At 47.0% G+C, this 72,089-nt stretch overlaps 2 long non-coding RNA genes across 2 annotated transcripts; one reads left to right on the top strand and one right to left on the bottom strand.

The window, feature by feature from the left end:
• Positions 1-23,470: 23,470 nt before the first annotated feature.
• Positions 23,471-41,756, top strand: LOC135397839 (uncharacterized). The gene is made up of 5 exons (XR_010423794.1): positions 23,471-23,511; positions 31,276-31,580; positions 40,083-40,197; positions 40,312-40,532; positions 40,997-41,756. It is a non-coding gene; the product is annotated as an uncharacterized LOC135397839 (long non-coding RNA).
• Positions 41,757-61,364: 19,608 nt separating this feature from the next.
• On the bottom strand, positions 61,365-61,959 carry LOC135397838 (uncharacterized). The gene is made up of 2 exons (XR_010423793.1): positions 61,863-61,959; positions 61,365-61,545 (listed from the first exon to the last, which is right to left on the bottom strand). It is a non-coding gene; the product is annotated as an uncharacterized LOC135397838 (long non-coding RNA).
• Positions 61,960-72,089: the final 10,130 nt, after the last annotated feature.

Here is a 72,089-nt window from a genome sequence, read left to right as displayed (position 1 = left end):
ATATAGGTGCCCGAAAAAGTAGGATTTATGTTGCACACCGCTTGGCAGACGGGACATACCGGATGTCTGTGCCCACCATTTGTGGAAAGAACACTATGAGCATTTATTTGGAGGACAAAGTTGACCGCTCTGGTGCTATTAGTGGCACAGCTGTCTTGTGGTAAACACACTTACTAGAGTGGTATACATCCTGTGGCATGAGTTTGTACGATACGCATACAGATGCATAATTCCTGGAAACATTGTCATTGGGGGTAGAGTTTTGTGGTATCCAATCCTGACATTTTTTCTTTTTTGCAGGCTGTAATTGTTGAGTACCGCACAAAGAAAGTACTGTTCCTAGGCGTCCGGAACAAATTTTGTACACTGTGCGCAAGTTGCAAGGCAGGGTCGAGCCCAAAAAAGCATCTGTGCTTCAAGAACTGGGACAGCAGCTCTACCAGTATGGAGAAGGATATCGTCGTTGAAGGCTTCAGGCGCAGCATTGAGTTGCACGGGGTAAAGTACTTGCAGTTGATCGCTGACGGTGATTCGAGCACATACAAGTCAATTCTTGAAGCTGCACCGTACCAGCATCAGGTAGTTCAGAAGGTAGAATGTCGCAACGACCTTCTTCGAAACTATGTAAGTCGTCTTCGAGATGTTGCTTTGGCAAAGAGAACAACCTCCATTCCCCCATCGCTGAAGAAGCCACTTCTGGATAATGCTGTTCGACTAAGAGTTGGAGTTGCTAGGGCTATTTACTATCGCAAAGAGCAAGCCGAGTTCAGCAAACAAGATCAGATTCGGAACCTGGTGGCTGATATCCGTAATGGGCCACTCCATGTGTTCGGTGACCACGCAAAATGTGCGGGTTACTTTTGCAGTGGTTCAAAAGAAGGGGAAGTCAATCACGTCCCAGAGCTCAGAAAATGCGGACTTTTCAATAAAATCCTTGTAGCGATGAGTCGTTTGGCAAACAATGGTAGCAGCTTGATCCTTGACGTTAACAATAATGCTGCAGAACATTGCAATTCTCTCGTTGCAAAGTTTTCTGGCGGTAAAAGAAACTTTTCCCAGAGGGGATCATTCGGAATGCGGGCTTCAGGAGCTGTCGTGTCTTTCAACTCTAAGCAGTACCATCGTGCTGTACATAAGGCAGTGTACAACACCAGCCCTGGGAAGTATGCAAAAATTATGCTGAAGCGTAAAGCAGCTGTTCGTGCTGCTTGCATAAGGCATCGGAGTTCTGGGGCTGCTCGCTGTAAGCGTTCACTTGAAGGTGCGCCTTGCAAGCGTGCTTCCAGCGACAACCACTATGGTTCCATAGTGGATGCTCCATACATGAACCACGATGACTATGTTGAAGCTGCTGCGGCGTACAAGGATTCCCTTGTGCTCTCCCAACCAGATGCAGAGCAGCTCGAGGCTGATACTCGAGGTCAAGAAGGGAGAACTTTGTGGATGCAGGAGAGGCGAAAGCGACTCACCGCTTCTAATTTTGGCAAGGTATGCAAGATGCGAGATGCAACGAGCAGTGCAAGTACTGTTCGTTCCTTGCTCTATGGTCATTTTGACACTGAGGCTCTCCGATATGGTCGCGACACTGAGCCCATTGCAATTGCTAAGCTGCAGGATGAGTTAGGGGTGACTGTTTCACCATGCGGCCTTGTTGTTGATCAGGAGTTTGCATACCTTGCTGCAACACCTGATGGGCTTGTCGGTGACGACACTGTCGTGGAAGTGAAGTGCCCTTATTCGGCGCGGTCCCTTACCCCTGTGGAGGGAGTGCGGGCAAAAAAAATCTCCTTTTGCACTATTGATAACTCTGGTAATATTTCGTTGAAGGAAAACCATGACTACCACTATCAGGTGCAGGGACAGCTCCACATCACTCGACGTCAGTTTTGTCTTTTTGTGGTATATTCTGGTGAGGAAATTTTTGTCCAGAAGATCGAGAGAAATGATGGCTTCTGGAGCAAAATGATTGGCCACCTTCAACTGTTCTACTCGCATAGCCTTCTACCGGAGTTGGTTGACCCTCGTCAGTCCCGTGGGCTGCAGCTCAGAGATAACAAGAAGAGTGACCATCAGGTTGCCTCGCTTTGTGATGCCGCCAAAACAACTTCCAATCAGGGCGATTCATCCAGAAAGAGACGGAAGACTGGTAAAGGTAACTCACCTGCCGCTGTTCTGTAATTATGGCTAGACTGTGGATTTACGTGTCATTTAGTTTGTGCGGCTCCACCTTTGCCAAGTGTTTTAATGCATATTCATCCATTTTGCTTCATAATTTACTGAATGTTTTTTCATATACATGTCTTCGACTTTGGCTCAGGCTGCATATCTTCACGTTTGTGTTTCATATTTAAGTTACCTTTTTTCCATTTTTACTGTGCATATCTGTGCATATTTTTCAATTTTCCTAAATATTTATATTAATATATTTCTATGTATAAATCCACAGACTAGGCGTGCGATGCTTGTCATATTTTAAACATGGCGTAAGAGTGTGAAATCTGAATCCAGCCATCAGCACGTGAGGATCTAAGTATGAGAATGGTGCACAATCTCCCAACCGTAGAACCGTCTTCCCCGACATTGTTGAAACACGTCCACAGGTTGATGCTATATGTGTGAGGCCATCATGGTATTCTGCCTTGGCTTGACTGTATGAAGATATAGCAAAGCTGTTCCCAAACCGTCGTTCTTCCCAGGCATGGTTGAAACACGTCCACACGTTGATGCTATATGTGTGAGGCCATCATGGTATTCTGCCTTGGCTTGAGTGTATGAAGATATAGCAAAGCTGTCCCCAAACCGTCGTTCTTCCCAGGCATGGTTGAAACACGTCCACACGTTGATGCTATATGTGTGAGGCCATCATGGTATTGTGCCTTGGCTTGAGTGTATGAAGATATAGCAAAGCTGTCCCTAAATCGTCGTTCTTCCCAGGCATGGTTGAAACACGTCCACACGTTGATGCTATATGTGTGAGGCCATCATGGTATTCTGCCTTGGCTTTAGTGTATGAAGATATAGCAAAGCTGTCCCCAAACCGTCGTTCTTCCCAGGTATGGTTGAAACACGTCCACACGTTGATGCTATATGTGTGAGGCCATCATGGTATTCTGCCTTGGCTTGAGTGTATGAAGATATAGCAAAGCTGTCCCTAAACCGTCGTTCTTCCCAGGCATGGTTGAAACACGTCCACACGTTGATGCTATATGTGTGAGGCCATCATGGTATTCTGCCTTGGCTTGAGTGTATGAAGATATAGCAAAGCTGTCCCCAAACCGTCGTTCTTCCCAGGCATGGTTGAAACACGTCCACACGTTGATGCTATATGTGTGAGGCCATCATGGTATTATGCCTTTGCTTGAGTGTATGAAGATATAGCAAAGCTGTCCCTAAATCGTCGTTCTTCCCAGGCATGGTTGAAACACGTCCACACGTTGATGCTATATGTGTGAGGCCATCATGGTATTCTGCCTTGGCTTGACTGTATGAAGATATAGCAAAGCTGTTCCCAAACCGTCGTTCTTCCCAGGTATGGTTGAAACACGTCCACACGTTGATGCTATATGTGAGGCCATCATGGTATTCTGCCTTGGCTTGAGTGTATGAAGATATAGCAAAGCTGTCCCCAAACCGTCGTTCTTCCCAGGTATGGTTGAAACACGTCCACACGTTGATGCTATATGTGTGAGGCCATCATGGTATTCTGCCTTGGCTTGAGTGTATGAAGATATAGCAAAGCTGTCCCTAAACCGTCGTTCTTCCCAGGCATGGTTGAAACACGTCCACACGTTGATGCTATATGTGTGAGGCCATCATGGTATTCTGCCTTGGCTTGACTGTATGAAGATATAGCAAAGCTGTTCCCAAACCGTCGTTCTTCCCAGGCATGGTTGAAACACGTCCACACGTTGATGCTATATGTGTGAGGCCATCATGGTATTCTGCCTTGGCTTGAGTGTATGAAGATATAGCAAAGCTGTCCCCAAACCGTCGTTCTTCCCAGGCATGGTTGAAACACGTCCACACGTTGATGCTATATGTGTGAGGCCATCATGGTATTGTGCCTTGGCTTGAGTGTATGAAGATATAGCAAAGCTGTCCCTAAATCGTCGTTCTTCCCAGGCATGGTTGAAACACGTCCACACGTTGATGCTATATGTGTGAGGCCATCATGGTATTCTGCCTTGGCTTTAGTGTATGAAGATATAGCAAAGCTGTCCCCAAACCGTCGTTCTTCCCAGGTATGGTTGAAACACGTCCACACGTTGATGCTATATGTGTGAGGCCATCATGGTATTCTGCCTTGGCTTGAGTGTATGAAGATATAGCAAAGCTGTCCCTAAACCGTCGTTCTTCCCAGGCATGGTTGAAACACGTCCACACGTTGATGCTATATGTGTGAGGCCATCATGGTATTCTGCCTTGGCTTGAGTGTATGAAGATATAGCAAAGCTGTCCCCAAACCGTCGTTCTTCCCAGGCATGGTTGAAACACGTCCACACGTTGATGCTATATGTGTGAGGCCATCATGGTATTCTGCCTTGGCTTGAGTGTATGAAGATATAGCAAAGCTGTCCCTAAATCGTCGTTCTTCCCAGGCATGGTTGAAACACGTCCACACGTTGATGCTATATGTGTGAGGCCACCATGGTATTCTGCCTTGGCTTGAGTGTATGAAGATATAGCAAAGCTGTCCCCAAACCGTCGTTCTTCCCAGGTATGGTTGAAACACGTCCACACGTTGATGCTATATGTGTGAGGCCATCATGGTATTCTGCCTTGGCTTGAGTGTATGAAGATATAGCAAAGCTGTCCCCAAACCGTCGTTCTTCCCAGGCATGGTTGAAACACGTCCACACGTTGATGCTATATGTGTGAGGCCATCATGGTATTCTGCCTTGGCTTGAGTGTATGAAGATATAGCAAAGCTGTCCCTAAATCGTCGTTCTTCCCAGGCATGGTTGAAACACGTCCACACGTTGATGCTATATGTGTGAGGCCACCATGGTATTCTGCCTTGGCTTGAGTGTATGAAGATATAGCAAAGCTGTCCCCAAACCGTCGTTCTTCCCAGGTATGGTTGAAACACGTCCACACGTTGATGCTATATGTGTGAGGCCATCATGGTATTCTGCCTTGGCTTGAGTGTATGAAGATATAGCAAAGCTGTCCCTAAACCGTCGTTCTTCCCAGGCATGGTTGAAACACGTCCACACGTTGATGCTATATGTGTGAGGCCATCATGGTATTCTGCCTTGGCGTGAGTGTATGAAGATATAGCAAAGCTGTCCCCAAACCGTCGTTCTTCCCAGGCATGGTTGAAACACGTCCACACGTTGATGCTATATGTGAGGCCATCATGGTATTCTGCCTTGGCTTGAGTGTATGAAGATATAGCAAAGCTGTCCCTAAATCGTCGTTCTTCCCAGGCATGGTTGAAACACGTCCACACGTTGATGCTATATGTGTGAGGCCACCATGGTATTCTGCCTTGGCTTGAGTGTATGAAGATATAGCAAAGCTGTCCCTAAATCGTCGTTCTTCCCAGGCATGGTTGAAACACGTCCACACGTTGATGCTATATGTGTGAGGCCATCATGGTATTATGCCTTTGCTTGAGTGTATGAAAATTGTGGAAAGAAACATGAATGGTATTTCTAGCACTTTTGAAGCTCCACCAGCCTGTTCAGATGTCGACATCCTGAGTATGAATCCATTTTGATATTTTGACAAGGTCGGTAAGTATCATAATTGTGCAGAGCTGTCTCCCAACTGTCGCCAGTTCCCCGCATTGTTGAGCACGAGCAACATCCCAACATGTCGCTCTGCGTTACGTCCTCTTGCCATCTTGCCTTTACTTGGGTGTCATTTCAACATATGAAAATTGCCTTTTCAGATTCAGGTATCCAGTACTACTGCAAATATGATGGCCAGACGCCCAAAGGTCAAACTTCCTAAGTGTTACTGTCTTTACCTGTCATTTGAAAATTTCCCACTCTCTCCCTGATTATGAAGCACCTGCCCTTGTCAGTGTTCTACCTGGTTCAGCATTATGTGGCCAATGATGAATGGTGCCCTGTTGGACATTTTTTTTCCACAAACACACACTCTGAGGCTTTAGCTGCCAACTGACAAGCATGGCAAAAGCAACTATCAGTTGCTACTTCATCGCCTTGGGCTGACCTTACACACCCGAAGCCTTTTCTGAATACATTCTGCCGGCGCTGGAATAAAAGATTTATCGCGAGGGTACTACGATGTCAGCTCTGTTGCTGTTTAAGTGATAAAACAGTGCGCTTACTCGGGCAATTGCGCGCGTCCAAACCTCGAGAACGGGTCCGCGAGCGCGCTTCGCGGTTCGGGCGCACTGTTTTATCACTTAAACAGCAACAGAGCTGACATCGTAGTACCCTCGCGATAAATCTTTTATTCCAGCGCCGGCAGAATGTATTCAGAAAAGGCTTCGGGTGTGTAAGGTCAGCCCAAGGCGTGTTGATGGGAGCGCGCTGCTCTGTTGGGTACCCAAGCTTGCAGCCAGCGATGCTGGAATGATTATTTTATTTTATTTTATTTTGAGTCATTATCGGCTCACCTATTTAGTGAAGACCTATGAACACGGTTTGGTTTAAAAATGATGAGAGCTACAGTGTGTAGCGAATGATGTTCACATTTACGCGTCTGTATAATGATCGCTGCGTAGAAGCACGGCACCGTTTTCTTCGTAGCGAACATGCATTCCTTTCTTTCTTTATTGGTTCGCGCCGGCCGAGTGACGATAACCTATTACATCCGGAACGAGGACCGATTGTCTTGCGTAAGCATACATGTCTGTGCCGTCTTTTGACGATGGCAGGATAATTATTGACCTGAGGAATAATATGGATTTATGTGGTTGTGAAAATAGACTTTGTGTTTGTGAGTGTGAAAATGTTAGTGTGTGTGTGTGCCTGTGTGTGTGTGCGCGCGCACGCGCTGGGACCCCACTTGACAAGTAAGTGTTTGCCTTTTCGTGTGGCACGAGTGATACATTTATGTACTATTGCGTGAAATAGTGGTTTAAAAAATAAGGGCAGTCGCGTTTGCATTGCTATCTGTAGGATAGGACGAGCGTTTTTAATGGAATTGCCTCGCGAACCTGGCGAAGTCTTTGTTTTGGGCAGGGTATTTTATGAGTGCCCGACGCCGGTCCTGCTGTTGTTTGTTTGTTTGTTAGTATGTATCTGTCACGTTCGTAGCGCTGTTCAAGCGCTAGCCGCGTAGCGATACGCGGTGATTCTCCGATTATTCCTGAGCGGTACGACTTAAGCCTTTTCCCTGCTCACTTAAGGAAATTTGTGTATCCCTGTCCTGTGACACAAATGCGTGTAATTTTTCACGGTTCTTTTCTTCTGTCACTGCTTTTACTCAGAATGTAGGTGAGGGGGGAAAAAGTCAGCATCCAGGTAGAGCAGGAGAAAGCCGCTCGGCAGAGGAGAGTTCATGAGAATGGAATTTGTTTGTTTTTTGTTATATCTCGTTGAATGTCAGTATTCACTAGAGGTGTGCGAATATTCGAAATTTCGAATATTGTTCGAATATTGTTGATATTCGAACCCTATTCGTATTCGAAAATTTAATAATCGGGAAATTCGAATATTCGAAAAATTCGAATAATGGAGCACAAGCGCCAGCATTCCCGCTAAAATGAACAGAATTCCAGGTATTGGGATTAATTTTGCGAAAATTCCACGTTTGGCACGTCCTTAGCGCGATTTCCAATTGGAATCGGACTTCATGTGCATCCAGCAAAACCGCAAGTTGGCCTCACAGCATGCTTCCGCGCATTGCGTGCAGCCAACTTTAAGGCACAACGTCTGGTAGGCTACCTAGCCGATTTGATTTTTTGTGTGTGCTTTCGTTATTTTTTAAAAGATAATACAGACTCGAAGAAGTGTTTGTTTCTTTGTTAGTATGTGTCTGTCACCTTCGTAGCGTTGTTCAAGCTTTATTTTCTTTGCAAAAATTCAGACTTTATGGTATTAAGCTGTTCGAATAGAAGTGACTTTCCGTGCTCGCTTAAGATAGATTGTGTATCCCTGTCCTGTGCTTTCTTCACGCAGGGCCAATGCAAGTGAGTATTTAGCATTATGCAATAATTATCTGATAGCAGAAATGGGTGTCTTTGTCACAGTTTATTAGCGTGTGCGTCGTTATTTTATTTATTTTTTTCTCTTATAGCTATGCGAGCAAAAGTGCGTGTAATATTTCGCTGCTCTTTTCTTTTTTTCTCTACTTTTTATGCAGAAGAAAGCCTCCTGCGTAAAAGCGGAATAGTGTTCTACCAGTGGAAGTGGGGTTGTTTGTTTGATTTTGTTGGGTGTTCGATATCTTGACGAAGTAAGCAGTGCTTAATTTTGCAGGTTTTTGAGCAGAAATGCTGGTATCTGAGCACGGAGTACAAATTTCTATATTTCTCTGCTCCCTAAGAAAATGTGTACGTCGTTTTCCAAGCAGACCGCGTTTAGTTTAGGCAAAATAGAAAAATGAAGTTGTGTATGCTCTATGATGATACGCCGCAGGCTTAGGCCTTTTCCCCGATCACCAGTGTTTTGTATGCGATGTCGCATGTCTAGACTTGTTCAGTAGTGTTGCAATTTTTACTCTTCGCTAATATCTTGTTGCTGTCGTCTTCGGTTAGACGTTGAGCTTCGTAGCGATGTGCGGTAACGCTACGATTATTCCTGAGCGCTCCGTGTGTTTAATGCGTTGTCCTCTGTGCGTGCATGCGTGTGCTTTTTTTCCTGATTTGTGACGTCATCGTGGCATGTGTGGACTTGTTTAGCAGTGTTGCAATTTTACCCGCTGCTAGTATGTTGTTGGTGTCATGTTGTGCTAGCCGTCGAGTTTCGTTGCGATAAGCGTTGATTCTCCGGTTATTTCTGAGCGGTTCGACTGCTCACTTATGGAAATTTGTGTATCCTTGTCCTGTGCTTTCTTAACGCAAGGGTAATGCGGCTGTGTATGTGGCATTATGCAAGAATTATCTGGTGGCAGAAATGGGTGTCTTTTTCTCAGTGTATTGGCGTGCGCTACGGTTTCTTGCAGTTACAGCTATTGGAGCACAAATGCGTGTAATTTTTTGTGGTTCTTTTCTCCTTTCACGGCTTTTACTCAGAATGTAGATGAGGGGAAACAGTCAGCATCCAGGTAGAGCAGGAGAAAGCCGCTCGGCAGAGGAGAGTTCATGAGAATGGAATTTGTTTGTTTTTTGTTATATGTTGAGTGTCGGTATTCGCTTTCCTCGATATGTTGAGGAAGTCAGCCGTTATAGGTATTTGTGCAGAAATGCTGGTATCTGAGTGTGTGGAGTAGAAATTCCTATAAAGCACCTCTCCTTGTGCATTCCTGAGCTGCTGTGTGTGTGCGCGCGTGCTTCTTTTTCCTGGTTTGCGACGTCATGATGGCATGTTGGGGCTTGTTTAGCAGTGTTGCAATTTTACCCGCCGCTATTATCTTGTTGTTGTTGTTATCTTGTGTTAGCCGCGTAGCGATATCCGGTGACTCTGCTATTATTCCTGAGGTCTTAAGCCTTTTCCCTGCTCACCTAAGGAAATTTGTGTATCCCTGTCCTGTGCTTTCTTTGCGACAATGCGTCTGTGTATGTGGCACTATCAGATACCAGACATGAGTGTCTTTTTCTTGGTTTATTGGCATATGCTTCAGGCTTTTTAAATCAAGCACAAGTGCGCGCAATTTTTCGCTGCTCTCTTCCTCAGATCACCGATTTTACGCAGAAGAAAGTCGCATGGTACAGCTGAGAAGAGGGTTTCTCTGATTGTTTGTTAGATGTTGTTAGGAGCTCGGTATGTTGAGGAAGTCAGCTGTATCCGTAAAGAAATGCTTGCATCTGAGCGCAGGATAGGTATTCCTGAAGCACGGCACCCTCAGTGTAAATTAATTATTTTGGATGTGAGTCTGCTTCACTGCATGACAAGGCTGAAATGGGAACAGAGAAAAAATTGGAGCGCTTCATTAATAGCGATCCAAGTAATAGGGCAATTATAGTTTCCATAGATTATAGTTTTGTAGTAGTTTTTCTAGACTGCAATGTAATAATCATTAATATAGTATAGGAATGCTATCGTGTTCCCGTAAAGGCGTTCTGTCTTGTGCTTTGGCGTGCGCGAATGGAACTTTGCCCCCGGCTTTCGCGCCTTTTTTGCTCGCAGGTGTAGCCTCAGACAACGAATGTATGAGCATAGAAAGGGTCATGTATTACATAAGCCTGGAGGTGATGTTGAGTGGTCTCACTTATTATTTTAAAAGAGCAGTGGCAGTTTACTGTAATTCTAATGACCATGATGAGCCTTTGGGGTGAAAATCGTTAATATGCGGGGTGCCTTTTTTGTTGATTTTTAATGAGAGAATCAATGTCATTAAGAGTAGGACAAAGGAAATAATCTTGCGATTCAATGAATGATAGGAGTCTTTGCCGGTGTCTTCTTCTTCAGACAGGATGTGATGACGTCATGCAGTCTGTAGCAATGCATTGACCGTTACTGGAAAAAAGTGTGGCAATAGAAAAATGGTGTGTATTGTCCTGGGTAGATTTATGATGAGCACTGTTTTTGAATAAAAAGAAATAGTTTGATGCTGGTTTCCTTCTTTGTTTCTTTTCGCTTTTTCCCCCCTTGTCTGACAAACATGTGCTGACATGTCTGGGCTTGTTCTGACATGCTTTCCTTCTGCATGTAGTTTTTTTCTTTTTGTACAAGGCATATTCTTGACGATAGTGCTGCCTTGAATGGGAGTAGAGCTATTCTTAATAATTTTGCGATTCATTTAGTTCAGAGAGTAACCGCGAGGGGGACAGGTGTGTGACTTTATGTCTTGCTGAACCATTTTTTTTCCTGTACAGTAAGACTTTGGAAATGAAATGCTACAATCTCCTCTTGTCTATGGTGTTTTTCTGCAATAGTTCCCTACGCAATCATTATAGTAGAATAAAGGAAATAATCTTGGGATAGTGATTCAATAAATAACAGGTGCCCTGTCTAGAGCGTACGCGTCCTTGAGCCACGCACCTGCATGATGACCGCATACCGAGAGACTATTGTTTCAGGTTGACCTTGTCTAGAGGAGCATTAGTGGAAAAAACTGTGTAGCCCTGAGACAATAGGATGACGTCACGACCAATGAGAACGGCCTGCAGGGGGCGCAAGGATTCACTTCTCTCTTGGACACTGACGGGTCTCGACACGCAAATTCTGCTCCTGGCGTTGGCCCTCAGTGGAAGAGCGTAGCTTCGGTGGGGTTCTGTCTGCCTCTGATGGGGTGCGGATGTGTGGTTCGTCACTGGTGAATGGTGTACGACGATGCAGGTGGATTTTGTGACGAGCGGATTTACAATGAGGGAATGCTGTGAACGGGAAAAATGATGGTGAGTGTCTTTTTCACTCTGTTCAAGTGTTTGTTTCCTCTGTTGCCCAGCAGTCGTACAATTTGTCCTGACGTGTTCTGACATGCCCCGACATGCATGCTTTCCTTTGTTGGCGCTTTGTATTTTTTCCTTTTTGACAAGGAACATTGTTGTCTTGACGATAGTGCTGCCCTGAGTTCTGCGCTCCTGGTTACCCGTACTCTGTGTTGATATGTTGAGTGGCTAGTCCTCTTATTTGCCGTTGATGGAGTTACGTGTTAGGATATTTTGTTATTTTGCAAGTCTCATTTAGTAAGACTTTGGAATTCCTACAATCAGCTTTTATGCATGGTGCTCTTCTGCAATAGTTTCCTATTCAATCGTTATAGAAGAATAAAGGAAATAATCTTGGGATAGTGATTCAATAAATAATATGTCCCCTGTCTAGAGCGTACGCGTCCTTGAGCCACGCAGCTGCATGATGACGTCATACTGTGGCTTCATTGTAGATTGACCAAAGGAGCATTAGTGGAAAAAAAAAAACAGGGTAGCCCTGAGACAATAGGATGACGTACCGACCAATGAGAACGGCCAGCAGGGGGCGCAGGAATGCTCTTCTCACTTAGCCTCACGACCAATGAGCAACGAGAGAAGAGGGCGCAGGAATGCTCTTCTCTCTTAGCCTCTCGCAGGTGGCGGTAGGAGCGCGCAGAGGGCGCTACGAGCACGCGCATGCGTAGCACCCGTAGAGTGGCGCTTACATCAGTCCACCTCTGACTCTCGTTGGGAGAAGACGTGTGGTCGTTCGCTCCGTCGTCACTTGATCCCTGGCTGTCGACGAGAGCAGTCGCATCGGTCTGCGCTCCTACTGTGGTGAGGTGATTTTTGTGTAACTAATGCTTTCGCCAACTTTGTTCCCGCTTTGTTTGCGATTTTCGTGCCCGTGCACGTCGGGTGCTGGTTGCTGTTGTCCGGGCATTCCCGCCATTTTCTATCATCTTCTGCCTTGGGACCGGGAGTAGCGCTGGCGTGATTCTTAATAATTTTGTTGTGAGATTAGTTGAGAAAGTAACCGCTAGGGGGTGCAGCTGCGGGGTTTATACAGGACAAAAACCATTACGAGTCAGTTTCTGCCTGCCTCTCGGATGGAGCAGTCGCATGGTTCTGCGCTCCTGTTCTGGTGGGCTCATTTGTTGTGTAACTAATTTTTTTTGTTGTTAGCTATTGATGGTTTGCATACTCTTGCTTTCCCAGCCTCTGTATTACGAGTGTTTTTCTCCTTGCATGTCCAGAGCTGTCCTAACTTGCCCAGACATGCCATGATGACGTCACAGCTGACGTCACAGGATGTCCGGAACTGGTGCTGCGATGCTTTGCAACCTGCCTCCGTGCTCCGTCGCCCAGCGACAGTCAGCGGCCGTTCCGGACCGCTTTCTACAAGATGGCGTCGTTGATCTTCAACTAAACACGTTCTCTCCACTCTATCTCTATCTTTTTATTTTATTTTTTATAAGCTCAAGTAGCCGGCAACTCACACAGTGGTCTGGACGTGTCTTAGATGGTCCCCAATTAGTGTAATGACTCCCTGGTGGATCCTGATTAATGTGGGGGGTCCCAATTAGCTCTAATTGCTAATTAATGGCGTCCAGACGAAGATGTGACTTGCCGGCTTCTTGAGCTGATCCCATACTACTTATGCCGTCAGGGCCAGGTGCAGTGTTCTTTCTTGCCTGTAAGGCTCTCTGAAGTTCATGTGCGTTGAAGGGTACATTGTAAGGTGCTGTATCTTGGGTGCGTCCGAATAGTTTGAGATGCGCCACCGCATACCGCACACTGGAAGTGCCGCCATAATGGTGCGCCATCGAATTCTCCACAGGCGCACATCTGCGTCACAGAAGGCGCACTTTGGGAAGTCTCCTCCCATGGAGACTTCGCGGAGTGCGTTTCACGTTTCCCGCTTCTGTCGTGTCTCAGGGGAGGGCGCGTTTGTCGAACAGCTTAGCAGACGACAGTTTTCGGCGACTGGCGCCTCTTTCGTTTGCAAAAATGGCGGCATACCACGATAAATGGGCATACCGCGAAGGCGAAACAGAGCGGAACAATTACGCTTGTGAGTTTAGTCTCTCATATGAGATACGTGTTAGCACTAAACATTTGATCCTCCGCTCTTTAGTTAATTTTAAAGCGACACGAGTTTTCGCGTCTCTCCACGGGAATGAGAAACGCAGGAAAATAGGCTGGAAGGTCTGGAAAATCGGCAGGAAGACCCATAAGATGAGGTGATCAGTGATAAGCAACCCGGGAGACGCCGTCGCTGCCAGTCCCCAACAAGTATTGAAGTAGGAATGTTAAACGAAACACGACGTTTTACGGAGCAGACGGAACTTGTTTTAACGGTTTTATGATTTATTATCGAATAGATTAATAAAACTACGCACAAATGCTCCCCGTGCGGGATTGTCGCTTTCAGCCTTGGATAAGTTGTCAGAACACAACCGTTGCTCACGAGGTTGCATGATGGGTGTCATGCACGATTGCAGGGTGCCTTGGGCAGGATAAATGTGCAGCAAGCCGATACCAGTACTACATCACGCTACTGTTGTCAGAATTGGAGTTCTCCTCGTCTCTTCTCTTCCGGAGTGCTCCTTTTGGGAACGTTACTACGCTCTGCTTACTTTTCGTCCTTCCGTCAGTTGTCGTGCACGACTTCTACACACAATGTCTGGAATGTCTACCTCACTCTCTCTGCGCATGTAGGTAAACTGCAAGACAAATGAAAACGCCATAACTGCCTCGGTGTCCACGCTGAATTCCGATAAATTATTGTCGTCTGCTACAACGGCCGATTTTGCAGCACCTCATGCAATGCGCCGTCTGGAGTCTTTTTTATTAAGTATACGTTGCAGACGATCAGCACCAAATGGAGCGCGTAGCTGTGCTCAGGTGGGCTCGTCCGAATACTTTGGCTGGAAGGCGCACATGTGACGCACACTATGACGCCATGTGCGACGCATCACTATTCGGACGCACCTCTTTTAATTTTTTAGGTTGTTTAATGGTGCGTTTCTCAGGAGCGGTTTTGTGTGACAAGAATGACTGGCTGTAATGGGAGGAGTGCAAAGTGTCTGCCAAGCACGTTAGCCTGTTCCTCCAAGGACGTACAGGAAACGCCATTCTGTGAAAGACAAGACACAGTAAACCCTTTAGAAAACGCTACCTGTGCCTTTGCTGCAGTGTAAGAAATATTCTACTCAACTTTAACTTTCAAGATTTCCTTTTCGTCCTTCCACTGTCGGCAGGACCTGGAGTATGCTGGGTGGCTGCCACTACAGCTAGTTGATGCATTTGACGGCATTTTCACATGTCTGCGACTCATTGTCTTTCCCTGCACACTTTGCACATGTTGTTTGTCCACGGCATGTCTGTGAGCCGTGCAAAAAGCGCTGGCATTTAAAACAGCACCTTGGGTTTCGAACGTAGTGCCGTACATTACACCTGAGGTAGCCAGCATGTATTGTTGATGGAAGAGTGTGAAGTTGGAATGATAGTACCAGATGTTTTGTTGGTATTTCGTTGCCGTCTCTACGCATAATTATTCTCCGTGCACTGACCACTCCATGTTCTCTGAGACCCTCCTTTATTTTAGAGTCGAAGCACATCAGGAGCTTCTCCTCTGAAATGACGCCTTTTACGATGTTTAGTGTCTTTATCGGGGTGACCGTGACAGGTATGCCCGCAACTGCATTCAAGGACTGGTGGGACACGCTCTGTTCCTTTGCTTGGACCTCCACCTGGATGTCACCAGAGCTGTGCTTTCGCACAGTGTAATTTTTTCGAATGCTCTGTTCCAGTACTTTAGCAGTTGCAAAGACAGCTTTGACAGCGACTGGATCGATTCATCTGCGTGTATGACAAGGACTCTGGGAAACCATGCTGGCTGTTTCTGGTAGAAAAACTCGGTTGCTGGGTTTTCTTCGGTGCAGCTCCTCCTTAGGCGCCGATCACGGATTTTTTTAAAGAGTTTCTTTGCCATATGTGTTGCGTGTGTGATTCACTGCGAAGGCCGCGCCGCCCACCCCCGAGCCCAACCAGGGGACCGTGCTCCGCACATTGGCACGTGCCGTCCACTATATACAGGCGCAGGCGGGTAGCCCTGCACGAGGTTGACCCTTGCCGCGGCGGCGACGAAGCTGGATAGCCCTGGTCGGGCCTTCCAGGAACACTCGTCTATGGGAAGCTGGGGCGAAAGCTGCGTATTGCTTTCCCGGAGGGTCCGCTAAATGTCCTAAACATCCTCCGGGGCCAATCAACCGCCAGGATCCCTTTTCCCCAGACACGGGAGAGCCACGCAGCTAGTCGTGAGGGTCTCCCTCCCGCGGCGACCCAACCGTGAGTGCAGGAGGGGCCTGCTGCGGCTGCTGCCAGGCGCGATGGGAGCACCAAGTTCCCGACGCCCGGAAAGAGTAGCACGTTTAACGGGTAACGGATAAGAGTAACGGGTCTTTGATATGTGATCATGCTTATTTCGTGTAATGGGTCTGGATTTCACACGTGCAGCCACACCCATTTGGGGAGGATTGGTGTGGCGGGCGCGCTGAGATGTTTGCCGACAAGTCGAAAGGAGTTGGGCAATTTCAGTAACAGAAGGAGTGTTCTTCGTTCACTCGATCGAGAGAGTAGCAGCTGCGTAGGTGATCTGACATATTTTGTTCGCAAATAAAGACAAAAACCACTGAATATACCTTTTTAATGCATACAAGCTTTCCTGCAGTGGCCTGCACTTCTTCAGGTATAAATTAATTCAGTTAGGCAATTTCAGATATTTAGGTATTTGGAGTATCCTACTCCAAATATTGTATCTTAAATACTTTTGTTGCTATTTAAGTATCTTACTCAGTACTTTTGTGCTCTATTTAAAATACTTTTTTTTCGTATTTGCGTCTCAATACTTCAATACCTTTATGCAGCTGGGGAATATGCAGACTGGTTTGATTTTCATGGGGCCATTGGCAAATATTGAGCTTTCAATACCTGCGTTTGCCAACCACGCGTCACGTGCCGTACGATAACCACGGGGAAGAGGGGCGAACAGGGCTGGCTAGCAACTTGCTTGTTATAATTCCAGATAGCTTATTACAAAGGCAACTGGGCCGAGGAAAACTAGGGTGACAAAGAGGAAGTGAAGAGGTAAACTAAGGGTTACAAAGAAAGGTCATTGTCCCAGGTATATCATACCAAAGTGTCTTCGTGAGGATGACACCGCGAATGGAGCAGATAATTGGTACGCTCTCAGGGTCACAAACGAATCCATTTTATGGAGTTCTGTTCGTTTTGTTGGGTGGCCGCCTTTCACGGCGTAAACCCGCCCGTCTGGTCCCATGCGTTTTAAAAATTGACCTCGGGCAGGACGCGATAAATACGACCGAGGACGAACTCGAGCACTCCTCTGATGGCCTGGGTCTTCCCCTTTCACTAGCTTGTGCCAGCTTTTGCACGGCTTGATATGTTGATGCCGCACAAGTTAAAGAAAAAACTGTCAGCAGAGAACTGCCAGCCAGAGGAGATGATGGGGGATGATCCTCGTCTCATATGCAGCGCCGTTGCCCGCAACTGGAGCATTTCAGAAGCCAGGAATTCGAGTACGGGTACGACGTAATCCGCGGGCGCCTGCTCCCAGACGTTCGGAAAAATTGGGTTGGGTCCGACGCGATCAATACGACCGAGGGCGAACTGAAGCATTCCTCTGATGTCCCGGGTCTTCCTCTTTCACTTGCTACTACTAGATTTTCTACAACTTGATATTTTGATGTTGGAGAGGTTAAAGGGAAACTGCCGGCAGATAACGGCCAATCGGAGGAGACGATGGGGGATGATCCCTGTCTCATAGGTAGCGCCGTTGTCCGCAACTGGAGCATTTCAGAAGCGTGGAACTCGAGGACGGTTACAACGTAAACCTGGGGCGCCTGCTCCAAGACGTTCGGAAAAATTGGGCTTGGGTCGGACGCGATAAATACGACCGAGGGCGAACTGAAGCACTCCTCTGATGTCCCGGGTCTTCTTGTTTCACTGGCTAGTGCCAGCTTTTCTACGACTTGATAGTTTGGTGCTCGAGAGGTTCAAGACAAACTGCCGGCAGAGAACGGCCAATCGGAGGAGACGATGGGGGATGATCCCTGTCTCATAGGTAGCGCCGTTGTCCGCAACTGGAGCATTTCAGAAGCGTGGAACTCGAGGACGGTTACGACGTAAACCTGGGGCGCCTGCTCCAAGACGTTCGGAAAAATTGGGCTTGGGTCGGACGCGATAAATACGACCGAGGGCGAACTGAAGCACTCCTCTGATGTCCCGGGTCTTCCTCTTTCACTTGCTAGTGCCAGCTTTTCAACGACTTGATATTTTGATGCTGGAGATCTTAAAGACAAACTGCCGGCAGAGAACAGCCAATCGGAGGAGGCGATGTCTCGTCTTATAGTTGTGAGCGCTGTTTTCCGGCGACTGGAGCTTCTCAGAAGCCAGTAACTCGAATTTTGTATTCGTTCTCATTTCCGTTTCCTGATGAATTTCGGTAATTACCATTTCTCGCTTCCTGTAGCCAACCCTGGTTTTCTGTCAGAATTTCACGAATTTGTAAATCCCACTTTGCGGAAATGTGTAGTTTTTGCGCTGCAGAACGCTAGGTGCCCTAAGCATTGTTGTACATTAAGCTGGTTATTCCCGCACATGCAAAATATGCTTGCATGGTTCACAAGCACCCAACACAGATGACATGGGCTGAGATAGAAAACAGTGTTTCATTTGATCACATTTGTGCAGGAAGGACACACGACCTCCTGGATATGATGATGTCCTTGTGGATGTTTCACTTTTAAAGCGAAGGTCTTTCAGTGTGCCACACAGGCAAAGCAACCATACCAAACTGTTTTCCCATCAAACAGGTCAAGTAATGAAAATGTAACCCAGCCATAGGATTCGAACCCACATCTTCTGGATTACCGGTCCAGGGCACTACCAATTGAGCTAACCTAACACACCTACCCGGCGACTTCTGAAGGGACAAATCAACCACTCCCTCTCGGTCATCCCACATTACTCTTACTCATACACACATTGATACGATGGGTCGACCAGAGCGGCAGCAGTTGGACATGAGACAATTGATGTTCTGATGCTGGAACACATAGAAAGGACAAATATCTGCTAAGCCTCAAGTGTATAATCCCTGGACCGGTAATCCAGAAGATCTGGGTTCGAGTCCTACCTCTGCAGCTAACCTCTGCAGTGACTTCCATCTTTCATCACTAGCATAATTTGCACACATTTTTTCTAAAAAGATCGGAAAAGTTGGTGTGCACAAATTGCACGGGAACGTTCGTGACGATATTGAAACGACGCCAGATTTTGAAAATTGTAGTATTGCGGTCAGGCGGTCATATATGAGCTCTCGGTTCAGCAAATACTGATGTTTTGATGCAAAGATGCACCCAGATACCGGGCTACCGCTGACGGTCAGGAGGCAGACTACCGGCCACTATCGCTCATATACAGGTGAAAAAGGGATCGAAACCTGTATTTTTTTCTGTCCGTTTCGCGTTCGGGTTCAGGCATACTAGTTCGGTTCGGGTGTAGCTCCGTTGGACCGAAATTATCAGCTTGAACCGGTTCAGGGACATCGGTTTGGTTCGGGTCCAGCTCGGAGAGATTACCCCCCACCCCGCACACACACAGGCAAAAAAATAAAATAAAATAAAAATCTGTCAGCGGTGGGGACCTTTACAGGGATTGGAAGAGGTCATTTTTTAACCAGTTCATGGGCAATAATTTTACTACGTGAAAGCAGATTACGCTCATCGTACACAGTTGTAAGAGAAAGGTGTTAGATAACCACTCCAGGTGAGTCAAAAAGAAAAAAAAAACGAAATCGGTCAGTAGGACAATTATTTGAACTCTGCACCGATTCCCGAACAGGTAACCCTATGATTTTTTTTCGGTTCAGTTCCGGTTCGGCTCGGCAAGTAAAAAAATGGTCGGGTTCGTCAGAAAATAACGTTTTTTTTTCGATTTTCGGTTCGGGTTCCGGTTCGGTTCTGATCCCTTGGTGAAATACGTCGAGACGCTGCTAGTCACACGACGACAGAAAGCACCATGTGTCCGCCAACTTCGTCATGTTGTGCTGTAAGGTTTGTCATAGCGCGTTTGTCCAGCGTTTCTTTCCGCGTTGTGTAGTTCAAGTAGTTCGTCGCGTCAGTAGACCATCACTCGAAAGCGCGCGCAAATCAAACACAAGCACCGCAATGACAGCGTTGCGAAAAACAATCGCCACGGACAACGAGACGCGCTTGCGAAACATCCGCGAAAACGCGTGTGCGCAAATCACGTTTTTTTTTTTTCTTGCCGTTTTTGGTGCTGAACTAGTGGTGGCAAATTATGCGATTCCGCAAAACATTCGAGTTTGTCTGTCGCCCTGTTGCGTGAGCGTGCGATACCTCTCCTGAACGCCCTGGACGTCCTTCCACCTAATCGGACTTCCGCGAAATTCCGCGCCAAACGAAGGACTCTGCGATCAATTTCGCGGGAACGCGGAATGAATCGAGGAGAGCTTTCGCCATATTTGGGGCATTTCTTTTCAGCTATAACAGTGGACCTACGCGATCTAGCGTCATCATTCGTGCAACTTATAAGACGAAGCACATAGTCAAATGCAAAGGTTGCACATGCAAATGCAAGGTTGTTGAAGATGACACTTCGGGGGTCCTATCCTCGTCAGAACCAATCCGTCTCGCTTGCTTTCCTTCATGAGGTGAAGGACGGGACTGCAACACAATACTCCACCTTTATAGAGCCTGCCCTACTGGAGGGAAATTTATCCCTAGTCTTCCTTCGCAGTATCTGGGCGCTTAATCTTGGACCCTACGCCATTTTGACGTAACCATGACGTAAAACATTAATTTCGAAGCTCAAGGGTAATGCAGCGAAGAGGGTCGATTACTTTGAGCGGCGACGGGATTGGTAGTGAGTCCGCACGGGCATTTCCATTTATGGTGTTGTATAAAGTCCCTATGTGCTCGTCACAACAACAACAACAACAACAAAAAGAAAGATCACATCTTTCTCGGTTTTTGTTCAATAACGATAGGAAGCGTGGCAGCACAACGCGCTTCACCGTTTAATATAGTTTCTCTGCCCAAATCTCCCACTTAAGCTCGGAAAAATTTACATAATTAAACTTACGTTACACGACATTCCCATCAGGAGGTGGCAAAAACCCAGTAAGAACAAATGCCGTTGACCGCATGACTCTAGGTGGTGTAGTTTTTTTATTATAATTCAATTACACGTTTTCTGGGACACATTGTATATATATATACAGGGTGTCCCAGAAAACGTGTCATGTAAATTTTTCCGAGCTTAAGTGGGAAATTTGCCTTGCAAAAGTCACGTTTCTACCCCACCAATGTGAAGAGCGTGTCTAATTTACTCAAATTAATGATAATTGACTGGGATGTTCAGGAGCTATCCCATTGGAAAAAATAGCGGAACATCATGCTCTATGGAGGTCGCGCAGAATAGCGCACGATGAATTTTTCAGCGCAATCTTTGTCAGTCCGACGAAAGGAGGTTGGAAACCCAGCCCACCCCGGCATCGCAGAAAGAGATAACGCAGGCATGGCTTATCACGTCACACTTTCGCTGGGATAATGCTTTCCCTCTCCCAATTTTAGGAACTGTTACTTATTCTACTATCACTCTGTGGGCTGACTTCGGAACCTCCTTTCGTCGGACTGCGTGCGATTGCGCTCAAAAAGACATTGCGCGTTATGGTCCGGTGTTCTGAAAAGCATGATATTCGGCTATTTTTTCCGACGGGATAGCTCGTGGATATCACCGTCAATTATTATGAATTTGAGTGAATTCGGCATGCTCTTCATATTGGTTCGGTAAAAAAGTGACGTTCACTTCGCAAATTTCCGAGTTCAGTTCGCAAATATTTGCATAACTAAACTTGGGGTACATGACATTCACATTAGAAGGTGGCAAAACCCTAATAAGAACAAGTGCTGTTGACCGCATGATCCTAGGTGGCGTAGTTTTTTTATTATAATTGAATGACACGTTTTCTGGGACGCCCTGTATATATATATATATATTTATTGTCAGACTACATTGGACACTTATTGCCAAATATGGTAATTCTCTGTATATGAAAACGTTTGCGCACAGAAATAGATGCAAAACTTTGCAATCTGTCCGAAGCATAGAAACCTCAAGGAGTATGCTGGAAGGAATTAGCACGGTTACGCGACCACAACGCATCGACAACGAGTGGGGTTTGTCAGGTTGTTCCACGGACTGCGTAGTGCTTGTGCGGTGCTTTCGCAGTCGACGAAATTCGTCCAGCAAAGTTCTGTCGATATTCGCCTTTCCATGATAGAAATGTAAGTGATTGCCGGCTCCGTCAGTTATCGCACTTTCCATCGATAGCGGTTGTAGACTGGCGGGATGATGCTCCTTAATGCTACGGATGAGAAAGTTTTGGGTGGACAAGCTAATGCGGACGACGCCGACGCGATCTACGCCGACGCTGTAATTGTGACTGCACGTGAGACATTGTTCTAGGGCATGTCTGTGCTCCAAGGACATTTATTGGGAGAGTTTGGACATTTTCTGATCTTTCGCCGTCTCATGGGTGGAGCCTACTTTAAAGTCATAGTCCTCGTTCCGCCCCCCACAAAGCGTGAATCCATGCAGAATCCGCTTATGAGCTATCTGGTGCGCGCCATTGTGAAGCTGTTCGCCAGGAGATGGTCGACAGCTTGGTTGTCGCACTGAATGCAGTCTACAGGAATAACCGGTTTCTGACCCACAGCCGCCTGTGATAAGGGAGGTTTTATTGCCAAGCTGAAAGAGTTTAAGGACAAAGAGTTTTCGGTTTTAGGCCTCGTATCATCCAAATGCCCATTTCAACCGACGTCCCAAATCAAACAAACGCTCATATTATCTGAAAACAAGTTTTGAGGTTCTGGGCTCTCGGTTGATCTGGGTACACGGGTAGCAGTGACCCCATATCCCCCAAATGCTCTTTTCACCCGAGCGCCCAGAACCACCAAAAGCGGGACACTTGAAAGGACACGCTCCCCCCCGTTTGTCAAGGAGAGGAGGTGGTGCGCGGTTCCTGGGTGTGCGAGAATCCAATGTACTTCCTGCAACTGATTCAGAAGTGAAGTTTGCCAAGGAAAGGTAACTATTCGAAGATATTCAATTAGAAAGAGGCATTCGATTCGCAATTCGGATACCGAAGTTCATATTCGGTTCAGATTTCCAATCGAAATTTTATGTGTTCGCCTCGATATTCGAAAAATTAGAATATTACACCCCAAATATGAAGCTCCGCCCCAATTCTCCGTTAGTCTGCGTTAAATATACTTCTCGTACGTGCTATAGCTGAATTCCATTGTGCCGATAATGCGTCATTCATTTGGTGCAAGTTAGACAGAACGTGAAGCTATAAGCCATTGAAGCTGTTCCTCTGCACCAACAAAAACACCCTCTCTTATTTATTCCGATGAAAACGGTGACTAGAATTTCAACGCAACGCACGTGTTTGGAGTGTAGCTGGAACACCTTTATCTAGAGGGAACTCGTGAATGAATTATTCCCTTCGAAGCTGACGAAGCTGGCGCCGAGAAGTCGTTCCAGGCTCGAAATAGCAGTGGGGTCTGTGTGACCGGCCGCATCAATCACATTGTGGTGGCTCTATATACTGAATGCTTCGGATGATTTCACACCTACCTGTCTCAATCCGATTCAGTCTTCGCGCGAGGAAATTCTACGAAACGACAGTTCACATCCTTATGTATCGTTTCAACAATCTATGTGTTGAAAGAAGCGAATTTTCTGTTCAGTGCCGTTTCTTACGACGTCTCCCATTGGAGGCTGTCTGTCAGCAATATCTCGTACAGCCGCCATGCAGATGTGGAGAATATAATCCTCTCCCACGCACTCAGAAAGCCACAATAAACAGAAAGCCAGCACAATTTTACGTGCCGTCGCTTTCAGTACGCTTTGAAGCACTGAGTCATCCACACCTGGCAATAACTACAGGAATCACGCTCTTGGTAAGTCTACAGTCTGTCTAGAAGGATCACCTGAACCACCATTTCTGGGTAACGCAAATACATGGAGGCGTTAAATTTTTCATTGAAGTAAAGTTAAAATCCGGGTGGGTTGGTGATTCATTCTAAAAACGATTTCAGCTCCTAGTGCAAGGGAACAAGGCATGGGGAAAAAATACATAAATAAAAGAAAAGAAAGAGAAAAAGAAAGAAAAAACGCACGGTGACAAACAGAGCACTGTTGAATGTAAGTGATCTGTTCGAAATTAAAAATTCGGAGGGGCTATTGCGCAAATTAAGGATTTTAAAGAAGTGGAAATGAAGCGTTTTTCATTGTACGTAAATGACTCATAATAATATTCCGCAAGGAGGGGGGGATACGTTTATTATATAAAAAAAAGATAGGACGGAAAGGTTAGCCACAGCTACAGCGGCTTGCTATTCTCAGGAAAAAAAAAGAAAAGAAAAAACGGAAGGGAAGGACAAACAAAAAGCAAAACAAACAAACAAAACGGAAAACAGACACGAAATTGGTCACAGTTCTCCCAGAAGGCCACAGATCCGTAAAAACGGAAGAAGTGCCTTTGTCCCCGACTATATTGTGTGGGGCCTAGCAGCGTAGCTAGGGAAAAGTTCGGAATCCTGAGGCGAGCGATACGCAACCGTAAGGAAAGACGAAGTTGGCGGTAACGGGTGCTGTGGAGCAGCAAGTGCGGGATGTCTCCTTTGAGATGACAGGTGGGGCACTTGGGTGACGAAAGGTGGCCCATCTTAAACAGGAGCAGTGGAGTACGCGCCACATTCAGTCGAAGTCTCTGGAGCAAGGACTCTTCCTCCCTGGGGTAGCGGCCTACCAGTGTGTGGGTCATTGTAGGGTCAATCGAGCGCAGAAAAGGGTTCGTCCTGGCAGCATATCGAAAAAAGGCCTGAGAGCTATTTCTGCAGTAGCGGTGAATGGCTAGCCGACAGGCAGACGGCGCAAGCAGGACAAAAGGGACAGACCCACCTGCACGAGCACACCTGGCCACATAATCGGCGAGGGCATTCCCCGAGATACCTACGTGGCGCGGAATCCAATGGAACCACACGCTTGTAACATAGAGACGACAGCGTGGCGTGCAGGCCAAGGATCTTCGTGTAGATGTAGCGGATAACCTTGGGCGAATACGACGCCGGGTCCTCCAAAGCCGACTTACTATCCGAAAGAATAGTCCACGCTCTTGGTGTCATCGAAGAGATGTCCCGCCGAGCAGATAAGATAGCAAAGGCTTCTGTTTCGGTTGATGACAGCACGGGCAGAAGCTTGAAACCACGCTGGTATACCTGCTCCGGAATGTAAAATGCAGATGATGATTCATAGGATGCCATGGAGCCATCAGTGAAAACCTCCATTCGGTTTGTGGTGCGCGGTGTGGAGATATTGCAGCGTTAGTTGGCATGCCACAACAGCTGGCTCTTCTTCGGAAGACCAGGAACGGATGTGTGCAGTGGACGCAGACTTAAGGCCTACAGAGGCAAGGTATGCGATGGTGGGGTTTGTCCTTGTAGGCGCAGAACAGCTTGGCCGTACGCCGAAGAAGGGCAATGCTGCGTAACATCACGAAGGTGGTGACATGGGTGCCGTATACGAGACAGCGTGTGTAAGGATTGGTGATTGCTTGGGTCGTGGATCGAAAAGAATCTGAGCGCGCTTCTGATGGCCAACGTAGATAGTAAAGTTCAAATGTGTTAGAAAACAGAAACGTTGGTGTTAGAGGAATGTGGAGGCACGTAGGTTATTCCCTGGCCTTTTTGCACCAGGAAATGACAGGCGGTCACGGTATAGGAATTGTTTGAGACCCACGGCGAGGATATCGAACTCACAATTGAAGAGGCCCGAGAAAGGGCAATTCAGTTTTTGGACTGAATTTCGTTTCAGTTTTGGTTTCTGGTAGTGGCCACTAAAACAGTTTTGTTGTTTCCATTTCCGTTTCCTGCTAAATTTCGGTAATTACCATTTCTCGTTTCCGGTAGCCAACCCTAGTTTTCTTTCTGGATTCTACAAATTTGTAAATCCCACTTTGCGGAAATGTGGATTTTTCACGAGCACTCTACCCAGAGAACATGCGCTAAGACAGAAAACTGTGTTTCAAATCATCACATTTTTGCAGGAAGGACACACGACCTCCTGGATATCATGATGTCCTTGTGGATGTTTCACTTGGTAAAGCCGAGTTCTTTCAGTGTACCACACAGGCAAAGCAACCATACCAAACTGTTTTCCCATCAAACAGATCAAGTAATGATGAAAGATGGAAGCATAATTTGCGCAATTTTTCTCTAAAAAAATCGGAAAAGCTGGTGCGAACAAATTCCACGGGAACGTTCGTTACGATGTTCAAACGACGCCAGATTGTGAAAATTGTAGTATGGCGGTCAGCCGGTCAGATATAAGCTCTCGGTACAGCTGATATTGATGTTTTCACTGTGTTGCACAAGCGCCAAAGACGTGCCAGGATACCAGGCGACCGCCAACGATCGGGAGGCAGACTGCCGGGCCACTATCTCTCATACACCGGTGAAAAAGGGATCGGAACCAGTTCAGTTCCTGTTCCGATTCCTGGGTGAAATACGTCGAGACGCTGCTAATCACATGACGACCGAAAGCGCGATGTGTCCGCCAACATCGTCATGTTGTGCTGTAAGGTTTGTCATAGCGCGTTTGTCCAGCGTTCCTTTCCGCGTTGTGTAGTTCGAGCGGCCGGATCGTCCGTCGCGTCAGTGGACCGTCACTCGAAAGCGCGCGCAAATCAAACAGAAGCACCGCAATGACGGCGTTCCGAAAAACAATCGCCACAGTCAACGAGACGCGCGTACGAAACAGCCGCGAAAGTGCGGGTGCGCAAATTACGCGATTTTTTTGTTTTGTTGCTGTTTTTGGTGCTAAACTAGTGGTGCAAATTATGCGATGCCGCAAAACCTTCTAGTAATATGGTATGCCGAAAAGTCTTGTGTGCCTTTGATTTGTTGGGGGTCTGCGCAGCAGGCGTGTTTATCCGAAGGCCTATTTGAACAGACAGTAACCTACAGGAACCAGGAGCTACCAATTTCACAACTGTCTATTAATATTTAATACCATGTACGCGGAATACATGGGTTTACATTTTGTAACATTGATTTTTTTTTCTGGGGATGAATATTCCCACCAGAAGCAAACCGGTTAAAACCGGTATGAACCGTTATTTTTCTTTGCTCCGGAGCAGAACGGGTACCGGATCGTTTATAACATAAGCAGAACGAAAACAGGATGGTAAACGTTTGAGTTCAACACCTTGGTGGTGTTCGCTCCAAAGAAAGATGGCACCGCAAGGATGTGCGTCGGCCACCGCCGGCTCTATGAGGGGGTGGTAAGAGATTCCCATCCATCTCCCTCAATAGGCACGATCATGTACACGTTGGAATCAGCCCGTCTGTTTACAATCTTGGACTGTAGTTGAGGATTCCTTCGGATATCGATAGTATCTGATGGTATCAAAAAGACACCATTTCCCTGTCATATAGAGGACTCTGAGTCTGTCCGGCTCCCCTATGGACGGTTCAATTACTCGGCTAGTTTTCCGCCAATCATGGACGAGCAGCTCGGCGATCCGAAGTACAACTTCTCCGTGGTTGATAGACGTAGTAATTTTGTCACGTTCATTCCAGTAACACCTTTCCACTTGAAAGTGGTGTTGCGACGTATGCAAGCAGGTGGGTTTGGGATCAATCCTCGAAAGATGCAGTTGGCGATTAACCCCATCGACCTGCTACGGTTTAAGATGGAGTACACGGTTAGTGAGAACGAGGACGAGCTGAAGGCTATCCTAGACTACCATCGCCTTCAGGTTGTAAACAGTTTGCAGAGCTTCCTTGGTATGATTGGATTTCACAGGCAATTAATACAGCGGTATGACATGAGAGAACTGATGTTCTGAGGCTGGAGCAACGTAGAAAGGACAAATAGAAACAAGGTCTCAAATTGCCTAAGAAATTAACGACGAAAGATGAAAGTCGCTGAAAAGGTTAGGTTAGATGTGGGTTCGAGTCCTACAGCTGGCTAACCTTTTCAGCGACAGGACGCAGCCATTAACCTCGCCACTGCGGGAAGCTGAGCCCTGGTCATGGGTGGGGGAAAGCATAGGAGAATGCGTCCTACTCCCCGACGGAAGCGATAGCGCTGACGTCAGGATCGTGGATCGTCAGGATCGCTTTCAGGATCGTAGCATTACGAAAGCTTCGTAAGTTGTTCCTCAGATATTTGCATGACTCTGCTTTGGCAGGTCACGGCAGCGGTGGCAAGACTTACTCTAAGCTATGTCGTATCGTGACGTGGTCAGGCACGATACAGGATGTCTTGCCGTTTAGTCGCAGCAGTACCCCAAGAACACACATGGTCCTCAGGATGTCCCCACAGTGTCATCGTGTCCTCGTCCTTCGAGGTGTATCTCCATAACGTCCTGAGGATAACACTCGCGGACTGTCCGTGAAGAGTCATTCAGGTACGTCCTGTGCCCGTCCCTGCGGGTAGCTAGGGGGACGAGAAATAGTATTTTGTTTAGTTTACCTGCTCAGTCTCCCTAAACACATTTGTTTTGTTTTTGGGCCGATCCTGGGACCTGACTGAGATTTTTCTTAAATAAAGGGTGGCCCAGCGTAAAATTCCCTGCCGCCAAAAGGAATGACTGTCTATGATACATGAACGATTTCTCGTGGAAAGAACAGAAGCGCGCGATTCTGTCGCACTACTTTTGACTTTCAAAGTTCCTACCTGAATGTCTCAAACCAACGTGAATAAGAAACATAGACTTTGGAATGAGGCAAACCCAATACTTCAATCGATTCCTCGCTTTGAGTATTTTTTCTTTGCGTAATCGAAAGAAGCATTGAGAGCTCACCCTTCGTTTTGCGTAGCAGGCTAGCAGGACTCCCGTATTTACGGAGGGACGCGTTATAAGCAACAAAATGGTGCCTGTTTCGGCTTCGGGAGAGAATTCTAGTACCTTTCGGAGTGGGTTTCTGAGTGGGCAAGCTTAAGGCTTGTCCCACCCTTACGAGGATTTCTCAGACTTAGTGTCCTTCACAAGATTCTGTTTCCCACAGGAACAACAAAAACGCTCCCACAACTTTGGTGTCATTGCAATTTGGTGCAACTTGTGTAAGCACTTGGCGGATGTGCGTGCCAGAAAACGCAAAATACATAAACCAAATCAAAGCAGATAATTGACGGAAAGCATTGTCCTTCATGTGTACTTAAACTGTCCTAAATTGGTCCCTGAGGATGGGGGGGGACAGCCTCGGGGACGTCATCTCCTATGCCAAAGTGGCAGTATTATGACATTCTGAGGATCAGATTTTGACATCCTAGGGATGCCATACCTGTCCCCATCTGACAACCTTAGGATAGCCCTGGGATGACAGTGTGTTCTTGGGGTATAGAATGCCAGAAGTCGAAACCTAGAACACCAGGATTGCTGCAGCCGGTTGTCAGTCAGGAGCCTTGGCAGATAGTCTCGTGTGACGTAATGGGGGCCATGCCCCAGAAGTCCCCGTGGTAACGAATATCTGCTAGACATTACAGGTCACGAAGTGGGTTGAACTCTATCTCATGTGGCAGTTTGTGAGCTTGGATCTGGGATGGACTGCTGGGAGTCTTTTCCCGGTTTGGGTACCCGGACCAGCTGATTACGGGTAACGCCTCGTACTTTACAAGTAAAATGTTTGTCGACAAGTGCTGGGCATCGATTATCCTACATAAGCAAACGTCCCCTTATCACACTCAGGCAAACATATGTGAGCGGGTCAATAGAAATATCAATTTTTTTTTATTTGATTCGGGTTTTATTGGCGTATCAGCTACAAAGGCCATAATGCGCCAAATACCACTGAAGACTAGTTAGTTAAAAGGTACATGTGTAGGACTAAAATGTGAGCAATTGTGCATTAGTATTTAAAATCACAGATGCTTTAAAAACCCAGTATCTTTCAAAAACCTATACACGTTCTCAAAAGGAACAATGCTGTCATCACCCAGCAGAAGCATTGGGTGGAGGGGCAAGAAGGTTCTATAAAAGGGAGCAAAATGATGTTGACGAAGATGTTGGTACGCTGGACACGTGATGAGGATGTGAATGATCGAAAGCTGTTCCCCACAGTGGTTGCATTCCGGTGGGTCTTCTCTTCGTAGAAGATACCCATGCGTCAAGTATGTGTGTCCCAAACGAAGGCAAGAGGATAGCACTTCATATAGTCGGCTGGACATACCAGGTGAACTGGAGCCTACATAGCGATTGATACTGTGTAATTTATTATTGGTTTGCTGGTCCCAAGATGTCTGCCAGTCGTTATTGATGCATCTTTTTAGACATAGTTTGAGGTCTTGATATGGAATTTCGAAAGGGGTTATGTCACTTGTTAGAGCAGCCGTAGCAGCATGATCAGCTCGCTCATTGCCAGGTATCCCAACATGACTGGGTACCCAACAGAAGAGTAGCTGATAGGCCCTATTAGCTATAGTGCTTGCCAGGCTCCTTGCACGAGCAACTACCAGGTTTTTAGTGGGGTGTATGTTACAAATAGCCTGCAGAGAACTGAGAAAATCTGTGTGTATTACTCAGGATCTTATGTGATTTTGTAGGATGTAGTAGAAGGCTAAAATTATTCCATACACTTCAGCAGTAAAAATAGACATGGTGCTCTTTAGACGGTGTGAACGTGTAACTATTCCAGTAACCATAGCACATGAAACCCTGGTATTTGGTTTTGATCCATCAGTGTAGAATTCAATATGGCTGCCAAAGGTTTCATTTAGGTGCTCAAATTCCTGTTTCAATACAATGCTTGGCGTATCACGTTTGTCGAATCTGGTCAGTGATTTATCACATTTTGGATAAGGTTACCATGGTGAGATCTTTTTGCTGCACCCAAGGATCATTGAGTTATATTCGGAAAAGCCATAGTAAAAATCAAGTTTTGAAATGACATTGCAGACATAGATCCGGTGTAATGTATCGCGATCTGCGCCCCATGATCGGTGTGAGAGTACCTTTAAAATGTTCAAAGACTTAGTGCATTTTGTCTTGAGAGTTTTCAGGTGAGCTAAGAAAGGCAGTCTTTCGTCGAAAATGAGACCGAGGAATTTGTGGTCAGGTTTCACGCTTATACTTTGGTTGGTTGGTGGGCTCTGGGAACATTCCCCGAACCTTCGAGAAACGAACACAAACTGTCTTGTCGGGAAAGAACTTGAAGCCATTTTCCTGAGACCATCTAACCAGCTTATTTATTGTTAGCTGTAGCTGACGTTCGCACACAGATAGGTTAGAGGAGCAATAAGAAATCTGGACATCGTCGACGTATGGCGAATACTTGATTGATGCAGGGATAACACTTGCTATAGAATTCATTTTCAAGATCAAAAGGGTCACGCTAAGTACGGACCCCTGCGGGACACCATTTTCCTGGATGAATGGACGAGATAGTGTTGTCCCAACTTGTACCCTGAAAGTTCTCCCCTGTAAGAAATTGGTAATATATTGGAGCATTCTACCACGTATACCAAGTGCATGCAAGTCTCGAAGGATACCATATCGCCATGCTGTATCGTATGCCGTCTCTAGATCGAAGAACACAGACATGCTGTTTCCTGACGAAGGCTTCTCTAATAGTATTCTCCAAACGCAAAAGTTGGTCGACTGTTGAGCACGCAACTCTAAAGCCACACTGATATTTATCTAAACAATTATTTTCTTCTAGAAAATACATAAGACGGTTATTGACCATGCGCTCAAAGGTCTTCCCCAGACAACTTGTCAGCGCTATGGCTCGGTAACTGCACGGCTGCGAGGGATCTTTTCCTGGCTTCAGCAGTGGAATTATTATTGCCTCCTTCCAGCCAGAAGGGAGAACACCTTCTAGCCAGACAAGATTAAAGAAATCCAGGACAGACTTTAATGAAGTTAAAGACAGTTGTTTAAGCATGGCGTACACTATGCGATCAGGTCCAGGTGCCGAGTTTTTAGGGGATGACAGGGCCCTTTGCAGCTCCGCCATTGAAAAAGGTGAGTTGTAACCACACCTCTCATCTAACCCACTATCAAATGTTTGTCTTCCAGCAGATGATTTAATTTTTAAGAAATCTCTGCTGTAATGTGATGAACTTGAAAATTGTTGAAAATGTTCCCCGAGGGCATTGGCCTGCTCCTCCATACTTTGACACAATTTAGATACCGTTTATTTGTAGCAATGGTACACAGAGGCTTGTATAGTCGCCCTTTATTTTCTTTAGTCTGTCCCATATTATTTTTGATGGAGTTGTAGCATTTAAGGAAGATACGAAATTTCTCCAAGATTCTTTCTTTGCTTGCTGTCGCGTCCAACGAGCTTTCGCTCTAGCTCTCCTGAAAGCAATTAGGTTTGTTGTAGTGGGGTGCCGTCGAAAGACACCCCACGCCCGGTTTTGTTCTTTGCGTGTGCTTCCACAATCGCTCGTCCACCAAGGCTTGGAGCGCTTGGGGAGTCGGCCAGATGTTTGTGGAATGGACTGTTCAGCGGCATTTATAATTGTATGAGTGATCAGCTTATTTGCCTCCTCAACATTCAAACCCTGAAAAGCAGAAGACGGGAAACTCGCTTCTCTTTCAAATATTTCCCAATTTGCCTCTTGTAATTTCCACCGTAGTGGACGTGTTCTCATGTTGTTAGTGTGACCACAAAATTTAATGAGCGTAAAATGGTCGCTACCTCGGGGATTCTGTTCGACTGTCCAGTCAAGAACGTGGAAAATGGATGGGCTGCATAATGAAATGTCTATGCAAGAAATATTTTGTGTTGAAGAGCTCACATAAGTAGGTAGCCCAGTATCCAGAGGGACAGAGTGATCCTGAAAGGAGGACCCTCTCCAACATTTTCCCCCGTGCATCTAGTTTGGAACTCCCCCACAAAGGATTGTGGGCATTCAGGTCGCCTAAAATCATAAACGGCTGGGGGAGTTGATTGCATAAGTCTTCGAAGTCTATTTGCTGTATTACCACTGATGGGGGAAGGTACAGTGAACATACCGTGAAAGTCCTGTCGAGGCATACTTCGACTGCTACTGCCTCCGAGTCTGTAACGAGTGGAAAGTGTTTTGCAGGTATGCACTGTGGATGGGCTACAGCCACACCACCAGATGCACGTGCGCTGTCTGTGCGGTCCTTCCTGAAAATATTATGTCGACGGAAAGTTTTCTTCGTGTAGGTGTGTTTCTTGTAGGCAGAAACAGACAGCTGTGTACTTTTCAAAAAGATCGTGTACATCATCAATGTTACTGTAGAGGCCTCGACAGTTCCACTGAAGGAAAACCTGTCCCATAATTACAATGGAAATAAGGAAGAGCAAAGGGACTCTGCACGTTGTGTGTTAAGGGAGTGTGACCATTGGCGGGGGAAGCCTCTGTTTCTCCTTCGACTTGCCTCTACCGGGACCTCCGTGCTTATCGCTTTGCTCTCTGGTCCAGCGTATTTGGAAGACTTGACGACGATTTCTGCGACATGCAGTCATCGTCGTCAAGCTCCATTGAGTGTATGGCAGTCCGGGATGAGCTCCTAGTGAGCTCATCCCAAACTGAAGGTGCGCCATCAGCCTCCGTAGAGATTGTGGCGGGAGCCGGCGCAGGGGAACTCTCCGCAGACTTTTCTTGTGTTTGGGGAGTGTGGAGTGGAGGCCCACAAGTTTGGGTCCCCACGGATACTCTGAGCGATGCCACTCCCCGACGCACCGCTTCAGAGAAAGATCCTTTTTTCTGAAACTCCAGTTGTGTTTTCGCTGCTTTGTATGTCAGCTGCTGTACAGTTTTAATTCTCAAGATTTCCTTCCCGTCGCTAAAACGTGGGCAACTTCTTGGATAGGATGGATGATTGCCTTCGCAGTTGACACAACGGAAAGTGTTTTTACAGGACTCTGGAGTATGGTCAGTGCCATCCCCCGCGCACTTGGGGCAGATCAGGTGCCCACGGCATACTTGAGAATGGTGGCCAAATCTCGGGCACTTGAAACATCGACGCGGGTTAGGTATATAGTGTCGGACATGGCAGTTTACATACCCAGCCTTTATTTCTGTGGGAAGCGTGTGCAATTGGAAGGATAAGATTATGTGCCTGGTCGGTATTTCTTTGTTTTCCCTGCGGATGGATATCCGCTTGGCACTGATGACCCCTTGGTCTTTTAAACCCACCTCAATCTCTGTTTCGGAGCACTGCAGTAGCACCTCAGTAGATATAACGCCTCGGACTGTGTTGAGTGTGCGGTGTGGAGTCACTATAACTGGAATTTTACCAATTTGTTTTACTGACAATAGTGCTGAGCTCTGCTGCCTGTTCTGGACCTCAATGTGGATGTCACCAGTTCTCCATCTTTTTTTTTTTTTTTTTTGCACTGGACGCTTTACCAACTACTTGTTCTAGAGTTTTAGCGACAAGAAAGGGAGAGATAGTAGCTAGTGGTTTTGTCTCATCTTCAGCATGAAGGATCAGTATCTTTGGGAACCACGGTTCTGGAGAGGAACTAAAAAAACTGCAATGTTTGCACTTCGGTGCGGTGCCTTTTGTGGCGCCGATCATGTTTTTTTAGGGTTTGAGTTATCCATAAAGTGGGGGAAGTGATTCGGTGCAGAAGTGTGTCACCCACCATGGAGCCCAACAAGGGAACGCGTCCCACACGTTAACATTGCCTCTGCACTATACCCGAGTGCAGTTTTCTAGGGAAGAAGTACTGCCCGAGGTTGACCCTTGCCGCCAAAGAAGGTGAAAACAGGAAGAAGTGGGCGGAAGGAGAGACAGAAAAAGGAAATGAAGAAAGAGATGGTGACTAGCTGAATAGTCCTGGCCGGGCCTTCCAGGACCACCCGTCTATGGGAAGCAGGGGCCAAAGCAGTGTGTTGTTTTCCCGGAGGGGCCCCGAGGGGTCCAGACCAACCTCCGAGTCCACTCAACTGCCAGGATCCCCCTTTCCCCAGACACGGGAAAGCCACGCACAGCTATACGTGGAGGTCTCCCTCCTGCGGCGACCCAACCATGAATGCAGGAAGGGGCTATTGCGGCTGCTGCCGGGCGATGGGGGCGCCCATTTCCCGACGCCAGAAATATCAAAATTGTGGTGACACTTACCACCATGCATAATGATTGGGACAACAACAACAATAAATTATGGCGATGAGATGGGGTGTTTGACCGCGGTAGTGCGGTACCCTACCCAATTGCAGGGGAGCATTATGTGAAGATGATGAAGGAAGGATGAAAATACAAGTAGGAACTTCAGCGTCTGGAGCAATCCAGTGGACGACAGGAAGTCAATGAACAGGTGAAATCATCCGACGATGGAGCATAGGGTCTTCATAGGGGCTAATGAGTGCAGCTAAGGTGAGCAGCCTCTTGCTGATACGGACAAGCTCATAGCACAATATCCACCTTTGCGGGCAGTCGAGTGCACGTTCCATATAAGAATATGCTGGGTGGTCTCCACGACACAGCAGGTGGAACAGAGGCTTGTGTCACAGCATCTGATCGTGCACTTGAACGTTCAAGTCTATAAGTAACTGGTCTAAGTTGCGCACTCATGCGGCAAAGCCTATCCCATCGGTCCACGAGAGAAGCTGCAAAGCCCTTCGCCACGTCGCCATGTGGATGCGTTCGCCTCAGGGCTAAGCCTTCTACGCAGTATTCTACCTCGCGTCGACCCTTGTTGTACTCGGATGCTTGCGTCAATCGCGCGACCTCAAGATTCTCACGTGCACAAAGAACTGCAGTTGAGAGACTGTTGCGAATGGCATCCGCATAGCATGCATTCGAACGACGTTGGTGTTCCCTCAGTGTTCGTAGAGTAGAAATGCTATTTCTAGTCCAAAATTCAAATGGGCAGGGGTGAACCCAATGGAGCTATTTTCCGTCGTGCGAATGGCCAAGCCAATCTCTGTTAGACACCGTCTCAGTCTTTCACAACCAGATATCCCAACTTCCTCTGCGTGCCTCGGTGGTCTACACCGGTTCACGGGCTGCTCTGCAGTGTGTGGCAACCATGGGGCTTCGTGTGTCGCTAGCCTAAATCGTGGTAGACATTCTCCACCAAGTTCAGCGTCTACATGGTGAAGGTCATCATGTATCCCTGCCAGTTCCGGATTTAGGGGAGGGCAGACGGGGCACTTGCCCCGGGGCCCCCACCTCAAAGGGGCCCCCACCAGTAAAGATCTCGTGGAAGGGAAATGTGTTTTGCATGCCTCAAACGCATCCCTGAAACGGAAATTTTGCAAAAATGTCTTCCGTCCATGCATATTGACCCCGAATAACACATTGCATAGACATAGAATACACGACAGAGCCCCCACAGCACAGCGTCCTGGGGCCCCCACCACTGTAAATCCGGCACTGATCCCTGCAGTGGATTCTAGGTCGCTGCGGTTTAAGGGGCAACGAGGAAACTGCCAGGCCAGCAACGACTACCCCACGAGTCCTCGACAGCCGTCCACAGAAGGACCCTACTAACTGTGTGACTTCAACGATAAGTAAAATCTTGCAGCCAAAGAGAGACACAACGATAGAAACACACAACAGCGGAACTGCAGCGCTGTTCCTCTCTTTGGCTGCAAGATTTTACTCATGGCCAACAATGTACCAACTACCCCAGATTTCTACCTTGGCGACTTCAACCCTTGGCAGCAACGGCGCCGGAACATCACGGCTCAATCTCTCATACATTCGGTAGACCCGGCCAAATTTGTCGTTTTCTTTCCCTGCCCGTCTATTACGCCATTTTACCTCCCTCCTGCGTAGACTACGGCTCAATGTGGCTTTCAGCCTGCAGTTCAAGTGCACGATCACATGCTGTGACACAAGCCTCTGTTCCACCTGCGGTGTCGTGGCGACCGCCCAGCATATTCTTATATGGAACGTGCACTCGACTGCCCGCAAAGGTGGATATTGTGCTATGAGCTTGTCCGTATCAGCAAGAGGCCGCTCACCTTAGCTGCACTCATTAGCCCCTATGAAGACCCTATGCTACATTGTCGGATTATTTCACCTGTTCGTGGACTTCCTGTCGTCCACTGGATTGCTCCAGACGCTTAAGTTCTTACTTGTATTTTCATCCTTCCTTCATCATCTTCACATAATGTTCCCCTGCAATCAGGTAGGGTACCGCACTACCTCGGTCAAACACCCCATCTCATCGCCATCATTTATTGTTGTTGTTGTCCCAATCATTATGCATGGTGGTAAGTGTTACCACAATTTTGATATTCCCGGCGTCGGGAAATTGGCGCCCCCATCGCCCGGCAGCAGCCGCAGTAGCCCCTTCCTGCATTCATGGTTGGGTCGCCGCAGGAGGGAGACCTCCACGTATAGCTGTGCGTGGCTTTCCCGTGTCTGGGGAAAGGGGGATTCTGGCAGTTGAGTGGACTCGGAGGTTCGTCTGGACCCCTCGGGGCCCCTCCGGGAAAACAACACACTGCTTTGGCCCCTGCTTCCCATAGACGGGTGGTCCTGGAAGGCCCGGCCAGGACTATTCAGCTAGTCGCCATCTATTTCTTCATTTCCTTTTTCTCTCTCTCCTTCCGCCCACTTCTTCCTCTTTTCACCTTCTTTGGCGGCAAGGGTCAACCTTGGGCAGTACTTCTTAGAAAACTGCACTCGGGTATAGTGCAGAGGCAATGTTAACGTGTGGGACACGTTCCCTTGTTGGGCTCCATGGTGGGTGACACACTTCTGCACCGAATCACTTCACCCACTTTATGGATAACTCAAACCCTAAAAAAACATGATCGGCGCCACAAAAGGCACCGCACCGAAGTGCAAACATTGCAGTTTTTTAGTTCCTCTCCAGAACCGTGGTACCCAAAGATACTGATCCTTCATGCTGAAGATGAGACAAAACCCCTAGCTACTATATCTCCCTTTCTTGGCGTTATATCTAATGAGGAGCTACTGCAGTGCTCCGAAACAGAGATTGAGGAGGGTTTAAAAGACCAAGGGGTGATCAGTGCCAAGCGGATATCCATCCGCAGGGAAAACAAATAAATACCAACCAGGCGCATCATCTTATCCTTCCAATTGCACACGCTTCCCACAGAAATAAAGGCTGGGTACGTAAACTGCCATGTCCGACCCTATATACCTAACCCGCGTCGATGTTTGCCAGAGATTTGGCCACCATTCCCAAGTATGCTGTGGGCACCTGATCTGCCCCTAGTGCGCGGGGGATGGCACTGACCATACTCCAGAGTCCTGTAAAAACACTTTCCGTTGTGTCAACTGTGAAGGCAATCATCCATCCTATCCAAGAAGTTGCCCACGCTTTAGCGACGAGAAGGAAATCTTGAGAATTAAAACTGTACAGCAGCTGACATACAAAGCAGCGAAAACACAACTGGAATTTCAGAAAAAAAAAGGATATTGCTCTGAAGCGGTGCGTCGGGGAGTGGCATCGCTCAGAGTATCTGTGGGGACCCAAACTTGTGGGCCTCCACTCCACACTCCCCAAACACAAGAAAAGTCTGCGGAGAGTTCGCCTGCGCCGGCTCCCGCCACAATCTCTACGGAGGTTGATGGCGCACTTTCAGTTTGGGATGAGCTCACTGGGAGCTCATCCCGGACTGCCACACACTCAATGGAGCCTCACGACGATGACTGCATGTCGCAGAAATCGTCGTCAAGTCTTCCAAATACGCTGGACCAGAGAGCTTCTTCCCAAGGGAAGGAGCAAAGAGAAAAGCACGGAGGTCGCGGCAGAGGCAAGTCGAAGGAGAAACAGAGGCTTCCCCCGCCAAGGGTCACACCCCCTTAACACACAACGTGCAGAGTCCCTTTGCTCTTCCTTATTTCCATTCTAATTATGGGACAGGTTTTCCTTCAGTGGAACTGTCGAGGCCTCTACAGTAACATTGATGATGTACACGATCTTTTTGAAAAGTACACAGCTGTCTGCTTCTGCCTACAAGAAATACACCTACACGAAGAAAACTTAAACCCTTTCCGCCGACATAATATTTTCAGGAAGGACCGCACAGACAGCGCACGTGCATCTGGTGGTGTGGCTGTAGTCCATCCACAGTGCATACCTGCAAAACACTTTCCACTCGTTACAGATTTGGAGGCAGTAGCAGTCGAAGTATGCCTCGACAGGACTTTCACGGTATGTTCACTGTACCTGCCCCCAGCAGTGGTAATAGAGCAAAGAGATTTCGAAGACTTATGCAATCAACTCCCTCAGCCGTTTATGATTTTAGGCGACCTGAATGCCCACAATCCTTTGTGGGGGAGTTCCAAACTAGATGCACGGGGGAAAATGTTGGAGAGGGTCCTCCTTTCAGGGTCACTGTCTTCTGAATACTGGGCTACCTACTTATGTGAACTCTTCAACACAAAATTTTTCTTGCATAGACATTTCATTTTGCAGCCCATCCATTTTCCACGTTCTTGGCTGGACAGTCGAACAGAATCCCCGAGGTAGCGACCATTTTACGCTCATTATTAAATTTCGTGGTCACACTAACAACATAAGAACACGTCCACCACGGTGGAAATTACAAGAGGCAAATTGGGAAATATTTGAAAGAGAAGCCAGTTTCCCATCTTCTGCTTTTCAGGGTTTGAATGTTAGGAGGCAAATAAGCTAATCACTTATACAATTATAAATGTCGCTGAACAGTCCATTCCACAAACATGTGGCCGACTCCCCAAGCGCTCCAAGCCTTGGTGGATGAGCGATTGTGGAAGCACACGCAAAGAACAAAACCAGGCGTGGGGTGTCTTTCGACGGCACCCCACTACAACAAACCTAATTGCTTTCAGGAGAGCTAGAGCGAAAGCTCGTTGGACGCGAAAGCAAGCAGAGAAAGAATCTTGGAGAAATTTTGTATCATCCTTAAAGGGACTCTGACCAGAAGTTGTGGGAGCTCTTTCATACTTGCAGTCGATAGAGCACCCAACACGGACTCTCCATGCGAAAATTCACGCATTAAAACCCCACAGTTTCTCCAAACTCGAATTTTAAACATTGGACTTCATCCGAGTAGAGCACGCATAGCGTCAAACCGAGAAAACATACGTTTATATAGAATATCCACCTCGGCCCACCATCAACATGACGTCAACATGAGGGCCACTGGCAACACCCACAATTGGCTCAAACGCGTCACATGGTCACACAAAACTCTGTCAATTCCCTCTATGAAATGTCATTTATATGTTAATATGTTTTTGTTACAGAGTCTCAAAAAGAAAAATATACCTGGCATTTAACACATGCAGTAGGTTTTGCGATTGCTTTTTCAATCTGCGTTGATGATGTCTTGCGTTCCATATGGTTCCGTATCCGGTCAGCTGTAATGGCTGCCATATGACGAGCTTGCGAACTTGTGTGATTCCCGGCTCATCCTACCTTTCTCGGGTCATTGTATTTGGTGTTGGAGTTGCTCGCCATAACCTGAACGTTTCACCTATCATTGCGGCGTACTGTTCTTGATGTGCTGCAAAGCAACGAACCGCTACGACAGTCACTCGCCTCAGCGAAATTCTGTTTGCTGCATATCAAAGGAGCATCGGGACCTGATGATGTACTGCAAATGCTGAAGTTGAATTCTTTGAACCTTCATCTAAAGAAACAAAGTGTGCTCTCGTGTGGTTCTGACGGAAAAGCAGTTTCAACAAGGTTAGCGCATTTATTTTTCAGTTACAAGTCCACGCACTCAAAACAATACAAGTGCGTTCGATCATTCTAGTAGCTGTTCTGTAACACGTATGCTTTCTTATACGTACCCCACAGAACCCTCCGCTTCAGGAACCCAGTTATACTTTATGTGACCCATCTGATGGCTCCTGACTAGGCTATGCCGCTCTGAAGCATTGAGATGGCGAAAGGTCGTGGGGTCTGCACCTCTGCACATCGAAAGATGAATCAGTCATTCCACACTGTGCTTACTGGCTTTGCATCGAGTCTAACAAATCCGACATGGCTGAACTGCCTTTTTCAAGTTAGTTTGAAATGTAAGTATGTGTTATGTTGGTTTCACATATCCCCACCACATATTGAGTCTGTATATCGCTGTACTTTTGATGCTATAGCATATCTACGTACAATATTATTGAACACCTAGTGTGGAAAACTCGACACCAGCCACACAATGCAAACAATTGTTTATGCCTTTTCTTCCACTGATTGTTTTTATTATATTATTTTAGTATAATCATCTGATTTTTAATAGTCACAATTTTCCCATGGTTATGGCGCACTATAGCCTGAGTTGTTTATGCGCCATTAAAATTGAATCATCATCATCATCTTTAACTGCCATTATTCGATTGAAGTGTCATGTTTCAGTTGGATACAATGATGTGGCCAGAGATAGTTTTTCCTTTCGTTCCGGAGTTGCTCATTTCAGAAGAATAGTCACTGTGAAGTTTGTTTTCGGAAACATTAAGAGGGCTAACACCAAACGCTTTTCTTTCAGAGCATCCCTTATGCACCTGCATTTCAATTAAGATCTGTGTTACAAGAATGACAGACCACTCAACAGTGATGAACAACAGTGATGAAAGGTGGAAGTGCTGGAACGAAGATGCGTTAATCTGTGTGAAAGGTGCTTTGTATGTGTCTGAGTCATGGCCATAAGTCACAAGCTAATTTCTGTCCTCATAAGAGGTGTCAACTATGCTCTTTCTATCTACTAACCTGCTCCACTTTAGGGTTCCCTGTAAACTAATGGAACACATCATACACCAGCACGTTGTTAACCACGTTCAGTCTATAAATTTCTTTTTTTAAATTCCAGCATGGCTTTAGAAAAGGGTATTTAGACAAAAGTAACATAATTCGGTCACAGCATTTTAAACTGTCTTGATTTCTGGGTTCACGTAGATGCAGTATTTTTTTTATTTTGTGAGGGCTTTTGGCACTGTGTTTTATGCTTGCTTGTTGGCCAAACTAGACCCATTAAAATTTGATCTTGCTACCATTAACTGGATATGCAGTTTCTTGACTAACCGCAACCATGCCAACAATTCGTGAGGACAACCTATCATATCCCCACCATGCAGCATTCCTCAGACTACATATGCATCACATTTTAATCAAGTGTTAAGCAAGGCCTTTAGGTGATCGGTCTTGTATAATTACACGTCCCTCCGTTATTTAACACCACACGGTTCTTCAACCTGACAGATAAATAAATATATTGCCAAGTAAATTGTTTACAAGGCTAATTACCCCATTTCACCACATTAACGCAAACAATTGTTAGAGTAGTGGCCCAGGGTATGAAGCTTGCCACTAATCATCATTCAAACAAAGTTTGTAATGTAGAAACCTTTACTGAAAACACCGACTTAACACAACAATTGAGAACAAAAAGAGTGAACGTTTCGTCGCCTATCCGGGTGGCATCATCGCTACAACAGAGAACAGTCACAAACAACATCGACGGAGTCAAATCAGTGGTGTGCATTCCTTTCATCCAAGGTGTTGATAGGCCATTTGAAGGGAACTCTGCCCATCAGGCATTAAGACTGTGCATATAAAGTTAAGTGCACAAACTGTGACACAATCTACATTGGCAAGTCAGACAAAAGACGTGGGAAAAGACTAAAAGAGCACACAAGGGACGTTCCCAAGGCTTCTATTGCTACTGAAACCAGGACCAAATTAGTCTACTATTGTTGGCCTGATGAACATGTATTAAATTTTGATGGTGCGGTAACCTTTGCACATGACTAGCGATGTGGCCTTAGAAAGTGCTTAGAGTCCTGGTTTATCGGACGTGATGCATCAGCCTGTAATTCAAACAGTGGGCCCCTATCGGATGTGTAGATGCCCTCTTAGATAAGTAGGCTGAGGTGCATGTCTTTGGCCCTTGTTTTACTGATGATGCCACCCAGATAGGCGGCAAAACGTTTACGCTCCGTTTTTAGTCGTTATGTTAAGCGGTGCTTGCAGTAAAGGATGCTACATTGTAAGGTCGTCACCCGGCGTTTGGAATATATTTTCAAATAAAGTTGTTGTTTTACAAAGCTCATTACATTGTAGAAATCATTCTTGTTGCCTATTGTATAGGGGATACCATTCTTGCAGTCACGTGGAGCACTGAAGGGCCAATTTCAAAAGCAAAGGCAATCTGATTTATTTTCTTGCCAACATGGAACATCGTACGCACAAAGTAGCTCCATTTCAGGAGCCTGAGAACACTCAAAGCAACTACTGTGCTAGAATTAGATATTGTCTGCAGCATTACATACTTGCTTTTGCTAGGGCAACTAAGAAGGGTGGATAGAAAGAGACAATGACAACCTGTTTCCACAGAAGACACTCAGATTCATAACAATTTCCTGCAAGAGAGCTAAGTCTTTTCCAGATTACTAGAACACGGGTACCGGATTGTAGATAACAAGAACTCATACACCAGAGCTCAGTGTTGCACACACCCTGCTTTCCATCAAAAGTGTTAAAAGGCGTGACCCCCTAAACCTGCACAAAATTTCTGGAGTGTCTTCGCTGGGCACTGTCGCTGTTCTGGATGCACTGCCTGAGGGAACTCCAGCATGCTTTCCCAACATGAATGGTCGCAACTTCTACGAGCAGTGTTGTACTTACTGAAAGCAATATGAAATGCTGTGCCTTGACAGGTTATGTTGATATCCTTCTTAAGACCGTAGAGAGATGTTGCTTGCTGCCCTTATTCCAAATCGCACTATCAGAAACAAAGCCCACTTGCCACCAAGCCGATGAGTATTTCCTCACAGTCAGGGCAATCAAGGGAATCAATCACTGATGCTCAGAAAAGCTGTTTTCTATGTGGATCTCATCCAGGACAGAGACATGAGTAGCCCCAAGAAAGCAGGTCTCTTTGAATTTAGATGTTCAGCTTTTAATTTCCTCCTTCCCCCTTTTTTATGTAGTACCTGATTTAGCCTTGTACAGCTTTGGAGATTGAGGATGTGGAGGTGATGTAAGATGTGGAATTAGCCTTTAGGCACAATGAGGCAAAGTGTGACAACAAACCTTCTGAGAATGTTTATGTGTCGTACACACAGAGAGAATAGGTATTACAATAGATGTTACACCTTTTTCTGGTTTTGATATTTATTTATTCATGAATATACCTCAAAGGCCCTTGCGGGCATTACATGAGGGGGGACAACATGGGTCACTTAACAAATACAGAAGTTACAAGGAACATACATATTTGAAAGACAGACGCTGCTTTTCATTTCTTCATCAGTTTTGCTCAAGAAATTGTAGCAACGGTACACAATGTCACGACGAAAGGAGTGCTCACCTACCCTTCCGCAAGACTCATTAAAAAGGACACAACATACTGAACTGATGAACCATGCATCATCCTGAGAGCTATAAGTAATCCTAAATACAGATGCTGAATTAGTTTAAATGCGATATATATGCGGTGTTGGGTACTTGAAGCCTGTGGCACTTTCTGTGTGGAAGGCTCGCCAGATCCTGTTCACTGCACAGGCTGGGATGACGATGTTCTTGTTTTTCCCAAGCTTGTGGCAAAAACACGTTGCGAACTGGCGATATGCAGTATATCCATATCGTCTACGCAGATGTACATAAAATATAGTTTAGGCAAATAGGCAACCGGTCACAGTACAGGGTGTGTGTCGTGGCATTTCTACATGTACTTGAAAGCAGGCGCGGATCTAGGGGGGAGGGGGGGGCAGGGGTCCAGACCCCCCTAAATTCCAGACTTGAACATAGGGTTCAATGGACCAATCCCAGCATGCACCTGGCACTTGTCCATAGCGAACCCCCCCCCCCCTTCAGGAAAAATCCTAGATCTGCCCCTGCTTGAAAGCGACTGCAATTTATCTGCACACGCCCTGTATATCACTACACATGCTGTATTTAGAAACTTTTTTTACTCCTCAGTGAATCGAAAGTAAGAACACTCAATATCGCTAAAAGCCTACGCTAAAAACATAAACACAGGGCAATACACAAAGAGGTGATTTAGGACATATCACCTTGACAATTACACAGTTGCCTAATACTGCTTTTCTCCAGTTCACAGTTCTGTATTATGTCGTCTTTTATGTGGTGCGCCCTGCACTGGAGTTTTTAGCGACCTTAATACAGGACCAAACCAGTTTTGAGCGCCCAAATTTTAACATCGTTCGACAGGGCCAAATGTGACTTACTTGTGAATATGGTCGCTCATACGTTCGCGCTGCCCACGGAAATCAATATCCACCTTAGGACAGTCGTATTGAGGCATAGAAGTTACAAATCTTCGTGGGTTGTAATGCACTCATATTGCTGTCATTCGGCTGCGCTTTCGAGCTCCTTGCAGCACAAGCATATTCGACCTCCTTCGGCAGTATGACACACCAGTCGCACCGGCACCTTAAACAGGAAATACCCATTAAATATGAGGACACAAAATTTCTGAGAACACGTTTACATGTTTGATCACAGTGTGCGTTAAAAAGCTCATCGCTTACCTGTCTGTCGAAGACAGGCGACTGATATCCTGTTTGCTTCTTCTGTAACCAATGTTCGTAGAGCGTTGACTTTTGCTCGCATTTGCGGCATCGGCGACGTTTCGAAAGCGAGGCTTCCGAACTGTTCAGCACACAGAATTTCCTTCTCGATCGCAAAAGGTCAGAAAAAAGTTCCGGGCTCGAAGTCTCCGCATTCCTTGCTTCGACGTCCATATTGAAGATCGCTTTCCGGATGCCGCCGCTCTCACAAACTAACAGCAGAACTTCCGGTCCGGGCGGCCAATGAAACATGAACCTCATGTTTTCGTCACGCACACGGAAATTGGCGGATATCCACTACAAAGAGGCTAGATTTCGGCGCCGATTGCGTGAGTTGAGGAGGAAAAGCCAAGCGGGTTTTCAGCTCCCCATTTGGCAAACTTTGCCGCCGCGCACAGCCAAAATATTTCGCGTGTAGCTTGGAGGCATATTATACCTTGGTAATAGATGCAAACGAAAGATTTGTTGAACTTCTGGTCAGAGTCCCTTTAAATGCTACAACTCCATCAAAAATAATATGGGACAGACTAAAGAAAATAAAGGGCGACTATACAAGCTTCTGTGTACAATTGCTACAAATAAACGGTACCGTGTGTCAAAGTATGGAGGAGCAGGCCAATGCCCTCGGGGAACATTTTCAACAATTTTCAAGTTCATCACATTACAGCAGAGATTTCTTAAAAATTAAATCATCTGCTGGAAGACAAACATTTGATAGTGGGTTAGATGAGAGGTGTGGTTACAACTCACCTTTTTCAATGGCGGAGCTGCAAAGGGCCCTGTCATCCCCTAAAAACTCGGCACCTGGACCTGATCGCATAGTGTACGCCATGCTTAAACAACTGTCTTTAACTTCATTAAAGTCTGTCCTGGATTTCTTTAATCTTGTCTTGCTAGAAGGTGTTCTCCCTTCTGGCTGGAAGGAGGCATTTATAATTCCACTGCTGAAGCCAGGAAAAGACCCCTCGCAGCCGTGCAGTTACCGACCCATAGCGCTGACAAGTTGTCTGGGGAAGACCTTTGAGCGCATGGTCAATAACCGTCTTATGTATTTTCTAGAAGAAAATAATTGTTTAGGTAAATATCAGTGTGGTTTTGGAGTTGCGTGCTCAACAGTCGACCAACTTTTGCGTTTGCAGACTACTATTAGAGAAGCCTTCGTCAGGAAACAGCACTGTATGTCTGTGTTCTTCGATCTAGAGACGGCATACGATACAGCATGGCGATATGGTATCCTTCGAGACTTGCATGCACTTGGTATACGTGGTAGAATGTTCCAATATATTACCAATTTCTTACAGGGGATAACTTTCAGGGTACAAGTTGGGACAACGCTATCTCGTCCATTCATCCAGGAAAATGATGTCCCGCAGGGGTCCGTACTTAGCGTGACCTTTTTCATCATGAAAATGAATTCTATAGCAAATGTTATCCCTACATCAATCAAGTATTCGTTATACGTCGACGATGTCCAGATTTCTTATTGCTCCTCTAACCTATCTGTGTGCGAACGTCAGCTACAACAAACAATAAATAAGCTGGTTAGATGGTCTCAGGAAAATGGCTTCAAGTTCTCTCCCGACAAGACAGTTTTTGTTCGTTTCTCGAAGGTTCGGGGAATGTTCCCAGAGCCCACCCTTTCTATGTGCAACCAAAGTATAAGCGCGAAACCTGACCACAAATTCCTCAGTCTCATTTTCGGCGAAAAACTGTCTTTCTCAGCTCACCTGAAAACTCTCAAGACAAAATGCATTAAGTCTTTGAACATTTTAAAGGTACTTTCACACCGATCATGGGGCGCAGATCGCGATACATTACACCGGATCTATGTCTCCACTGTCCTTTCAAACCTTGATTACGGTTGTGTGGTGTATGGGTCAGCGCGACCTTCTACTCTGAAAATGTTGGACCCTGTACATCACCTGGGACTGCGCCTGGTTCTTGGAGCGTTCCGGACCTCGCCAGTCGAGAGCCTTTATGTAGAAGCCAATGAGTGGTCTCTCGAAAGAAAGCGGTCCTACCTGAGTACGTCATATGCATTAAGGATTAGAGGCTACCCACAAAACCCGGCAATCTCTGCTATAAGAGACACACAATATAAACAGCTCTTTTTGAACAGACCTTCAGCGGTATTGCCATTTAGTATGCGCATGTCGCAGGAAATTGAGCACCTAAAGAAAACCTTTGGCAGCCATATTGAATTCTACACTGATGGATCAAAAACAAATACCAGGGTTTCATGTGCTATGGTTACTGGAATAGTTACACGTTCACACCGTCTAAAGAGCACCATGTCTATTTTTACTGCTGAAGTGTATGGAATAATTTTAGCCCTCAACTACATCTTAAAAAAATCACATAAGATCCTCAGTAATATACACAGATTTCCTCAGTTCTCTGCAGGCTATTTGTAACATACACCCCACTAAAAACCTGGTAGTTGCTCGTGCAAGGAGCCTGGCAAGCACTATAGCTAATAGGGCCTATCAGCTACTCTTCTGCTGGGTACCCAGTCATGTTGGGATACCTGGCAAGGAGCGAGCTGATCATGCTGCTACGGCTGCGCTAACAAGTGACATAACCCCTTTCGAAATTCCATATCAAGACCTCAAACTATGTCTAAAAAGATGCATCAATAACGACTGGCAGACATCTTGGTACCAGTAAACCAATAATAAATTACACAGTATCAAGCCCTATGTAGGCTCCAGTTCACCTGGTATGTCCAGTCGACTATATGAAGTGCTATCCTCTTGCCTTCGTTTGGGACACACCTACTTGACGCATGGGTATCTTCTACGAGGAGAAGACCCACCGGAATGCAACCACTGTGGGGAACAGCTTTCGATCATTCACATCCTCATAAAGTGTCCAGCGTACCAACATCTTCGTCAACATCATTTTGCTCCCTTTTATAGAACATTCTTGCCCCTCCACCCAATGTTTCTGCTGGGTGATGACAGCTTTGTTCCTTTTGAGAACGTATATAGGTTTTTGAAAGATACTGGGTTTTTAAAGCATCTGTGATTTTAAATACTAATGCACAGTTACTCACATTTTAGTCCTACGCATGTACCTTTTAACTAACTAGTCTTCAGTGGTATTTGGCGCATTATGGCCTTTGTAGCTGATGCGCCAATAAAACCCGAATCAAATAAAAAAAAATTGATATTTCTATTGACCCGCTCAGATATGTTTTCCTGGGTGTGATAAGGGGTTGTTTGCTTATGTAGGATACTCGATGCCGAGCACTTGTTGACAAAGACTTTACTTGTAAAGTACGAGGCGTTACCCGTAGTCAGCTTGTCCGGGTACCCAAACCGCGAAAAGACACCCAGAAGTCCATCCCAGATCCAGGCTCACACCAACTGCCACATCGTTCAACCCACTTCGTGACCTGTAATGTCTAGCAGATATTGGTTACCACGGGATTTCTGCGGTATGGCCCCCATTACGTCACACGAGACTATCTGCTAAACCTCCTGACTGACAACCGGTTGCAGCAATCCTGGTGTTCTAGGTTTCGACTTCTGGCATTCTATATTGCTGCGACTAAACGGCAAGACATCCTGTATCGTGCCTGACCACGTCGCGATACGACATAGCTTAGAGTAAATCTTGCCACCGCCGCCGTGACCTGCCAAAGCAGAGTCATGGAAATATCTGAGGAACAACTCACGAAGCTGTCGTGATGCTACGATCCTGAAAGTGTTGAAACCGACCGCCTCGACGTCAGCGCTATCGCTTCCGCCGGGGAGTAGGACGCATTCTCCTATGCTTCCCCCCCCCCCCCCCCATGACCAGGGCTCGCCTTCCGCAGTGGCGAGGTTAATGGCTGCGTCCTGTCCGAACACCGCTGTATTAACGATGAAAGATGAAAGTCGCTGAAAAGGTTAGCCAGCTGTGGGACTCGAACCCACATCTAACCTAACCTTTTAAGCGACTTTCTTCTTTCGTCGTTAATTTCTTAGGCAATTTGAGACCTTGTTTGTATTTGTCCTTTCTATGTTGTTCCAGCCTCAGAACATCAGTTCTCTCATGTCATACCGCTGTATCAATTGCCTGTGAAATGCAATCATACCAAGGAAGCTCTGTAAACTGTTTACAACCTGAGGGCGATGGTAGTCTAGGATAGCCTTCAGCTCGTCCTCGTTCTCACTAACTGTGTACTCCATCTTAAACCATAAGCGGGTCGATGGGGTTAGTCGCCAACTGCATCTTTCGAGGGTTGATCGCCAACCCAGCTGCTTGCATACGTCGCAACACCACTTTCAAGTAGAAAGGTGTTACTGGAATGAACGTGACAAAATTACTACATCTATCAACCATGGAGAAGTTGTACTTCGGATCGCCGAGCAGCTCGTCCATGATTGGTGGAAAACTAGCCGAGTAATTCAACAGTCCATAGGGGAGCCGGACAGACTCACAGAGTCCTCTATATGACAGGGAAATGGTGTCTTTTTGATATCATCAGATACTATCGATATCCGAAGGAATCCTCAACTACAGTCCAAGATTGTAAACAGACGGGCTGATTCCAACGTGTACATGATCGTGCCTATTGAGGGAGATGGATGGGAATCTCTTACCACCCCCTCATAGAGCCGGCGGTGGCCGACGCACATCCTTGCGGTGCCATCTTTCTTTGGAGCGAACACCACCAAGGTGTTGAACCCAAACGTTTACCATCCTGTTTTCGTTCTGCTTATGTCATAAACGATCCGGTACCGGTTCTGCTCCGGAGCAAAGAAAAATAACGGTTCATACCGGTTTTAACCGGTTTGCTTCTGGTGGGAATATTCATCCCCAGAAAAAAAAATCAATGTTACAAAATGTAAACCCGTGTATTCCGCGTACATGGTATTAAATATTAATAGACAGCTGTGAAATTGGTAGCCCCTGGTTCCTGTAGGTTACTGTCTGTTAAATTAGGCCTTCGGATAAACACGCCTGCTGCGCAGACCCCCAACAAATCAAAGCACACTACACTTTTCGGCATACCATATTACTAGAAGGTTTTGCGGCATCGGATAATTTGCACCACTAGTTTAGCACCAAAAACAGTAACAAAACAAAAAAATCGCCTAATTTGCGCACCCGCATTTTCGCGGATGTTTCGTAGGCGCGTCTCGTTGACCGTGGCGATTGTTTTTCGGAACGCCGTCATTGCGGTGCTTCTGTTTGATTTGCGCGCGCTTTCGAGTGACGGTTCACTGACGCGACGGACGATCCGGCCGCTCCAACTACACAACGCGTAAAAAAGCGCTGGACAAACGCGCTATGACAAACGTTACAGCACAACATGACGAACTTTGCGGACACATCGCGCTTTCGGTCGTCATGTGATTAGCAGCGTCTCGACGTATTTCACCCAGGGATCGGAACAGGAACTGAACTGGTTCCGATCCCTTTTTCACTGGTGTATGAGCGATAGTGGCCCGGCAGTCTGCCTCCCGACCGTTGGCGGTCGCCTGGTATCCTGGCACGGATTGTGCAACAAAGTGAAAGCAGTGGAGTGCAGCTGTAGCTTCCACAGTTTCACCACGAAAACCACCGCCCCCCTTGACCACGTGATCATCCGTAACGAATCACGACAAAATAGCCGGAAAACGGCGCCAAAAAGCGCGCGCTGGCTGATCGTACTGCGCATGTGCGCTGCGTGACCTCTCCACACCCTCTCACTCATCTTCTCTGCCCCCCCCCCCCTGTTCCGAGCGCTTCGCCAGGCCATCTGCTAATATTATCGGGAAGCAGAAAATGGAAATCCAGAAGACGAAGGATTTCACATGTACAAATTTACTGACACGGTAAACATATACACAAGAAGCAACATTTGAATGCAAGTAAATCTACACGATTATTACAGAATACTGCAGAATAAATAGTGCCGAGCAACAGAAAGCGTGACTATCATATTATACAATCCTTAAGGAAACCTATTCGGTTTGGAGAAAGTAGATATTATTATACATATATATATATATATATATATATATATATATATATATAGCACGTGATGAGTCGCAGAAGCCATCCGCTTCATCCCAGCACAACTGTCGAATTTTCTGGTGACGGGGGCCACGAACAGCTGCCGGTGTCTGAATCAAAAACAAAGCACAACAACAAGGGAACCTGTTAATAATATGGTAAACCCGAGCACAGGCAACGTTAGTTGGCTGAATACGCTCTGTAAGACGTGCCAGCGTTACGCGCCTAATGTCGACTAATGTCAAAATTGGAGGAGCACTGCGAACCCGATGCACGCTGTTTTCCTTTTCATGCACACCAGTGTATTAAACATCAGACACATTCAAATAGCGGAACAAAACGCAACAAGTAACGCCACGCACAATCATCAACCAGATCATGACTGATAACCGGCAGAAAGTGATGTAATACGGGGCAAGGCGTACCTCCATGCACACACTTAGGCGACAGTATTAGACGTCTGATCACTGACATGCATCATACGTATGTCTGCTTACCTTTCATTCAGGCGTTCGTCCATGGCTCGAAGATCTTCAAAATCCACGAAACGAAATCACCGCCTGCTCACATACGTAGACGCGAGCTACACAACGGTCAGGCCGGTCGGCGCCTCTGAGAAACGAACGCGGGCGAATCCACCGGTTAAATGAGCCTCAGCCAATCATGATCGAGAAAGGTCACGTGGGGGACCGGAGCCAATGGAAAGTAAATAGCCGGAATTTGGCGGGAAATGCCAGCAGCGACACTATTTTCGCGGCGGCGAAACCGGCTTACTGTGCCTCCTCTGGTGAAAGCATCAATATCAGCTGTACCGAGAGCTTATATCTGACCGGCTGACCGCCATACTACAATTTGCACAATCTGGCGTCGTTTGAACATCGTAACGAACGTTCCCGTGCAATTTGTTCGCACCAGCTTTTCCGATTTTTTTAGAGAAAAATTGCGCAAATTATGCTAGTGACGGAAGGCTGAAGTCACTGAAGAGGTTAGCAAGCTGTATGACTCGAACCCACATCTTCTGGATTACCGGTCAAGGGATTATGCACTTAAGGCTTTGTATGTATTTGTCCTTTCTGTGTGTTCCAGCATCAGAACATCAATTGTCTCATGTTCAGCTGCTGCCGCACGCATCGATCCAATCGTATGAATGTGTGTATGAGTAACAGTAATGTAAGAGTGAAAGGGGGATGAGTGGAGCGAGAGTGGTTGATTTGTCCCTTAAGAAGTCGCTGGGTAGGTGTGTTATAGGTTAGCTCAATTGGTAGATCCCTGGACCGGTAATTCAGAAGATGTGGGTTCGAGTCCTACGGCTGGCTAACGTTTTCAGTGACTTCCATCTTTCATCATTACTTGATCTGTTTGATGGGAAAACAGTTTGGTATGGTTGCTTTGCCTGTGTGGTACACTGAAAGAACTCGGCTTTACCAAGTGAAACATCCACAAGGACATCATCATATCCAGGAGGTCGTGTGTCCTTCCTGGACAAATGTGAAGATTTAAAACACAGTTTTCTGTCTTAGCGCATGTCCTCTGTGTAGAGTGCTCGCGAAAAATCCACATTTCCACAAAGTGGGATTTACAAATTTGTAGAATCCAGAAAGAAAACTAGGGTTGGCTACCGGAAACGAGAAATGGTAATTACGGAAATTTAGCAGGAAACAGAAATGGAAACAACAAAATTGTTTTAGCGCCCGCTACCAGAAACCGAAACTGAAACGAAATTCAGTCCAAAAAGTGAATTGCCCTTTCTCGGGCCTCTTCAATTGTGAGTTCGATATCCTCGCCGTGGGTCTCATTCCTAAACCGTGACCGCCTGTCATTTCCTGGTGCAAAAAGGCCAGGGAATAACCTACATGCCTACACATTCCTCTAACTCCAACGTTTCTATTTTCTAACACATTTTAACTTTACTATCTACGTTGGCCATCAGAAGCGCGCTCAGATTATTTGCGATCCACGACCCAATACAAACACCGCTCTTCTGAATGAAAAATTTTCCCTTTCGTTGAGTCCAAGTTCCCGTGAAGAACAACACGACAAATTCTGAAACCTCAGCGCAACAAAGTGATCGATGCTTTCTTCTACAATTTCCATTAGGGCAATCATCAATCCTTACACACGCTGTCTCGTATACGGCACCCATGTCACCACCTTCGTGATGTTACGCAGCATTGCCCTTCTTCGGCGTACGGCGAAGCTGTTCTGCGCCTACAAGGACAAATCCCACCATCGCATACCTTGGTCTCCTGTACCGAGCCGCTGTGGGCCTTAAGTCTGCGTCCAGTGCACACATCCGTTCCTGGTCTTCCGAAGAAGAGCTATGTCCCAGCTGTTGTGGCATGCCCACTAACGCTGCAATATCTCCACCCCGTGCACTCAAACCGAATGGAGGTTTTCACTGATGGCTCCATGGCATCCTATGAATCATCATCTGCATTTTACATTCCGGAGCAGGCATACCAGCGTGGTTTCAAGCTGCTGCCAGTGCCCTCGTCAACCCAAACAGAAGCCTTTGCTATCTTATCTGCTCTGCGGGACATCTCTTCGATGACACCAAGAGCGTGGACTATTCTTTCGGATAGTAAGTCGGCTTTGAAGGCCCCGGCGTCGTATTCGCCCAAAGTTATCAACGACATCTACACGCAAATCCTTTGCCTGCACGCCACACTGTCGTCTCTATGTTACAAGTGTGTGGTTCCATTGGATTCTGCGCCACGTAGGTATCTTGGGGAATGCCCTCGCCGATTCTGTGGCCAGGTGTGCTCGTGCGGCTGGGTCTGTCCCTTTTGTACTGCTTGCGCCGTCTGCCTGTCGGCTAGCCATTCACCGCTACTGCAGAAATAGCTCTCACGCCTTTTTTTTCGATACGCTGCCAGGACGAACCCTGTTCTGCGCTCGATTGACCCTACAATGACCCACACACTGGTAGGCCGCTACCCCAGGGAGGAAGAGTCCTTGCTCCAGCGACTTCGACTGAATGTGGCGCGTACTCCACTGCTCCTGTTTAAGATGGGCCACCTTTCGTCACCCAAGTGCCCCACCTGTCATCTCAAAGGAGACATCCCGCACTTGCTGCTCCACAGCACCCGTTACCGCCAACTTCGTCTTTCCTTACGGTTGCGTATCGCTCGCCTCAGGATTCCGAACTTTTCCCTAGCTACGCTGCTAGGCCCCACACAATATAGTCGGGGACAAAGGCACTTCTTCCGTTTTTACGGATCTGTGGCCTTCTGGGAGAACTGTGACCAAATTCGTGTCTGTTTTCCGTTTTGTTTGTTTGTTTTGCTTTCCGTTTGTTTTTCTTTTTATTTGTCTTTCCCTTCCTTTTCTTCTTTTCTTTTTTTTTCTGAGAATAGCAAGCCGCTGTAGCTGTGGCTAACTTTTCCGTCCTATCTTTTTTTTATATAATAAACATATCCCCCCTTGCGGAATATTATTATGAGTCATTTACGTACAATAAAAAACGCTTTATTTCCCCTTCTTTAAAATCCTTAATTTGCGCAATAGCCCCTCCGAATTTTTAATTTCGAACAGATCACTTACGTTCAACACTGCTCTGTTTGTCACGTGCGTTTTTTCTTTCTTTTTCTTTTCTTTTATTCATGTATTTTTCCCCCATGCCTTGTTCCCTTGCACTAGGAGCTGAAATCGTTTTTAGAATGAATCACCAACCCACCCGGATTTTAACTTTATTTCAATGAAAGATTTAACGCCTCCACGTATTTGCGTTACCCAGAAATGGTGGTTCAGGTGATCCTTCTGGACAGACTGTAGACATACCAATAGCGTGATTCCTGTAGTTATTGCCAGGTGTGGATGACTCAGTGTTTCAAAGCGTACTCAAAGCGACGACACGTAATATTATGCTGGCTTTCTGTTTATTGTGGCTTTGTGAGTGCGTGGGAGAGGATTCTATTCTCCACATCTGCATGGCGGCTGTACGAGATATTGCTGACAGACAGCCTCCAATGGGAGACGTCGTAAGAAACGGAACTGAACAGAAAATTCGCTTCTTTCAACACATAGATTGTTGAAACGATACATAAGGATGTGAACTGTCGTTTCGTAGAATTTCCTCGCGCGAAGACTGAATCGGATTGAGACAGGTAGGTGTGAAATCATCCGAAGCATTCAGTATATAGAGCCACCACAATGTGATTGATGCGGCCGGTCACACAGACCCCACTGCTATTTCGAGCCTGGAACGACTTCTCGGCGCCAGCTTCGTCAGCTTCGAAGGGAATAATTTATTCACGAGTTCCCTCTAGATAAAGGTGTTCCAGCTACGCTCCAAACACGCGCGTTGCGTTGAAATTCTAGTCACCGTTTTCATCGGAATAAATAAGACAGAGTGTTTTTGTTGGTGCAGAGGAACAGCTTCAATGGCTTATAGCTTCACGTTCTGTCTAACTTGCACCGAATGAATGACGCATTATCGGCACAATGGAATTCAGCTATAGCACGTACGAGAAGTATATTTAACGCAGACTAACGGAGAATTGGGGCGGAGCTTCATATTTGGGGTGGAATATTCTAATTTTTCGAATATCGAGGCGAACACATAAAATTTCGATTGGAAATCTGAACCGAATATGAACTTCGGTATCCGAATTGCGAATCGAATGCCTCTTTCTAACGGAATATCTTCGAATAGTTACCTTTCCTTGGCAAACTTCACTTCTGAGTCAGTTCCAGGAAGTACATTGGATTCTCGCACACCCAGGAACCGCTCACCTCCTCCTATCCCTGACAAACGGGGGGAAGCGTGTCCTTTCAAGTGTCCCGCTTTTGGTGGTTCTGGGCGCTCGGGTGAAAAGAGCATTTGGGGGATATGGGCTCACTGCTACCCGTGTACCCAGATCAACCGAAAGCCCAGAACCTCAAAACTTGTTTTCGGATAATATGAGCGTTTGTTTGATTTGGGACGTCGGTAGAAATGGGCATTTGGATGATATGAGGTCTAACCGAAAACCGTTTGTCCTTAAACTCTTTCAGCTTGGCAATAAAACCTCCCTTATCACAGGTGGCTGTGGCACAGAAACCGGTTATTCCTGTAGACTGCATTCAGTGCGACAACCAAGCTGTCGACCATCTCCTGGCGAACAGCTTTAAAATGGCGCGCACCAGATAGCTCATAAGCGGATTCTGCATGGATTCACGCTTTGTGGGGGGTGGAACGAGGACTATGACTTTAAAGTAGGCTCCACCCATGAGACGGCGAAAGATCAGAAAATGTCCAAACTCGCCCAATAAGTGGCCTTGGAGCACAGACATGCCCTCGAACAATGTCTCACGTGCAGTCACAATTACAGCATCGGCGTCGTCCGCATTAGCTTGTCCGCCCAAAACTTTCTCATCCGTAGCATTGAGGAGCATCAACCCGCCAGTTTACAACCGCTATCGATGGAAAGTGCGATAACTGACGGAGCCGGCAATCACTTCAACTTCTATCATGAAAAGGCGAATATCGGCAGAACTTTGCTGGACGAATTTCATCGACTGTGAAAGCACCGCCACAAGCGCTACGCAGTCCGTGGAACAACCAGACAAACCCCACTCGTTGTCGATGCGTTGTGGTCGCGTAACCGTGCTTGTGAATTTTTAGATTTGGTTTTGTGTTCTTCCTTTTCTTTTCTTCTCTTCCTTTCCTTTTCTTCCCCGTTTATCCTTTTCTCCGCCTTTCATTTCTTACCTTTTCTTCCCAGTCGTTGACGCTCGTAGCTCCGAATGGACGCTCCGTACGGTTCCACGCACAAGACATTACACACGACGAGGTGTCCTCCCCAAGACATCACTCCTATGTCTCTCCAGGACGTCCATCAAGAGGAAGAGACCGATACAAGTCTTCGGCTTCAGGTGCCGCTGTGGGGCGCGTCGCATTGGCAAGGGCAACCGAAAGGCTGGAACTGCCATTTACCTACGTGCCTGAGTACTGGCTACACCACGTGAACTCACCCTTCTTCCTTGTGACGTCCTCGGAGAAATTTGTGCCGTGCATCTTCCCACAACGCTCGTGGTGGCAGTGTGCTAACTCCTCTCTTCGCGCGGCGCAGGAACGCGTCCGCGACTTTATCGTGTGCGTACTCGCACCTTACCGCACGCACCAGCTTCTCGTAGTCGGAGACTTCAACGTTCACGTTTCACTGGCCAAGAACACCACCTTCCGAAGTTCGTATGTCCAAACACCTGGACCTTCCGTTGTGCACCGACACTAGACGTGGCTGATGAATAGACTTGGTGTTCCAGAACAGCCCCCTCGTTCAGGACACCATTCACCTCGCTCACCATTTCGACGACCCCACAAATCAATATCGTCTACAAGCTTTCATCCGGCCCCATTTCACCACACGTGCAGCTGAAGCTTGAATTTCGCACTACGCGAGCCATAACCATCCTGTCATTTTGTTCATTCCTGTTATTTTTTTATTCTGTGAATAAATGACGCTACGGATATTCGTGATACAGGTGTTAGAATGTTCCAGACAGATACTCTTTCCTGGCTGCCTGTGAGCCGGGTTTCTTTTTCTTTTTTGTGTCTTTTTCATTTATTTATTTATTTATTTTTGTTTTATTTCCTTTTCTTTTTATTTATTGATTTGTGTTTTATTTGTTCTCTCTTTATTTGTCCTCAACGAAAAGAGTAATATATGCACTCATTTTGGTAAATAGTATTTATTGATATTGCGTAAAATCTATGGAATCAGACCGCGGTCCCGTTGACATCGCTCCGTTATATATTTCGAGAAAATTTTGACTTTATTTCCCTCAGAAAATATGTTGTGCCGAAACAGGTACGACACCATCTTGAAGTGACGTGGTCGGTGACCCGTAACTGCTCATCTACGAGGAACACTGCAGGCGTTTGGAAAGCTGCAAAATATGGTCCGCACCCAAGTGCTGCAGTGTACCAGGACCGATTGCGTTGGCGCACCGCTGCCTCCACCCTCATTTATAGTCACGTTAGTTTAGAGCTGCTGGCTGTAGAGTGTTGTACCCCTCCCTTTGTTTCTGATTGCTGCTAAATATATGGATGGCCTGAAAAGCCATCTTAGAATGAATATATATAAGATCATAGTCTGAGTATCACAGACGGTACTTGGCTTTGTATTTCTGGCATATCTAGCGGGATGCCACGTAATTATTGCTTCCATGGGAACTTCATAGAGGTCTTATTCTTTTAGTCTTGATCTTGTGGGGGCAGTTCTTCCCACGGTTTGATGTGGTTTATCGGCTCCTCTGCTCGACAATGCCTGGTTGTTGGACAGTGCCTACCTTCTCCACGGTGCAGAAGAAGATCATACGGAAGCACGTTCTCGCATAGCTAGCAGTGCACCAAACTGCTTCCTTCTCTGTTGTGGTCTCATTTACGTCACGCTAACAGCGAGATTATATTGAAGATGAGGATTGGGGAGTTTAATCGCCAGGGGGCGATACCCTAACCGCACCGGTGATGGTTGTGGTGAGGGCGGAAGCGTTGGTGGGCTTGATTTGGCCAGAGACCAAGCAAGTGTGATATAGAGAAGGGACGAGAGTCCAGTTGACTTACAGAGCCGGAGAACTCAGCTCCAGAAGGTTAGTAGTGTGGCCAATGAAGAAGAGAGAATGTGCCAAACCCTCTTGAGAACCACAGTGACGGCACCTGGGAGAGTCAACTTGTCTCAAGCGGTAACGATCTTTTCACATGGAGTCGCATTCGATGAATTCATGTAGCTCTTGACGTGAGCTGTTTCGTGGCATGCGGAAAGCGAGTGCAGCTCTGAGAGCAAGCTTAGCAACTCTCCTCAGCATACGTTTTGGGAGGGGGGGGATGTCCGTTGTTTTTTGGCGGGAAGCCAGGGGTGTAACGGGGCGTAGAGTGGAGTCGAGAGAGTATAACTTGTGCGGTGCTGCGCGCCTGCTCATTCCCCACGACACTGCAGTGCGCTGGAACCCACTGGAGAGCCTGCCCGTGACCTCTTTCTCTCACATGGCGGGAAGCCACAAACACATCCATTGTATTTTTGTTTTCATTTGCGCATTTTTTTTTTGCTTTTCGTTTTTACGTTTTTTACGTTTTTGCTTTTTGTTGTTTTTTTGCTTTTTCGTTTTGTAGTTTTTGCGTTTTCGTTTTGTAGTTTTTGCTTTTTAGTTTTGTATTTTTTACTTTTTCGCATTTTGTTGCTTTTTTGCTTTTTCGTTTTGCAGTTTTTTTGCGTTTTCACATTTTGTAGTTTTTTTTGTGTCTTCACATTTTGTAGTTTTTTTTGCGTTTTCACATTTTGTAGCTTTTTTGCTTTTTCCAGTTATGGCCGTTACGCAGAAACACACAAAAGAGAAGTCCACAAAGAGAAGAAGCGAGGACAAACGAGCTGACCACCAGGTCACTCGAAGCTGGTCGTCGTGGTGCTCCCGCCGAACCAGCCGGAAGGCGGTTCTGCCGAAGCGGAGTGAACCACCGTGATTTCCGGGATCAGGTCCTCCTCTGTGCCTTTACGCCAGCAGGAGCCCAGGATGTCTTTATGTATTACGAAGACCAATAACGCAGCGAGGGAGTACAGGCTGTAGACGAACCGGCGCCATTCGTCGGCCTCTGTGAGGGCCAGCCACATGAAGAAGACGCTGGTGGCGGCCCACAGCCCTCGGAGAGCAACGGTGACGACGTTAACGAACTTCATGTCTGCAAAAGAAATGGAGATGTTGTCAGATACTGAACTTAATTTCATTTCAAGAGAACGGTAACTTGGGAAAAATGCAGAACAGACAAGTCAGTAAATATCTGTTAAGCAAACGTCTGCAAGGAAGTCCACGGGACAACGAAGCTACAGAATTACAGATATACTAGCGCTTCGCGTTTTGCCAGACTATACCAGTTAAGGAAAAAACATAAACATTCTATTTAGGTTAAAATGCGATTGAGGTGCAGCGAAAATAACTTACCAGAAAGAGTCGCTGAGAGCAGTCAGAAAAGAGAGACCAGGGGCGCCGATGTTTGCGAACAGCAAGCGAGGACAAACGAGAGCATATTTTGCCAAAACGCATCATGCATCTCATCGTCTATGGTGAAACCGTAGTACGTTATTTCGACGCACGATGGAAACTGCAATAAAAAAGCAAATTTAGACTGTCACGTTTTCGGTTAAGCGCCGGAAAATGCTACAAAAACGTCCTTTGGTTGTTTTTCATTTTCTTTTTTTTACTAATTCGGCATGGTCCCAAAAACTCGGAACGACTTACCTTTCCGAATGGTGATACATGCCGAGAACGCCAGAAGAGGATTGCACTTTTCTTCGACCCGGGTGCCACATTTTCGTTTTTTCTTCTTCGTCTTTCGTTTTTTTCCTTCGTCCAGTTCCCAGGTGGAATAAGAGGAACACCACCGTCGGAGCCGCTTTGATCAGTGAGGTCATGAGGGTTGAAGTGTAGATGGATCCCTCCCACATAAGACAGGAATTTCTCAATGTCTTTATACCGAGCTCCTCTCCTCCAGTCACTAATGATTACAGTAGGCTATTTCTTGGAATCTATTTTAAGGTGCCAGCAGCGCAAAAAAGGGGTATAAAAGAATCAGGCACGAGCCTTTGTACGGTTCGAACCATAGAAAACTTGCGGAGAGAGGCTAGAAGAAAAGGCCGGGAGGAGGATCCGAGGAGAGCAAAGAACTTGGACGCGGCTCTTCACTCTCTCAATGTATGTGCTCGGAGGGAGCCACACCGAATCATCCGAGGAAACGTCGCGTATGTTTGGTTCGTCAAAGAGGCGAAATTCCGAAAAATTGGTGGCAATGCTTGCTCCGCTGCTTCCCTTGGCTACCGATTTTGTCACTCTCCGTCGCTATTCTCGCCAGGGCTAGAGGAGTCCTAGACCGTGTCCCCATCTGGCGTCCATGTCGCGTGTGTGTTTTCTTCCAAGTCCTAGGGTTTCAGGGATTAGGGCAATGTGTGACTGCTCCAAAAACATTTTTTGCGCTAAGTTTGGTGTATGCTCACCGTTCTTTTTTTTTTTTTTTGCATGTGCCGCGGCAACGGTAGCTGATTCCATATGGCACTGCCCTCGCCTGTACGTTGCAGTTTCGGAGATTTGTCTTGTATTTCGTTCTAGCATACTCCTTGAAGTTTCTATGCTTCGGACAGAAGTAGTAAGTACTGGACTCTCACAGTGCACAACGCTCAACTGTCCTGAACACGATTTAATTAGCAATTAGAGCTAATTGGGACCCCCCATTTCAATCAGCACCCTCCAGGGAGCCACCACACTAATTGGGGAACGTCTAACTCGTGTCCAGACCAGCTGAGCGTTGTGCACTATGAGAGTCCATAAAAATGAAAAAATTAGGCAGAAAATAAAATAAAAAGATAGAAGTAGAGTGGAGAGAAACAATTTAATCGAAAATCAACGATGCCGCGGCGAAGAAGCCGCTCCGCAACACCCGAGTGTCCAGCGCCCGCCATGTTGGTAGTTGGCACCCAGCAGTTGCAGAGATCAATGACAGGTGGCCACTTAGTTGTAAGGCATCACACCAGATGGCGCCACCATCATAGCTCTAGACGAGAAAGACAGAGAACAAGATACTACGGCTAAAACAGCACGGAGAAAACAGTACACATCGGAGAAAAAGGCTTACGGGGGGTGACCGCTTAGGCCTAACCACAGCGTCACAACACTATGCAGCTAACACAAGGCGGGAACCACTGGGCACACATCGCTAAACATCGCTAAACACAGGAACAAAAGGCTTGCTGACTGCAAAACAAGTCTAAACATGCGAGAAAAGGCTTAACACCAGCGCAGTCAAATCACTCGTTGGTCACCGCTAAACACGGCAAACATGCGAGAAAAAGAGCGCGTCAAATCACTCACCTTTTCCCAGGCATAAACGGCGAGCGCGGGGAGCATACGTCTGCTCTCTGCGACAGCAAGCCAGAAACTGAGCGAGCACGGGGAGCTCACGCCTGCTTTCCACGACAACCAGAGAGAAACTGACTGAGGCGACGCGCAGCGGCAGCTATGGATGCGCGCGCGCCCTCTGCTCCACCCCTCCGCGCATGCGCGCGCGCGCTCCTAGGGCCCTCTGCGCCGCCCGCGGGTGTTTTCAGTTTCGGCTCTCTGCTGCGCGCGCGCGCTCCTAGCGGCGACGGGTGGCTTCTGAGTTTCGGTTTCACTCTCGTTTCTTTGCGCGCGCGTTTATCTGTATAAAGGCAGCGCGCTCCGCGCTCGCGTCATCCCTACGTGAAGATGTTCAGCTACCACTCGCTACAAAATTGTTCCCGCACCCATGCTTCTTGGGAAGAAGTGGAGAAGGAATGTTTCAACAGCGAAAGTCCCCGCAACGAGCTCGTCATCACTGCTTTTCGCTACGTGATAGACATGGTAGGCTTTGGCAATATAGGAGAGATCTCGCCGGGGCCGCTGCAGGTGATGGTGCGTCGGACCTACGCCCGTTACAAGAACGTCTGCATAACGGTTACTGACGGACCCCTGGGACTGATGAGCGAATTTGTGAGCTTGTCCAACCCAGAATTCAACTACATCGCTGCAGACATCGTGGACCTTCTCGCTCGTGCCATCGCTCATATTAAGCACGCCCTGCGGAAGCAGCGACATTTGCAAGCAGTCTACATCGCCAATTTGGTCATTGATTTATTGAAATACCGATTGGTTATTGACATGCAACGCATTAAACAGTCCGAATAACTTTGACGAGACTCTGTGTGTTCTTTCACTGAAACATCTTTATTGAATACAAACAAAAGAGTTGGTCAATAGATGCCTGTACCCTCCCTCCCTTGTCTGATCATCTCGTAATGCTGCGTTCGTGAGATCAGACGTGCCAGAAAAGGGGAATCTTCATCGCAGCGCCGTCATTGCGCGGGTCACTGCACCAGCACGATGACAGAATGGTAATTCTTCTCGTACACCCATTCCGCTACCACACTGCCACGATGACCCGTGCTTCTCCTGTCTGCGAGAGAGAGAGAGAAGCATTTCTCGACTAGAACTTTTATTCTCGATTACATGCGCGTGAAGCTCTTTGTTCCACGGTTATTCGCTGCCTGACGTCGACGGTCTTGGGCTCTCTTCCGGGTTTTCCGGTGCTGCACAAAGAGGGAGTACTATCGTAATGCGATACGCGTCAAAACACTAGGAAAGCTTACCGTATTCGCAGCTCCCATAAGGGACGGAGTGTACGGCATCCACGAGATAGCGTTTGTCGTCGTAGGGGACCGAGCTCTTCTTGAGTCTCGAAATGGTGTACATTGTTTGCTTTATACTCTGGATGGTGCACTGCTTCTGAGAGACTTCCTTTTCATTGAACAGAGAATCTCGGTACACTTCGTGCAATAAATGTTTCCTCACCACGCCTTTCTTAACTCCTTTCACTCTCGCGATCTGTTTGTGTGTCCCAGCCAAGAGAATGCTGTACATTTTCGCTCGGATGGCTACGACTTCCTGAATAACTCCGCCCCCCGTCTCGTCTTTGAAGTACCCCATCTGATTTGCGTGCTCGTCGTTGAAAAGTGGATGGTCTGGCGGATAGGAAGACAGATCTAACTCACTCTCAATCTTCATCAGCTGCTCTTCCAGGCTTTCACACGTGAGAGAAAAAATTATGCTGTCCGTGTCGCTATAGATCAATTGCACTGGACATGTCAAGCGAGAAAAGAGCGACTCGTAGATGAAGCTGTACATTCGGACTTTGGATATCTCAAAAATGGCAGAGCCCACGTAAAGGGGGTGCGTGCATTTGATGCGGCGTTGTTTCATCTCGTACAAGATGCACTTGTCACTCAGAATGTGAAACTGCTGACTGTCGACGGAGCTAGCTTTTCGGAGCGCGCTTTCTTTGTCGTAGGCTATAGCGTACCTTTTCATGCGTCTCACATTTTGTATCGACTTACCGAACGTACTGTTCGACATGGTTTTGTACAGAAGTCGCTCGAATTTCGTGCTCGCGACATTCCTCAACGCGACGTTTCTCTGCACGAAGGTTCGCAAAAAGTTGTCTTGGCGGAATCAGAGGATGCTGTGAACACGTTTTATTTTGATGCCCAACCTCACGTACAGAGCGAGCAATGCATAATGAACGACGTAGCGTTCTTTGTCGTAGCACGTCAGCAAGAGTTTCGTTGTGGAAGGGGCGTTCAGCGCCAACGCATCTTTCAGGTGGCGTTGGTACGGGGAGAGTTCGTTCTCGTCCACGCACCTGTGTTCGGGTGCCAGGGGAAAATCCCTGGTGAGCACGTGCAGTTCTGCAGGATATGACGAGTCTACCACGTAGACGTAACCCACTTCCGAATCGTGAGGAATGTTGAGAAAATTGATCTCGCTCCACCTCGAAGGATCGACCCACTCAAAACCACCTGTCGGGAGATGGAAAGTCATCGCGTACGGGTACAAACTTTTCACGTCGAGGTACTGGATAAAAGTCTTTTCTTGCTGGGGATCGTAATCGTCACACCCCTCGTGATTAGCCCGACAGTATCTGTGGAAGCTGTTACAAATGCCTCCCCTGATTCCCTTCTCGATCGTTTCGTACATCTCGCGATCGCTCATGAGCTCGAGTTTGACTTTGGTGAGCTACAGAGCGCTGCTCCACGCGTAACTGGCGAGGGACACTGTGCGTAGGATATCTAACCTATCCGTCTCTAGCGCAATCTTCCTGAAATACAGTACGACATCGCGGAGCTGACAGGCGTCGAGCGCGACGTAGAGACGCGTGTAACCGCCGAGGTTCTTACATTCGAACAATTCGAAAATCTCGAGGGCGTACTGATAGTCCTCGTCCGTGATCTCTTGGTCGTTCAGGTCACTTTTGAAAGCTTCCTCTGGCGGTAGTGCGGGCAAATTGTACGCTTCGAAACTGTCGACGAAGGTATACGGGTAAATGCCTTTCCTGAGAAGGCGTCGGAAACGGTCACCATACATTTGACGGGTACAATGAAACGCGCTTTCGCACACTAACCACCAGTCTAATTCGTGCTGCGTGACGTGTTTCGTATTGCGGAGTTCGTGTCTCCTCACGTCCAAACATGTTCAAACACGTCCAAACATGTTCAGACATGTTCAATGACGTCATAGAGAGGAAGAGAGAGGAACGAGTGTGTCCAGGGGCGACTTCGACGGTTCGCTGCCCGTGTCCGAACATGTTCAAACACGTCTTATCATGTCCAAACAGGTTCAATGACGTCATAGAGAGGGAGAGGAAAAGCTTTACTATAAATGACGAAGCGAAGGTTCGATTGTCATTCTCGTGCCATCATGATCAGCTTGGTAGATCCTCGTAAGTAATACCCATGACGTCACCATCGTCGAAATGTTTGAAGAGTTTCGTTTCCAGTGTACAACACTTTTGCTGCGCGTGAAGTCGGTTTTTTCCCGCCTCACAAATTTCGGGAGATTGGCAGCGCCCGCTTCTTCTGCACCAATTGCGGTGGATTGTGGTCCAAAGGTACGCTTCCTCGTTCTTTTTTAATACGTTCTATAATCGCTCACATTTTTTTTTTCAGAGCAAAAGCATTTAACGGACCGATTGATTCGCCCGTTTGTCGGCTGTAGGACGGTACCGTTCGACGTACGTTGCGAAGGACTTCGACTATTGAAGGAAGATGGAGAAGATGGACCATCAGTGTCACTCTGCGACTGAAGAAGATTGTACATGTGTTTTTGAGATATAAAAACACGCATTTCTCACACTCCTTTCGTTGCAGATTACGAATGGCTACTGACGGGAGATCTACCTCTGGTCCTAACCTTTAAACCACCTCCGAAGACCTTCTTTTTGCGAATCGGCGATCAACTGACTACCTGTCGCTGCGGTGGACTCTGGTCGAGAAACCCCGGCCATTGGCTAAACTCGAGCCTTCGTCCGTATTTGGGCTGCCTTGCCGGCTACGAAACCAAAGCTGGAGCCTAATTCATGTGTAACGAGAAATAAAAAAAAGGTTGTCTACTCTCATTCCGTCTCAGTCATGACGCCCGAGCAGAGGTTTGCCACCTTTGTGCAAACGCAAATGTATCGGGACTTGCTGCGATTACGTGATTATATTCACGGCGATAGCTGGGAGGGAGACTTTCGCTCGATTCTCAAGACGATACCCTTATGTCTGTTCACTGTCAGTGGGAAAATTGCAAAGAAAATGAAGCGTTTCGTAGATTACAAGCTCGAGCAGTTGGAGAAGTATAGACGAGGAGAGACAGTCGTCCCGTGTCTTATCAACGCGGGTTTCAACCGACCTATCGTCCGTCGCTACTGGCTTCTCCACACATCCCTCGACGTCATGGTGCAGACCGGCGACAACGAGCGTCGTGTCAGCACGTTGGAAGATCGTCTCGCAAGGGTCTTGTGTATGTCGTGAAAAAATAAATAGTCTATTTTTACGAATCGAGTTCGCTCACGAGGAGACGTTTTATTGTTTCGTCATTCTCTTCGATGTTACAGGAAAACATGTATACACAATTTTTCAAGCTGTAGCGTTTCGACATGCGCGTGGCTACGTAGATACAAAAAAGCCCGCAGTAAGGCGAATAAGGCGATTGAATACACTTGTCGTTATACTCGTTCACTGCAGGTAAAGTCCTTCGAAGGTTTGCTTCGATGGGGGGAAGTCCGTAGCTGTCGAAAAACACGGCAGACCCGTCGTAGTTCTTCAGGTAGAGCACCCAGTGCTGTCCGCGCTTTCTTCGCTCTTCCGTATTGATGACTAAATAGCCGGGTTTGCGTAAAACGAAGGCTTCGTCGGAAGCGCAAATGCCTCTCAGCATGGAGGAAGCGAGTGGGTTCAGGGACACGAGTTCCAAGGTGTCGCTCTCGTACATCTGTTCTTATGGGAAAGTGACCGTACGGTACTTGTCGACGCACATGAGCTTGGGACACTCGGAAATCAACAGGACGGTGACCGCGTGTGGAAGGGCTTTAGCGAAGCGTAATTGCAGGCGAACGTTTCCTTTTCGCCACTCGTTCAAATGCGAAGGAGAAGAACACTTGTCCACGTCCAAGTTGAAGTAGAGAAGGAACCCGTTCGTTTTAAATCGCTCGTAGCTATACTTGAAATGTTTCTGAAATGAAATACTTGAAAGTAGGGAATTTTGACGAGGTCGTTCTGAAAGTCGAACTCGGCTCGCACTTGCTGGCCGTCCACGGAGAGCATCGAATGAGACAGGTCGTAATGACAGAATTTGTAGGGGTTCGATTGGATGTCGCCGAGAAAGTCGGACGTGGCGAGCAGGACGACGCATAATTTGGAAGGTACCCTTTCGGGGTAAACGTTTTCAAAGTGGTCGTCCAAGCTCCCGGCACTCAAGCTCCGCACCTTGGTTTCCAATCCGCGTAACACGTAGATGGCCGGCGTGGATGGCCGCCGCTCGTATTCCAAAAACAGGGAAGGTGCCAGCGTCACCTTTCTCAAGTGTAACGTCATTTCTTTAATGTCCACCTCGTAATTGTACGTTTTCTTGTCGTTTGGGATCGATATGAGTTCCGGCAGGTACAGTATGGTACGGCAGGTACCATCAGGCGCGGCTGTTGAAACAGGTCGGTATTGATCTGTCCGACCAGGTTAAAGTATTTTCCACCCTTTGTCGCTTCGTAACGTTGTTTCGGACCGCGAGAGGAGACGTCGTAATCGTTCTTTAAATGTTCGTCGTCCTCGACATAGAGTCCAGCCGCGTGCACTGTTTCTTGAGCCATGGGCGTGGAATGAAGGACGACGTCCAAAATAATCCTGTAGGTGTACAACTCGTTCGAACTGACGAGCTTGTTGTTCGCATAAACGGTGACCGTCTTAAACATGCCGCTCAACAGATGGTTTATTGTGAAAACGACATCTTTCTCGTCCATTTCTTCCCCGTCGTCGCGAACAATGCGCACGGTCAAAGACACGAAACTGCCGTAGCGATCCAAGTGTGCCCTTTGCAAATTTTGAATAGAAAATTCGATCACGGAATAATTTACTCCGTTGAGAGGATAAAAGAGTTGGTACGAAGTATCTTCCACGCCGTATTGAATGGAAGGGGGTTCGAGTATCATCACATCACTCGTTAGACAGATCGGCGTCTGTATTTTTCCTTTCGTTGACGTCATGATGGACGGAGCGCGCGCAGCGGATGTGTGACCTTCACGGCGTACCAAAGATATCTGCAGGTGCGTCGTGTGTCGGCGCCTTTTGTTGTCGTTTGCGGCGTTTCTTCCCATTGTTGTTTCCAGAGCCCTCCATGGAATCCAGCACGTCTGTCCCTGTTGCTATGGCCGTCTTTTTTACTGCGAGCGATATTCCTTCGCCTTCGGTCAAATTCCGCGCCAAGCGCTTCAACGTTCTCTTGCCGACCGGTTTTATTTGCTGCCAGATGGGAACGATAAACTTGGATATGTTGCTCAACACACCGCCCCCTCGTTGGGAAAGGGGTCCCGTGTACACGGGAATTATTTTGGGAGAATTACAGTACATATTTGAAATGCAACGTTAGATTGGTTCTACCTTTGGACCGCAACGGCAAACATCTTCCCGTTTTGTCCGCGAGAACGATCATCACTGAGGGAATTTCGAATTGAGACAGGTACTGGATGTTATCTAACGTGTAGGTGACGACGTGCATGTCTTCTCGTAATAAAAGGGTAGTATTTTTAATATCGTTTTTTTCCCCACGTACGTGGGTTCCACGATATCCGTGTAGACGATTATGTTGTGAAACGGGGTTCCAGGAGTACCTCGACGGAGCTCGTGGCATCCTCCTCCTCCCCCGTGAACACGGTACGCGATTCGAAGCCCAAAAGCACGGCCAGGTACTCGGAAAGTCTTAGGGTGGAGGTGCCCTCGGAAAGCCGAATTTTACATTTCTGTTCGGTTCCGTCGAAGCTGAAGTGCGCGCGTTCGCCTACGCGCTGGTTAATCGCATCCAGAAGTGCTTTCGGCGTCGCATAATAGCCGGGAGGCAGATGTACTTGCAATGATGGAGGAATTTTCGTCTTGATTGTGAAAGAAAATTGGCGTGCTACGGGGAGAGAGACGCGTAGTGTTTCTTCGTGTCCCTCGACGGGTGTGAGATGTAGCAGCTTGACAAAGGGTTCCGGTATGTGCAACCCTTTCGACGTTTTCAGAGAGTAGACGTTATCCGCGAATTCTAGCGAGGCGTCCAGCTTGTGCGTCTGGAAATACTTGTTGAGTGTGTTCCGTAGGGACGTGGTTTCCGAATTCAGACGTCGCTGAAAGCGACGGGTGCGACGTGCTCCAATAAGATCGAGATGGCTTCGCGTTCGCTCAATTTGGGAGGTTTCACCGCACGACCTGCTTTGCGGGACACTAGCAAGGCGTCGAGCGGCTGTGCGAGCCGAGGGTCTAATTTCACGGCTTTCACGTCCACGGGTAAGACGAAGTCGTATCGCGATTTATTGTACGTACGCAAAAGAAACGTTGAATTCCGAAAGGGCTTTTCCCAAATCCCTCTAGTGATCCGAGATGACACGAAAAGTTCTGCCGGCTACCACCGTGTCCTCGAAAGAAACCTCGATTTTCGCATCTTGCCTTTCGTACCCGATATTTAAAAAATGGTTACTTATGCTGAGATCCATCAGACCGACTTTATGCCGATTCGAGAGCTGAAGCGGACTATCGAAAGCTACCGTGAAGGCGTTGAGTTTATTCGAGGGAAACTTATCCATGGTGGCATTCGAGAGCAGGTTGACGTAGATGTCTGACGTCATTTCCCAATCTTGACCACGTCGCTGCTCGGAACCCAACTGTCGTGTTCTTTGTCGTAACCGAACCAGCGAACCAAGGAGAAGCTCTGACCGTTCACTTGCTTCTTTCTCAGCACTTTCGTTACTGGCCAAGGCTGACTGGCATCTCGGGTTACGACGAGTACCTCCTCCGGGTAGAAAGATCCGTCCACTTCCTTACCCCGGTAATCTTCCAGGTGCACGATGGGAGGGGAGTTGTTTCTCAGGCAGGAGACGGTGAAAATCTGAGGCGACCAACTCCCTTCCGAGCTCTTATGAAAACCTTTTCTGTGTAGTAGGACCCTCACTTTATCCCCCACTTTGAGCTTCTTTTTCACGGAGGGTACGACGGGCTTCCCATTTATCTTATTGAACAGATCCAATTCGTTTTCGGGCGTGACTTCGGACGGGCTGATGCCCAAAGTCCTGTGTTTGGTGTTGTTGTAGTCGCGCATGATCTTGGGAAGCGTGGCAACGAAGTGGTATTTTCCCGTTACTTTAAAATAGCGGAATATTCTGTCGCGTAAAGTGCGTATCCCGCGTTCAGCCTGCGATGCTTTGATTACTGGAGAGAAGGTCGAATACATGTGTACCTTCTTTCGTGAGAGATACTCCTTGACGGTCTTGTTGTGGAATTCCCCTCCTCTGTCGCAAAAGATGTGTGTAGGTACGGTACCTCCCGGGAAAAGTCTTATCATGGCCCTTTTCATTTCGGCGGGGCACTTCGTCTTTAGCGGAAGGGTGCGCAGAAAGCGGGAGGGGGAATCGATTGCCACGAGAATGTAGCGGTAGCCACCGTTGAATCTCTTGTATTTTGAAAAATCGGCGATGTCCATTTGCCACACGTTGTTGATCTTGAGTGCGATGATGCATCTCCTATTAAACTTTCTTCTGACCGGATGGTGGAGCGTGTAGGCATCCAGCTTTCTGAGAATGGTGAGAGCTTTCTTTTTGCTCAAGTGACGCGCTTTTCTATAGCGTTCCTCACCCCCCAAACCACCCGCTGGCTTTTCATATCCCTCCATATGTCACGCAATGGAGGCCTGCTGCTGCTGCTGTTGAGGCTCGCGAGATTTGGGCAGAGAAATCAGACGCAATAGTTTCGAGACTTTGGGGAACCAGGAAGGTTTCTTTCCCGTCTTACGTTGCAACAAATAATTGACGAGTTCGTAAACGGAGGAGTGTCTGATGGGCTTGCCCAACACGGAGACACAACCCTCGCAATCCCAGGAAAGAACCTTCTTTAATTCCGAGACGACCCTTTCCGCTTCCTCTTTGTCCACCTCTGGAGAGAGGAGCGAACAGTCAAAGTTGTTTGTAGCGTCGGACGCCTTGTTTTTATTGTCGTAGGGGTCAAATCCGTACTGCTTTAGTATGCGATACAGTGCTTGCAGTATGAGTTTCACTTTGACGTCGTCACCCTCCTTCGAGGAAAGAATGTTTCCGATAGAGGAGGAGGAGGTGGTCACTTCAATTCTCTTGGCCATTGGCGAAAAGGTTCAGCACGGCGGAAAGCAGGATAGGATCGAACCACCGACGAAAGAACGCCCTGTCCTCGCTGCTGAGACAGATAGCGCTTCAAACGTTGCGGATTCTTGTGAATCTTTTTGTAGGCGAGTGGTCGTAAAAAGAGTTTGTGCTTCTTCAAACGCGCGAACGTATCTGGAGCTAGAGCCACCTTTCCGTTCAATACATTGAGGCAAATTTCGGAGAGGTGTTTCATGTCGGACGAGGACAAACGTCTCAAGATGTTGCGACGTCTTGAGACGTCCATCTTTCCAATCTTTTTCTCCACTTTTCCGACTCCAATCTTTTTCTGCCAAATAGCTTTTCCGAAATGTTCCATCTGGTGCACGCTGCACACGGTGCGCCACAGGACGACGTAACTGGCGTTGTAGGATATTGTTCTAAAATGGCTACTGTCGAAAAAGATATTTTGAACGAGTAAGAAGATCGACGCGTTGGTGTGGTGTGAACCCCGAATGAAAAGATCGGTCACCTCCTTCAAGGAACCGGCGTCGGTCATGTGATCGTCGACGACGATCAGCGGAGCGCGCGACGTGTCCCACTCTCGCGGTAGCTCCTTGGTAAATTTTATGGAGTCCCCGAATTCGTCCTGCATGCTCGGCGAAGCATATTTCTGCATGTAGAATATTTGTGACGGAGGCTTATCCACCACGTCGTTCAGGTGTTCCTCAGCATGTTAGCAACGAAAGTAGATTTGCCGCACATGGAGGGGCAGCGAAAGGGATGATGGAAACGAAAAGGTTCGGGGGAAGACATGTTGCGAGCGTACACGTTGCACGAAGAGAAAGAAGAGACTGAGACTCGAAGAGAAATGCATCGCTTTTATTTACACGTCGTCGTCGTCGTCC

Source organism: Ornithodoros turicata, chromosome 6 (genome assembly GCF_037126465.1).
Source record: "Ornithodoros turicata isolate Travis chromosome 6, ASM3712646v1, whole genome shotgun sequence".
NCBI lineage: Eukaryota > Metazoa > Arthropoda > Arachnida > Ixodida > Argasidae > Ornithodoros > Ornithodoros turicata.
Note: the sequence above shows the minus strand (reverse complement) of the source record. Positions and strands in the feature narration are given on the sequence as shown.